This window comes from Hordeum vulgare, chromosome 2H (assembly GCF_904849725.1).
Source record: "Hordeum vulgare subsp. vulgare chromosome 2H, MorexV3_pseudomolecules_assembly, whole genome shotgun sequence".
In the NCBI taxonomy this organism is placed as follows: domain Eukaryota; kingdom Viridiplantae; phylum Streptophyta; class Magnoliopsida; order Poales; family Poaceae; genus Hordeum; species Hordeum vulgare.
The window spans coordinates 327,500,115-327,572,203 of NC_058519.1; the positions used below are offsets into that span (position 1 = coordinate 327,500,115).

The window sequence follows — 72,089 nt, forward strand, 5'->3', positions numbered from 1 at the left end:
AACAAAATTTGAGCAACTCTACATTGCCAAGTTTTCGTAATTGATCCCACACTTTGTGGGCATGATATAATCACCCAATAATGCCATCACACCAAGTGGTGAATTAGGGGGTGTAGTTTTCCGTGACTAGATCTGCAAAAACCCAATTTTGCCCATTTCTAGGGTTTACAAAGTTTAGATTGGAAGTTTCCTTCAAATTAGCCAAAAATAAGGATGAACTTGTTGATGATCTGTTTGAAAGTTTTGGTGATTCTGATGACCTTGGTGAATTTTGATCCTTCTTTTTTGCATCATGCCTAGGTCAAAGGCATAAAAGAAAGCGCTTGTTGGGAGGCAACCAAATTTGTTTTTACTTTCAGTTTTAGTGGTCTTGATGCTTGTTACTACTGTAGCAACATCATTGTATCTCTACTTTCAAGCTTTGTGCCAAGTTTTAGCCTCCGATTGCAAGAAAGTTCAAAAGTGGTGACATGTTGTCCAGAAACAGATTATGTCTCCTTGGCAGAAAAATTCGCCAAACATCACCAGATCATCTTTTTGATCTGAATAGTTTTGACAGAATGATCTATATAATTACATTTCTGGCGTCTGTTCTGAGTTTTTTGATTTGAGTTGCATAAGTGCCACGAAAAAAATATTTACTACCTGTTGTTCTGTTTTTCACAAATTCTGCCACGTTTTGCGTTTTCACCATTTTCCAAATCTTAAGCTAGCTTCTCCTTTGCAAAAACCTTTTAGCAATCTTGAGAAACCGTAGCTCTTCATGAAAATATTTATTTCCAGTAGAGAATAATTATTTTATCATGGGCACTAACCACTCTAATCAGCTTATGATGAGCTTAGTACGAAGGGAGTTTGCAAGTATGCGATGGAAGATGGTGAAAGAAGATTCAGGAGTGTCAAGTGCTCAAGCCTGGGGATGAACCCATGCACCCCCAATAAATATTCAAGGAGACTCAAGCGTCTAAGCTTGGGGATGCCCCCGTGCATCCCCTTCTCCATCAACAATCATCAGTTCGTCCATCTCCATGCTATATTTTTATCACTTCATATGTTATGTGCTATGCTTCGTGCGTCCCGCTCTTTACTTTTTAGTTTGTTTTAGTTTTGCTTGCTGTTCATAATAAGTTGGAACCTAGCCTTATTTGTTTGGGAGAGAAACACGCTCCACTCCATAGGTTTTCATGCTTATCTTTTTTGTGTGTTCTTTATCTTGTCATAGTCGTTGTCATGCTTAGCTCTTAGTTTTCATTCTTTATCTTTTTAGGAGCTTTTATTTAGGTTGATTTTGGAACTCTCTTGAGTTATCATGCTTATCTTGTTTAGAGAGTTTTCTTGTTGCACTAAGTTGTGTGTCTTGCATGAGTAGGTAATTGAGGTTGCTATTTAAGTATAGTAGTAACTTGCAATTGTTTTGAGGTATTGATTTGAGTAATGTTGGGACTATTGGTACCGAGAGCTTGAGACTATTAGTGATAGGTGTCATATTTTGGGAAATCCGAGTGTTTTTCAAAAACTAAAAATTAGTTGAGAACTCTAGCTACTAGATAGATCGCTAACCTCTGGAGGGGTTGGAATATATAGAGTACCCTCACATTATCATGGGTCCAGGATGTGCAAGGATAACCAAACCCCCAAACACTCCACCTCGGGGTACTTGTCTATTTGTGAATCTCCTGACTAGATAGAGATTTACCGACAATAAGTGAATGAGTTCTTCGGACTAATGTGAGTATTCGATTGTTGGCACTTCCACCATCCATATTTTGCTAGCCTATTCGGTACCGTGCATTGCCCTTTCTCATCTTGAGAGTTGGTGCAAACTTTGCTGGTGCATCCAAACCCTTGGCATGATACGCTCTGTCATTATAAGCCTGGTTATATCCTTCCTCAAAACAACCACCATACCTACCTATTAAAGCATTTACATAGCCTTCCCGAGATACATTGCCATGCTACATCCACCATCTCATGACTTGATCTTCATGTCATACATGCTTTTGCTTGATCGAGGAGCCGCATGCTAGTTGAGCCTTGCCCTTATTATTGCTACATGACGCGCTAGTTTCATTGCATATCCTGCTACACTGGCAGAGGCATACATTTGCATACATCATAATAGTTTTAATTTGTCTTTATGGTTGAGTACTTCTTATAAAGTGTGAAGATCTTATTTTTATTCTTGTAAAACATAGAGTGTTGCCCTTAAGTGAGGGAAAGATCCCAAAGAGGACAAATTAAAAGATCCCAAAAGAGGAAAAATTAAAATATCCAAAGAGGACAAATGAGAGATAAATAGAAAGAGCCAAAGAGGACACAAAAAATAAAAATAAAAGAGAGAAAAAATAAATAAAAAGAGAGAAGGGGGCAACACTATTATTCCTTTTGAAAGATCCACACTCGTACTCCATTGTTATATTTGTACTCCATAGAGATTATCATTCATGCATAACTAAGTGGGGACTCTTACACTATAGAACTTGGCTTGTATATTCCAATGATGAGCCTCCTCAAATGAGCTCTAGGTCTTCAGGAGCAAGCAACTTGGATGCACCCCCACTAGTTCCATTGGAGAGCTTGCCTTAGCTCATAGGTGCATTCGTTGCATGGCAATCCCTACTCCTCACATCATATCTATCATCTGGCTTTCTCTCGCCTATGGTTGTCCTCATTGATGTGAGCCTTTCACACCTTTTTGTCTTCCTTACCCATCATTATTCTCTTTGCCATCCTAAGTGCCAACATATCTTGCTTGCGCTCATCCATTGCATGAGTGCTCAAAGTCGAAAGGGAGAGGATCATTTTGACTTCTTCCTGACTAGTGGTCTGGGGATGAGTCAAAATAAGATTCCGAAGGAGACCAAGTGTGAAGTTTTAGTAGATTGAGTTCTCAATTAAAAAAATATTTTTATGCTCTAAACCCATCTCCCATTTCTTGCATGCAAACACCATTTGGAGACATGCGAGTCACGGACAGCGAGAGCTCTTGCACCTTTATGTTCTTACTTTCCTATTTTCAATACTAAATATAGACAGTTGCTTGTTATTGTCTTGACTTGAATTGCATATCTTACTTGCTTTAGTTTGAAGTTCTTATATGGGTGTTAGCATGTAACCATAGAAATTATCTGTGTTATCAATTACCTATTCGAGGACGAACAGGAATTAAGCTTGGGGATGTTGATACGTCCCAAACATATCTACAATTTCTACTTGTTCCACGATCTTTTGGGTGGCGTTGTTATATGTTTTGCTACATTTTCATACCTTTTTGCACATATTTGGACTATCCTCCTAACTCAGTGCACACAGTGCCAGTTTCTGTCTGTTGATGTCTTTTGTGCAGGGACTTTTAGCCCAATTTACAAAGTCCCAAAAATCCCGAGAAAAATATATAAAAATCAGCATGATGGAAGCTTCCGTAGGACCAAAGGTGGGCCAGAGGGGAGCCAGGGCCTGCCCAGGAGGCCTACCCCCTGGTCGCGCCCACAGGTCGCCTGGGTGGGGCCCACCTCCTCTGACGCCCTTCTTTGGCCTATATTTACCCCTCCGATTGGAAACCCTTCCATCATATCCAGAATCATGAATTTCTCCATTGTTCCGCCGCCGCGGCGCTTCCGAGATCGGGAGCATCAAAAGACCTCTTCCCGACACCGTGCCGGAGGGAGGATTGACCTCCGGGAGCTTCTCCATCGCCATGGACGCTTCCCGAACGTGTCGTGAGTAGTCCTCCTTGGATCATGAGTCCATGACCAGTATCTATGTGATGTCTTCTCTCCAATCTTGTGCTCCAATGATTAGCCCTTGTGAGCTGCCCTACATGATCAAGGCCTCTATGTAATTTTCCCGCTATTCCTATGCTCGGTTTGTGGGGATCCGATGGATTATGAGATCATGTTCAGATTGTGATGAGTCATATATTTGATTATCCTTTTAAATTATGTTCTTAGGTAATTCATGCATGTTCTCCTATGCTCTTTATTGCTTTGGCCAAGTGGTAGATTGTAACTCCAAGAGGGAGCGTTATGCACGATTGTGCGTTCATGTCCCCTCATGTCTAGCTTGAGTGACAGAAACATGAGACTAGGGGATGCGATGTTGCCACAGGGAGAAAACAACGATTCTTGTGACCACGGTTGCAACTATTGTTTACCTTACGCAAAGTTTGTTAATGCAGTTGTCCGTTGCTTTGAGTTTACACTTTGGGTGGGGCTCGCAACTTAGTACCAGCGAGATGTTGTGATTAGATATCTCAAGGTGTATGATTAGTAAGTAGATGAGGATGAATAAACGGTCTACTTGTCTTGGCGTACTGCCCATTACTTTTGAGCCTCTAACTTTCTAGTAGCATGATTAGCATTGTAGTGCGTATATAATTATGTCAATTGCCCAGCTGTAATTTGTTTACCCATGCATAGTTGTTTATCGTCTTTTGGGAGAGATACATCGCTAGTGAACATCATGTGACTCCGGTCCATATTACCACCATTGCTTACACCTCCATCATTTACTTCTTTATTTACTTTTCCGTTGCAAGCACTATCACAATTCTCGCTTGTGTTTTGATCCTTTGCAAAATACAAGGCCGGAGAGATTGACAACCGCTCTGTACTCGTGGGGAGAAAAGTTATTTGTTGTGTTTGCAGGTCCATATCTTCTGCTAGCTCCAGAGCAGCGGACACCTACTTGTTGATCCTCCGAGTCCTCCTGGTTTGATAAACCTTACAGTCCTCATGTAAGGGAAATTTGCTGCTGACTACCTCTCCACCTTCCACTTGGGGTAACTAACGAGGGGCGAAAGTATATCCATCAACTCGTCTTCAGTTGCTTCTCCGTGGACCCTTCGTGGGTTTTGCCCTCTGTGGATTCTCGCAGCCGTTATCCTCTGTGATTTGAAGTCTCCATCAACGTGGATATACGATAGCACCACCTATTGGAACCACACCAAAGTCGCAGTGTCAATCTTTGCGTTTGATCTTCATATCCTTACCCTCTATTTACATGTGCTTGACTTTACTTTGTGATGCTATACTCTTATACTTGCATGTATAGGGTGTGCTTGACTTACAACAATTGCTAAACCTTGCCCACAACTAAAATTGGGAAAAGGCTAAATTTTTATTTGGTCAATTAGTCTAATCACCCCGTCTAGACATACTTCGGATCCTACAAGTGGTATTGGAGCTTTGGTCTCAATTGCACTGGTTTCACAATCTAGGAGAGTATGGTGTCTAGTGAGGGAAATTACCACCGTAGAGGTCCATACTTTGATGGGACAAACTTTGCTAGTTGGAAGCATAAGGTGAAAATGCGTATTCTTGGTCACAACCCCACCATTTGGGCTATTGCTTGTGTTGGTGTGCAAGGTGAATTCTTTGGTGATGGAAGGGAACCATATCATGAAGCGACTACAGAAGAATTGAAGATGTTGAAATACAATGCTCAAGCCTGCGACAGTCTTTTTAACTGCCTATGCCCCGAAAAGTTGAACAAGTTTAGTCGTCTTGAGAATGCCAATGAAATTTGGGACACTTTTGTTGATATGCACGAAGGTACCGAATCCGTCAGGGAGTCTAAGTTGGATGTGATGCAAAGTCAGCTTGACAAGTCCAAGATGAAGGATGGTGAAGGAGTTGCTAAGATGTACTCTAGGCTTGCTCTCATTACAAATAAGATAGCCGGCTTAGGAAGCGAAGATATGACAGGCAAATTCATCACCAAGAAGATACTTAGAGCCTTGGATAGAAAGTACGACGCTGTTGGGACCCCGATCCTAAGCCATAGGAATCCATCCTGTAACACATCGCATCCCTTTGTGGTCTCACGCATGGTTAACTCCACGGCTGCAGCCTTACCTTAGCCGGGACCGTTTGCGTCTTTTGACTCACGTATGCGATAGTGTCGCTAGCAATCCAATGTCAAAGAACCCGGATCGACATGTCTAGTCATAAACCAAAGTGGCAGTACCGCACAAGGACAGGCATACATGACCCAACAAAGCAGGTGTCGGTCATCAGTGAAGGTAGACGAGTCGTAGCAAGCTACAAGGACTCCATTACATCGCATGACATTTCCCCAAAGGGGACAGACACAGCAGCTAAGAAGGACACATGCCGGTCAACCAATGTGTCCGGAGCAGTAGCGAACTACCAAGGCTCGTTGGATCACAAAGGGGCATTTCCTTGTAAGGAGTGCTACTAAAGTTCACGACTAGGTAATCGAACCCCATACATATCAAGTACGACACACGTACGCATGGCATACCGATATGTATAGATACATCGATGGCATCACAACATAACCATAAACATACAAGCTTTATTTAAGAGGCTCGGAAGAGCCACACACATAATATTACACATTAAGGGTCTCACGAGCCATAATAGCAGTCATTCAGTTACAAGCCAGCGGAAGAGTTTAAACTGTCTGAGTACAGACAGGGCAACTAGAAGGCACATGGCCTGACTATACTACAGACCCAACGTAGGGCCAGATCGTAGCTGGGACACCAGCTACTCGTCGTCGTCGATGTCTACGAAGAACCCTCCATTAGGGTAATTAGCAACCTCTGCAACATTTATTAAGCAAACATGAGTACGAAGGTACTCAGCAAGACTTTAGGATAACTAACTACTCATGCAAGGTATCAAAAGGTATTGTGGGGTTTCATGCGAAAAGCCAGCATTTGACTCGTGGCTAGACAACTTGCATTTTTAAATAATTTTGACAACTTGATTTCTCGCACACGAGTCCACTAACACCACAACAATACACTATCGTGGAATCATTCCGTCTTCGTACGAAAATGCCGTCCACGACACTCACGCTTATCTTGGCAATTTTATGAGTAGCCATTGAAGTTATCTATGAACAACATATGTCTCCAAGTAGTCCATATCCACGGACGCGGCTATTCGAATAGATCATAACCCTGCAGGGGTGTACTTCGTCACACACGCTCTCGCCACTTATCGCCATGTGCACGTCATGCACCTCAGCAACCTTCAAGCGGAGGCCCAGCAAGGGAGTCGGCCACGACCGTTAACCACACTAGTACCTAGTCCAGGTTTATCGCCTATCTGAGAGTAACCCGTACGGAAGTCCGGCCGAGGTTTCCGCCACGGCCTCAAACGATGTGCGCAGGGTTCCCAAGCCCACCATCCGGGTGCCACTTGGTACACCGTGCCACTGCCTACCGCATCACGGCCCACCTCTCAGGTCAGCACCATGCACGGCCTCCAGCATTACTATAAACACCAGAAACTACTTGCAACTCCTGGACCGAGTACTAAGCGATTAATAGGCCGAGCGGGGTCATATTTCAGGGCCCAGCATGTGGTAGTATCTAGTCTTGGATTACATACATAGAACTCAGTTCCTATGGACGGTTCCAATGAAACAACCCGCCATGTACTCCTACACAGCCTTTCACCGGTACCTTTACCAAATCAGGTTCAACACACAACCTTTGCTTACCGAACACGTTCTCTCAATTCTGTTCATCTCCCAGATGACAGACCATACACAACTCTAAGCATAGCATGCATAGCAGGATAAGGCACATCAAGGCTCAAGCAACTACCAGGTATGCTAGGTTGCAAGGTTCGGCTATTTACTGTGACAAGGTTAGGTCATGCAAAGGAAGTGGGTTCAACTAATCGTGGCAAAAGAGGTTGAAGCATTTGATCCTAGTGCAATAAATAAGTGCAGGAGCAAGAACATGGGAATTATCGGGATGATCAAAAGGGTTGCTTGCCTTGTTGCTCAGAGGAGGGACAATATCCGTCAGACGGATATTCGGTGGAATCCGAGGGTGCGGAGCCTACCGAAATGAATGGCAACAATCAATAACAATCATATGCAAACAAGATGATGCATGAGCATGGCATGAGAATGCAAGGTGATATTATTATAATCAACATGTGTTAGGTTTGAAGTTGATTTGAATCACATTCAAAATCAATTCAAACGAGGTACTCTCGAATACCGATTTAATTGATTCGACCTGATGCTCAGATCAACTTGATGTTAACATGCATGAGATGTCATGTTAGGGTACTGATTTGTAATTAGGACAGTGTGTGATCATGTCAAACAAGGAGAAATTTAATTACTTTTCATATTCCATTTATAAAGTAATTATAGGAATTGACTTATTCCTTAATCTACTTGTTTGGGTTCTGTAACTTTTTCAAACATGAATGAAAATAGCATATTCAGATTCCTTGAATTTTTCTGATACTTTTTCATATATAAATTATTTTCATTGGAGTTAAAGATTAATTTCTATGAATTTTTGAAGTTTTAATCATTTCTGGAATTATTTTTATACTGGAAAATACTTTTATTGCATCAGCATGAGATCAGCAGGTCCATCTGGCCGTTGAAAGTCAAACCTGACCAGTGGGACCCACTGGTCAGTCTCTCTGGTCAATTTTAGATTAAGTTTAAACTTAATTAACTGATTAACCTTACTGGACCCACATGTCAGTGACTGATTAACTTATTTGATTTATTTTTATTAACTTTAAACTTGCCAGAGGCTGGCCCCACCAGTCAGTGGCTCAGGCCAGCCGAGATCCACCGGCGGCGAGGTCGTCCTCGCCGGCGGGGAGCCTCCGGCGAGCACTAGAACCTCGGGGCGGGGGCTCGGAAATGGCCTACGGAGGGCCAAACGCACGGCTGAGACCATGGAAGGAACGGCCACTCGATGGCGCGCACGATGGGACAAGCCCCAGGGGCTGGGGTGGCCGGAATCAACGCCGGCGACGAGCTTGGCGGCGACGAAGTTCGGTCATCGTCGAGGCCATCGGATACGGGGTCAAAACGCTCGGGGTTGGGCACCTATCGCATCTACACAACGCCGTGAAGCTGTTGGTAGCCTCAGACGGACCAACACTTCACCGGAGGGTTACCGGCGACGAGCTGCAGCGGCGGTCCTCGTCGGGCTCCGGTGAAACTAGGGCTAGAGGAGAGGATCGACGGGGAAAACTTAGGGGAAAAGACCGCATGCTCACGGGGAGTGCAGAGGAGGGCTTAGACGGCTCGGGGAAGGCCTGGGGGCGACGAATCGAGCAGAGCTCGCCGGCGGCCGAAGGTTGAAGACGACGGTGCCGTGGGCGTTGTAGGGCTCGGGGTGCCTTCGGCTTCTGCAGGGAGGACCAGACCAACGAGGCAGAGCTAACGGCATGCTCTGAGAGGGGATCCTATGGTTAGGGGCACGGGCAGCTCGAGCTTTGCTCGGCTCCAATGGCGGCAGAAGGGGGAGGAGAGATCCGAGAGGAGGGGGAAGAACTGACGCTGGGAATGGATAGGGGTGTCCTCGGGGAGCTTATCCCCGGCCTTGCCAGCGCGAGGCGGCAGCCAGGCAGGCGCACAGGTGCGTGGCCGCGCCGGAGAAGGCGGCGGCCACCTCCTGCTCCTACTCAGGGAGATGGGCCGGGCCAGGCTAGGCGACAGGTAAGAGCTTCCCATTTTTTTCTGTTTTTGTTTCTGTTTTAGCTACTTCAATATTTTGCTCTTTATTTCAGCTCCAAAACAAATTGTAAAAACTATGTTAAGCACCCTAGAATATTTGTTGGAATATTTCCAACCATTCCTAAAGTTTTCAACATTTTTGAAAGTTTAAAGTTTCTGATTTCAAATTTAAAATTTGAAACCAGTGGCTTTTTGCATTAATTTAAAATGCTTAAAGTGTCAAGAAAATAGTTTTCTCCAATGCTCATTTACTTTCATGATTTATCAGAAAGTTTGAACATTTCTTGAGGCCATTTTGGGTTCATTGATTTTAACTAGTTTGAGATTTCCTTTATTTAAAGTAGTGGCTAGGGTTTTGAGTTTTTCCTTTGCCACTTTCTTGTTCTTGTTGAAAATTCTTAGATGCAAATGCAAAGAAGACATGAGCTCGAGACTAACTTGCTTAAGGTGTCAGGGATGTGACAGACGCCGTGTGCACATTGATCTAAATGATGCCAAACTATAAAGATCTCAAGCCAATGGTAGTCATTGGAAAGATTGTTGCTCACGAAATGTCACTCAAGGACAAAGAAGAGCTTCATAACAAGTAAAGCGTTGCTTACAAAGCTTCAAGTGATAATCCCATTACTTGAAATAACAACCTTGTCGAAAATCAAGAGATAAGCCTCATGGTCAAGAAATTCAACAAGTTCTATAATAGTAGAAACAAAGAGAGAAGCTCCAATTCAAGATATTAAGAGAAGCATCCATCTAGTCATGACCGAAACTGCCACAATTGTGGAAGGCCCAGACACTACTCTAATAAGTGCTCGCCCCCCTACAAAAGAAGAGAAGAGTCACCTAGAAGACGAAGCTCAAGAGATGCGTCACCTCGAAGAGAGAGTAGGAGTAGAGAAGATTGATACGTCCATTTTGCATCATGTTTTTATGTTGTTATTTATCGCTTCTTGGGCTATTATTTCACTTCACGGTACAATACTTATGGCTTTTCTCTCTTATTTTGCAAGGTTTACATGAAGAGGGAGAATGCCGACAAGTGGAATTCTGGCCTGAAAGTGGAGCAAAGTTGAGATACCTATTCTGCGCAACTCCAAACGGTGTAAAAATCAACGAGGATTTTTTTCCTGATTTATAAAAAATACTGGGCCGAAGAAGCGCCAGAGGGGCGCCAGCAGGTGGCCACAAGCATGCACGGTGCGGCCACCCCCCCAGGCCGCGCCAAGGGGGCTTGTGCGCAGCCTGCTGGCCCACTGGCCCCCCTCTTGTGCTACATGAAGGGTTTCGTCCAGGAAAAAATCAGGGATGAGCTTTTTCGTGGATTCGTCACCGCCACGAGGCGGAACTTGAGCAGAACCAATCTAGAGCTCCGGCAGGATGATCCTGCCGGGGAAACTTCCCTCCCGGAGGGGGAAATCGTCGCCATCGTCATCACCAACACTCCTATCATCAGAGGGGACTCGTCACCATCAACATCTTCATCAGCACCATCTCATCTCCAAACCCTAGTTCATCACTTGTAACCAATCTCCGTCTCGCGACTCCGATTGGTACTTGTAAGGTTGCTAGTAGTGTTGATTACTCTTTGTAGTTGATGCTAGTTGGATTACTTGGTGGAAGAGTTTATGTTCAGATCCTTGATGCTACTCATTACCTCTCTGGTCATGAATATGATTATGCTTTGTGAGTAGTTACTTTTGTTTCTGAGGACACGAGATAAGTCATGCTAATAGTAGTCATGTGAATTTGGTATTCGTTCGGTAATTTGATATGTTGTATGTTGTTTTTCCTCTAGTGGTGTTATGTGAACATCGACTATATAACACTTCACCATTATTTGGGCCTAGAGGAAGGCATTGGGAAGTAGTAAGTAGATGATGGGTTGCTAGAGTGACAGAAGCTTAAACCCTAGTTTATGCGTTGCTTCGCAAGGGGCTGATTTGGATCCACTAGTTTAATGCTATGGTTAGACTTTGTCTTAATTCTTCTTTCGTAGTTGTGGATGCTTGCGAGAGGGGTTAATCATAAGTGGGATGCTTGTCCAAGTAAGGGCAGTACCCAAGCGCCGGTCCACCCACATATCAAACTATCAAAGTAACAAACGTGAATCACATGAACATGATGAAAACTAGCATGACAGAAATTCCCGTGTGTCCTCGGGAGCGTTTTTCCTCCTATAAGACTTTGTCCAGGTTTGTCCCTTGCTACAAAAGGGATTGGACCACTTTGCTGCAAAGTTGCTACTTTTGTTACTTGTTGCTTGCTACGAATCATCTCAGCACACAATCACTTGTTACCGACAATTTCAGTGTCTGCAGATTTTACCTTGCTGAAAACCACTTGTTAGATCCTTCTGCTCCTTGTTGGGTTCGACACTCTTACTTATCGAAAGGACTATGATTGATCCCCTATGCTTGTGGGTCATAAAATATCGTTATGAAAGAAGACCTTCCCAAAGAACAAAGGAATCAGAGAAGAAGGACAATTACACAAAGAACCACTCAAGAAGAAGACATCAAGCTCATGTTGGTGAATGGGTATCCAGCTCTGTGTCCGACAACAATTCCGAGAGAAGCTACCACTCCAACTCTGACCATAGTCAAGATGAAGGTGTTGACGCTCTTGTACTCATATCCGCCAACTCCTATAACATATTTGATTCACGAAATGAAGGGATTGGAAACTTCTTCATGACTAAAGGCCCCCTTGGTATCACACCATGAGTACTTTGACTTTAATAATGATGAGGATGAATTACTTGGAGATGATGACTTGTTATTTGGTAAAACTAGTGATAGAAATGAAAATGAACTTGATGATAATCATGCTAGTCAATATAAGTTGTGTGATGATGATAAGAAGGATATTGAGTGTCTAACTAAAGAATTAAACACTCTTAAGTTAGCCCATGAATCTACTCTAGAAGATCATAGAGAGCTTGCAAGAACTCATGGGACGCTATGCTTCAAGAAGCTAAATTTAGAGCAAGAGCATGAGTTTCTAAAACCAATCAATGATGATATTCGAAAGAAGGGTTATTTTTATCTAGCCAAACGATTAATCTTGTCTAATTTTGTTCCGCAAGTTAAATCTAAGCAAACTAGTAACAAAGGCAAGAAATTTTATTGATGTAGTAACAAGAACACTAATGTTAAATCTAATGATGTTGTTGGTAGTAGATATCTTGATGCCACTAATGATTCTCTTAGACAAGTTGCACTTGAGCAAGAAAACACTTTACTCGAAGGAATTATAGAGAAGGGTGTCTTCAAGAGTCTTGCCGGAAGTAAGAAATTCGAGGAGATTATACGCAAGCAAGTAGGACATCACAATAAACTAGGCATTGGCTACTTCATTGCCAATGGAGTTGAATGGGAAGAAGGTTAATACCCCAACCCAATGTTTCTTCCCCAAAAGTAGAATTATGATCATACTGTCCCCAAGGTAACAAATTCTCAAGATGACCTTCCAGCACAAGACCACAAGCTCAAGGGGAAGTACAAGCTTCAAGAGGATATTGACTAATTTGAAGAAGAATCCCAAGCAATGGTCAAGTGTATTCCCAAGGCCAGCACTAGATCTACTTCATTAAGTGCTACTACAACTCTAAGGATCACCACCAAGTTGATGTGGGTCCCTAAGAAGATCTAGAGAAGTTCTAGAGGGATGAAATTCACTCTTATTCATTTTGGCAAGAATTATTTGCAATCAGCTCCAACCATATGCATTAGTTCAAGGAGTCACACATTCCCTCAAAGGTAAGCAAGGGACAAGGTAGTTAATGTATCAATGGACATCATCTCATATGTACTTCACTCCATGTCCATAGCTATCAATGTATTTGTTCTTTGTGTGGGACTAACCCATGTAGGTGAGAAGAGTATGAAACAACAAGGATTGCTCGGAACTAAAGATAATTTCATCAACTAGGAGCATCCACCACAACTACCCCTACATGATGTCTTCAACGACAAAACCCAAGGTTAGTTTATCCCTCTCACAATGAATGTCACATCAAGGGGGAGCTTTACTCTAAGACTTTAGTTAAAACATCTCTTAAGGTGTGAACACATTGAAAGCTTTATGCAAAAGTGGCAACCTCATTCGTGCTTAAACGATGAGTATGACATATTATCATGTATTATTGCTTGGCTCCTATGTCAATATACTCATATGGAGATGACTTTGTCATCGCCCAAGTGCTTGGTAGATACTAGAGTGGTTGTGAATGGTTGCCATGTTTCATTTGACATCTTATTGTGTGAGCATGTTGGTATGCAATTTTTTCTCATTCAAGGATATCCAATTGTTATTATTTGGATTTTCATTTTCTTTGGCCAATTGGATATACAAGAATGCCTAAGTACCCCTCTCTAGCTATCTATGCTTTCTTGTATCAAATTCTATTCATTCTTCATCACAAAATTTGAGCAAGCACTTTTCAAACACACCGTGAGAGGAGCACTTGGATATCCATCTTGAGAAAGAGCTGACTTCCAAAACCACCCATGTGCCTCTCGGTGTGACCAACTCCACAAACTTGGTCTCACCAAAGCGCTAGGATTGATATGGTTTTTCATCCTCTGTACAACCGATATTGCAATCTCGGCCTCACCAAATTTGTCTGCCCTAGGCAGTTAGGAAACTCGGTGACACCAAAATTTCTAAATCGGTGTCACCGACAACTACATGGTATTTAAACTGTGTGGACCCAAGATTGAAAATTACTTCAACTCTTCTGTACCCGTGTGATGTCGCAGCTCTCGTCCACGGAACTCCACCTCGTCTCCAGCGCGCCCTCGCGGCCTCATTCCTTCATCATCATTGGCAATCATCTTCGTCGTCATCACTGTAGCGGGATTTCACCAAGATAGGGTAAAGTTTCAGCCCCTTTTGTGCTCATTGATTCTGGTTCTTGTTGATGAATTTTCACTCATAATGTGTCCATGAATTGCAATGTCTCCAACCACATAACAAATCCTGTAGCATAGACAAAAGAAAACTTTTAGGGTTAGGCCTCCTTTTTGTGCATCTTGGAGTCACCGATCGGACTTGGATCGGTGTCACTGATTCCTGAATTAGGGTTTCTGAGAACTGTCTTGGTGGAACCGAGTTTCACTTTTCGGTGGTACCAAAAACTATGGCCAAGTTCGTGCTGATGAGATGGTTAGTCTCAGAGGCTCTGACTTTTTTGTCTCGGTGGAACTAAAACACATATAGAGTATACTTAATACTAAATTTTTTAGTTCAATTTTTTTGAAAATTTCTATGTTTTTTTATGCTCATCCATTCCTACTCTTCTATAACTATTCATAGGGTCTTAGTGTCAGCATATCAGCATGTCACGGTCTAAAGATAGCTGGAATTCTTACACAGAGCAAGGCATGGAAGTGGACTCAGGCATAAGTCCTGAGAAGAGAGATTCTAACCCATTCACTCCCATCTCTCATGATATTCCCAAGGCAGCTCTCAGGACCAGGAAGAGGCTGAACTCAGATGAAGAAGGTGATGATTTCATTCCTGGGGAAAGCACATCTCACAAGCAGAAGCAGAAGGTTACAATCAAGAAAACTATGAGAAAGAAATATGCGAGTTCATAAGTTGTGAGAGCTCAACAGAGTGCCAAGAAAGGGATGAAACTTTCCCTTCACAACACATGCTCCAAGCTCACAAAGAAACGAGGACAGAAGAGAGCCAGGAAGACGACTATGCACGTTGTTGGAAGGCCAACTCCTATGTATGAAGAGCCAGTAGAAGCTATCGAGGAAGAAGAAGTGGTACCTGCTAATGCACATCCTTCCAAGAAGAAGAAGCTCTCGGGAGATGATATGCCTAGAAAGCCTGCAACTAAGGCAAAGATTACTTCTCCCAAGGCTATATAGCTTGTAGCTCCAAAACCCAAGAGGACTATGATACATATCCAACATATCGATAATTTATGAAGTATTCATGCCATGTTTTCCTATGTTAACAATGCTTTTATATGGTTTTGATGCACTTTATATGATTAATTTAGAACTAACCCGGGCTGACGCTGTTATCAGCAGAATTACCCTCGTGTTGTTTTTTGTGCAGAAAATCAAAGTTCTCAGAATCGCCCGAAACTTTTTAATAATTTTCTCACGAGGAAATAAACAATATTAGAGTGAATAACCACCATAAGGGACCACGTGTGATCCACAAGCCAACAGGGCTCCCCCTAGGCCATGCCCTGATGGCTTGTGGGGCCCATGTGGCTCCGTTTGGTGTGATTCCAACGCTGAAAAATCCAATATATACTAGAAACCCTAGAAATAAAGAGAGAACTTCCGCTCCGCTTCCACAACTGTCTGTATCAACAAAAATGCCATCTCGAGCCTTTCTAGTCACCTATCGAAGAGGGGAAATCATCTCCGGTGGCCATCTTCATCATCCCGGTAGAGGCCATGACGAGGAGGGAGTAGTTCACCCTCGGGGCAGAGTGTATGTACCGGTAGTTATATGTTCAATCTCTCTCTCTCTCAAGTTCCTGGGATGGCACGATCTTGATGTATCATGGGCCTTCTTAATCTAGTTGGATCATAGGATGTTATTCCCTTGCTACCTTGTTGTGATGAATTGAATCTTTGCCTTTGAAATCTTGTTATGTTGGATTGAATATTTTTGTTTGAGAACACTTGATGTATGTCTTGCAAGTGGATACCTATAGTGACATTGGGTTATTCAAGTGATTTACTTGATATATGTGATGCCATCAACTTGCGGATTCTGGTGACCTTGGGGATCTATGCATTGGGGTTGATTGCACGTTTTCATACTATGTTCGTCGATAGAAATCTTGGTGTGCTCCTTGAAGTTCTTTGTGTTGGATTGGATATGAAGAAACTGAAATTGTTTGACGGATGTCATATAATTATCCCACGAATACTCTAGGTGACACTGGAGTATCTATGTTACATTAGGGTTGATTGATATGTATCATTGTTGTTATTCTAGTACGAACTCTAGGGCTGTTTGTGAAACTTACAAGAATAGGTCCAAAGATTGATCAGAAAGAATAACTTTGAGGTGATCCTACTACCTAAAGAAATTTCATCTCATTGTTCTCCTCTAGTTGAACTTTGGAGTGATTCTTTGTTGCACGTTGAGGGATGATCACATGATTCTATTATGTTAGCATAGTTGAGAGATAGCACTAGTGAAAGTATGAACCCTAGGCCTTACTGCCAAGCACTCATACAATGTTTTGCTTGTTGTTTTACACTTTCTACCTTATTGTTTTCATATTTTTAGATTACAAAAACCTATATCTACTATACATACTACACTTGTATCTCCATCTTCTAGCCGAACTAGTGCACCTATACAATTTATCATTGTATTGGGTGTGTTGGGGACACAAGAGATTTATGTATTTGCTTGAAGGATTGTTTGAGAGAAACCATCTTCATCGTACACCTCCCAAGGATTGATGAACCTCGGGTCATCCACTTGGGGGAAATTTGTTGTTGTCCTACAAAACTCTGCACTTGGAGGCCCAACAACATCTACAAGAATAAAACTTGCATAGTAGACATCAATCTCTTTTCTGGTGCCGTTACCGGGGAGGTGATTGCTTGAAGGTTTATCTTTAGATCTTGTAGTTAAATCTTTTAGTTTCTTGTTTTTTATTAGTTTGGTTTTGTAAAACAAAACTACTAAATAAATGGACTTTAGGTTGCCTCATTTGCTTTGTCTTTGTAAAGTCTTTCAAGAAAATAATGGTTCGAAAAATTGTGCTCAATTGCAAAGAATTTATGGAAAATACTTAATGTAAAATCATTGAATGATGAGCATGATAGCAATATTGTAGGTATGAATTCTCTGAATATCCATGGTGCTAATAATATGCAAAGCCACAAGCTTGGGGATTCTATGTTCGATGAAGATGTTACTTTTAGTCCCCCAAGTTTTGATGAGCAAATTTATTATGATGAAATCATGTATCCTATCTATGATGTTTATTGTGATGAAATTTACGCTATATGAAGTAAAGCTAACCATGCAATTTGTCATCATGATCTTAATTTTCACATTAATTATATCAATCAACTATCTCATGATAGTTTTTTTTGTTGAGTTTGCTCCCACTACTATGAATGATAAGAATTTTGCTTGTGTGAGTAGTATTAAAAATTATATACTTGTGCATCATCAAAATAATGTTGTATATGATAGTTATATTGTTTAATTCCTTCATGATTCTGCTGAAAATTATTATGAGGGAGGAACATATGCTTGAAGGAATTGCAATGATATCAAGTTTCCTCCCTATGTGTTCAAAGTTTTGAAGTCATGTTTATTTTGCCTTCCTATGCAAGTTGATTATTGATAAAATAAATAGTTTTCTTGAAAAATCCCTATGCATAGGAAGTGGTTTAGACTTAAATTTTCTTGTCATGTGATTCATGATGCTCTCTTGCATGCCAAAATTACTACTTTTTTATACACGCGTGCTACGGCAACAGACAACAGCGTGAGAGATTGGCACGTAGACGGAGGCTGGGCTTGCGTTGGTTTTTCCCTTGAAGAGGAAAGGGTGGTGCAGCATAGGAGCAGCAAGTATTTCCCTCAGTTTGAGAACCAAGGTATCAATCCAGTAGGATAATCTCATCAAGTCCAGAGTACCTGCGCAAACACAAAAGAGATTGCACCCAATGCTATAAAGGGGTTGTCAATCCCTTCAAGATTGATTGCAAATTGAGATCTGAAGGCGGAAAGTGCAACAAAGTAAAAGAGTAAGGCTGAAAATATGGTGTGGAGTAGACCCGGGGGCCATAGTGTTCACTAGAGACTTCTCTCAAAATAGCAAATATTACGGTGGGTGAACAAATTGATGTCGAGCAATTGATAGAACCGCGCAAAGTCATGACGATATCTAAGGCAATGATCATACATATAGGCATCACGTCCGAGACAAGTAGACCGATACTTTCTGCATCTACTACTATTACTCCACACATCGACCGCTATCCAGCAGGCATCTAGTGTATTGAGTTCATGAAGAACAGAGTAACGCCTTAAGCAAGATGACATGATGTAGAGGGATAATATCAAACCAATGATGAAAACCCCATCTTTTTACCCTTGATGGAAACAACACGATGCGTGCCTCGCTACCCCTTCTGTCACTGGGTGAGGTCACCGCACGGTATGAACCCAAAACCAAGCACTTCTCTCATTGCAAGAATCATAGATCAAGATGGCCAAACAAAACCCACAACTCGAAAAGAATTACAAGGATATGAAATCATGCATATAAGAGATTAGAAGAAACTCAAATAAGATTCATAGATAATCTGATCATAAATCCAAAATTCATCGGATCTCGGCAAACACACCGTAAAACAAGATTACATCGGATAGATCTCCATGAATATCATGGAGAACTTTGTATTGAAGGTCCAAGAGAGAGAAGAAGCCATCTAGGTACTAGCTATGGACCCGTAGGTCTATGGTGAACTACTCACGCATCATCGGAGAGGTCACGGTGTGTATGAAGAAGCCCTCTGTATCCAAATCCCCCTCCGGCAGGGCACCAGAACATGCCCCGGATGGGATCTTGCGGAGATAGAAGCTTGCGGCGGCGGAAAAGTACTTCCGATGATCTCTTGATTTTTTCTAGAATTTTTGGGAATATATAGGCGAAAGACCTAGGACAGAGGTGGCCCAGGGAGCCCACAAGCCTGGGTGGTGCGGGCCCCCTGGCCGCGGCTAGGGGTCTTGTGGGGTCCCTGGTGACCCCCTGCCTTGGTTCTCAAGTTTCCCAATCTTCTTATATTTTGGAAAAAATCTTTTTGGAAGTTTCGTTCCGTTTGGACTCCGTTTAAAATCCTCCTCTGAAAAGGGTCAAAATCACGGAAAAAACAGGAACTGGCACTTGGCACTGAGTTAATAAGTTAGTCCCAAAAAAGATATAAAAGGCATACAAAACATCCAAAGTTTGACAAGATAATAGCATGAAACCATCAAAAATTATAGATACGTTGGATGCGTATCAAACATCCCCAAGCTTAACTCCTGCTCGTCCTCGAGTAGGGAAGTGATAAAGACTGAATTTTTGATGTGGAATGCTACCTAGCATAGTTGTCCTTTGTAACTTCTTTCGTGTGACATGAATGTTCATATCCGTAAGATTCAAAATAATAGTTTTCTGTTGACATGAAAACAATAATACTTCAAGCAAACTAGCATGGTAATTATGAACTTTCAAAATAACAAGGCCAAGCAAAGTTATCCCTACAAAATCATATAGTCTTGCTATGCTCCATCATCCTCACACAACTAATTTAAATCATGCACAACCCCGGTATTGGCCAAGTAATTGTTTTCGCACTCTTACTTTCTCAAACTTTTTATAACTATCACGCAGTACATGAGCGTGAGCCATGGATATAGCACTATAGGTGGAATAGAGTGTGGTGGTGGTTGTGAGACAAAAAAGAGGAGATGGTCACATTGACTCGGTGTATCAAAGGGCTATGTAGATGCCCATTAATAGATATCAATGTGAATGAAGAGGGATTGCCATACAAAGGATGCACTAGAGCTATAAGTATGTGAAAGCTAAAAAGGAGAACTAGTGGGTGTGCATCCAACTTGCTTGCTCACGAAGACCTAGGGTAATTTTGAGGAATCCCATCATTGGAAAATACAAGCCAAGTGATATAATAAAGATTCCCGCTAGCATATGGTGGTGACGAAACGAGAGGCTCTCAATCATGAAGAACATGGTGCTATTATGAAGCACAAGTGTGGAAAAAGATAGTAGCATTGTCCCTTCTCTCTTTTTCTCTCTCTTTTTTTATTTGGGCTCTTGGGCCTCTTTTTTCTCTTTTTTTTATTTGGGCTCTTTGGCCTCTCTTTTTTTATTTCCTCACATGGGACAATGCTCTATTAATGATGATCATCACACTTTTATTTACTCACAGCTCAAAGCTTAGAACGATGATGACTCTATAGGAAATGCCTCCGGCAGTGTACCGACATGAGCAAAGATCTAGCTTACGATCATGCAATGGCAATATGAGAGTGACGGCACAAGTCATGAGACGGAACAGTAAGAGTTGGATGGCAATATATCTCGGAATGGCTATGAAAATGCCATAGTAGGTAGGTATGGTGGCTATTTTGAGGAAGGCATATGGTGGGTTTGTGTACCGCCGAAAGTTGCGCGGCACTAGAGAGGCTAGCAATGGTGGAAGGTGAAAGTGCATCTATACCATGGACTCACATTAGTCATGAAGAACTCACATACTTGTTGCGAAAGTTTTTATTAGTAATCGAAACAAAGTGCTAAACTCATACTCCTAGGGGAAGGGTTGGTAGGTGTTAACCATCGCGTGATCCCGACCTCAACACAAAGGATGATAATCAATAGATCAATTATGCTCCGACTTTCTAACATAGCATTTCACCATACGTGCATGCTACGGGAATCACTAACTTCAACACAAGTATTTCTAGATTCACAACACCCTACTAACATAACTCTTAATATTACCAAATCCATGTCTCAAAACTAATTGAGAGGAATCAAGACTTCTCTTTCTACTCAATGCACATGAAGATGGAGGTTTTTGTATCCTCTTTGGGTACTATGACCTTTGAGACTACTTTCATAGCATAATCCAACTACCAAGTCACGCACCGCCGTACTCTAAAAGATCTAAGTGAAGCACATAGAGAAAAATTATCTAGCTCAAAAGATATAAGTGAAGCACGATGAGCATTCTAGCAAAATCACGATGGGTGCATGTCTCTCTCTAAAGGTGTGCAGCAAGGATGACTATGACACAAAAAAAAGAGAAGACTCCTAGGATACAATACGCTCCATGCAAAACACATATCATGTGGTGAATAAAAATATAGCTCCAAGTTATGTTACCGATGGATTAAAGATGAAAGAGGGGATGCCTTCCCGGGGCATCCCCAAGCTTAGGCTTTTTGGTGTCTTTGAATTTGGCTTGGGATGCCTTGGGCATCCCCATGCCTTAGCTCTTTCCACTCCTTATCTCTTTGTCCATGAGAACAGCACCCAAAACTTGAAAACTTCACAACACAAAACTTAAACAGAAACTCGTGATAACATTAGCACAAGAAAACAAACTACCACCTCTTTAGGTACTGTAGCAATCTTGATTTCTATTTATATTGGTGTTACATTACTGTATTCTCACTTTTCCATGCCTAGTACCCCCCGATACTGTCCATAGTTTCATCAAAACAAGCAACCAACTCAACAAAAACAGAATCTGTCAAAAACAGACCATTCTGTAGCAATTTGTATACTTCGCATACTTCTGGTACCTCAAAAATTCTGAAATATTACGACTGCCTGGGAAAAAGGCATATCAACCATCTGCAAAATGAATCAACTCAAAAGCTCTTTCTGAATAAAAATGAAAAATAATCTCGTGAGAAAAAAGTTTCTGTCTTTTTCCAGCAGGATCAAACAACCATCATCAAGGCTAGTCATAAAGGTTTTGCTTGGCTCAAACACAAAAATAAACACAAAATACACAATCATAACAGAATTATGATGGTGTGGATGCAAAAAAACAGAAAGAAAAATATAAATTTATTGGGTTGCCTCCCAACAAGCGCTATTGTTTAACGCCCTTAGCTAGGCATAAAGCGATAGAATCACGTATCGTCGTCTTTGGTGCTCAAACCATAAGTAGCCCTCATCATGGATTCATAAGGCAATCTTATTTTCTTTCTAGGAAAGTGCTCCATGCCCTTCTTTAAAGGAAATTGAAATCTAATATTCCCTTCCTTCATATCGATGATAGCACCGATAGTCTTTAGGAAAGGTCTACCAAGAATGATAGGGCATGTAGGATTGTAATCAATGTGAAGCACAATGAAATCCACGGGTACATAGTTCCTATTTGCAATAATAAGATCATCATTGATCCTTCCCATGGGTTTCTTGACAGTAGAATCCGCAAGATTCAAATTAAGAGAACACTCCTCAATCTCATTAAAACCCAGAACATCACATAAAGACTTTGGAATCGCAGAAACACTAGCACCCAAATCACACAAAGCATTGCATTCATAGTTTTTGATTTTGATTTTGATAGTAGATTCCCACTCATCATGAAGCTTTCTATGTATAGAAACTTTAAATTCAAGTTTCTCTTCAAGAGATTTTATCATAACTTCGACGATATGATCGGTAAAGGCCTTGTTTTGGCTATAAGCGTGTGGAGAGTTTAGCATGGATTGCATCAAGGAAATGCATTCAATAAAGGAGCAACTATAATAATTGAATTCCTTGAAATCCAAAGTAGTAATTTCATTACTACTCAAAGTTTTAATATCTTCTACTCCACTTTCGATGCTTTTAGCATCAAGATAGATGGACTTCGAATCATTGGGGCATTTTTCAACCAAAGTGGATTCATATGCAGCCCCATCATCATTAGGTTTGACACAAGAAAACAAAGAATCAATGGGAGTCACACCAAGCACTTTAAGATCTTCGTGATTCTTATCACGAGAACACGCCTTTTTAAGCCATTCATGTCTAGCATGAATTTGGGCGGTTCTTTCTTTGCTCTCACTCATGGAAACACGCATAGCTTTCAAAGTTTCATCCACATTGATCTTGGGAGGAGCACATCTAACTTTCAAAGCATAAATATCACTAGACATTTCAACGCTCTTAGCCAAATCGTCAATTTTGAGTAGTTTTTCCTCTATGGACGCATTGAAAATCTTTTGCGAGTTGATAAACTCTTTGATATTACTCTCTAGATCAGAGGGTAATCTATTGTAATTTCCATGAGTATTGTTGTAGGAGTTTCCAAAGTTATTAGAGGGGTTACTAGGAAAAGGCCTAGGAACATAGTTTCCTCTAAAAGCATTGTTGTTGCCAAAATTATTCCTACCAACAAAATTAACGTCCAAGCTAGCGTTGCTACTCTCAATCAAGGAAGACAAGGGCATATCATTAGGATCTAAAGGAGCACTTCTACTAGCAACCAAATTCATTAACTCATCCATCTTAGCACTCAACGAGTTAATTTCTTCTATAGCGTGTACCTTTTTACTAGTAGGTGACCTTTCAGTGTGCCACTGAGAGTAGTTCGTCATGATATTGTCTAGCAGTTTTGTGGCTTCTCCTAACGTGATTTCCATGAACATTCCACCTGAGGCGGAGTCCAAGATATTTCTAGAAGCGAAATTCAAGCCAGTGTAGAAGATTTGTATAATCATCCAAAGATTCAAGCCATGAGCGGGACAATTTCTAATCATCAATTTCATTCTCTCCCAAGATTGTGCAACATGTTCATGATCAAGTTGCTTAAAATTCATGATATCATTACAGAGAGAGATAATCTTAGCCGGTGGAAAATACTTGGATATATAAGCATCTTTGCACTTATCCCAAGAATCAATACTATTTTTGGGCAAAGACGAAAACCAAGTTTTTGCTCGATCTCGCAACGAGAAAGGAAAAAAGCTTCAATTTAATCACATCATTATCCACATCTTTCTTCTTTTGCATATCGCAAAGCTCTATGAAGGTATTAAGATGGGATTGGGCATCTTCACTAGGAAGGCCAGAAAATTGCTCTTTCATAACAAGATTCAGCAAAGCGGCATTGATTTCGTATGACTCCGCACTAGTGGCGGGAGCAATCGGAGTACTAATAAAATCATTATTATTAGTATTCGAGAAGTCACAAAGTTTGGTGTTTTCAGTCATGGTGACTTCAGCAAGCGAGCAAGCACACAAGCGAACAAAGAGCAAGCGAGAGAAAAGGGCGAACGAAAAGGCAAATATTTTTTTGTAAATTTTTGTTTGTACAAGTGGGGGAGAGGAAAATGAGAGGCAAAAAAGTAAATGCAAGAGATGAGTTTGCGTCACTTACTTGGATGAGTTCTCGACTTGATCCTCCCCGGCAACGGTGCCAGAAATTCTTCTGCTACGGCAACAAACAACAGCGCCAAAGATTGCACGTTGACGGAGGCTGGGCTTGCGTTGCTTTTCCCTTGAAGAGGAAAGGGTGGTGCAGCACAGGAGCAGTAAGTATTTCCCTCAGTTTGAGAACCAGGTATCAGTCCAGTAGGAGAATCTCGTCAAGTCCAGAGTACCTATGCAAACACAAAAGATCTTGCACCCAACGCTATAAAGGGGTTGTCAATCCCGTCAAGATTGATTGCAAAGTGAGATCTGAAGGCGGAAAGTGCAATGAAGTAAAAGAGTAAGGCTGAAAATATGGTGTGGAGTAGACCCGGGGGCCATAGTGTTCACTAGAGACTTCTCTCAAAATAGCAAATATTACGGTGGGTGAACAAATTGATGTCGAGCAATTGATAGAACCACGCAAAGTCATGACGATATCTAAGGCAATGATCATACATATAGGCATCACGTCCGAGACAAGTAGACCGATACTTTCTGCATCTACTACTATTACTCCACACATCGACCGCTATCTAGCATGCATCTAGTGTATTGAGTTCATGACGAACAGAGTAACGCCTCAAGCAAGATGACATGATTTAGAGGGATAATCTTAAACCAATGATGAAAACCCCATCTTTTTACCCTTGATGGCAACAACATGATGCGTGCCTCGCTACCCCTTCTGTCACTGGGGAGGTCACCGCACGGTATGAACCCAAAACCAAGCACTTCTCCCATTGCAAGAATCATAGATCAAGCTGGCCAAACAAAACCCACAACTCGAAGAGACTTACAAGGATATGAAATCATGCATATAAGAGATCATAAGAAACTCAAATAAGATTCATAGATAATCTGATCATAAATCCACAATTCATCGGATCTCGACAAACACACCGCAAAAGAAGATTACATCGGATAGATCTCCATGAAGATCATGGAGAACTTTGTATTGAAGATCCAAGAGAGAGAAGAAGTCATCTAGCTACTAGCTATGGACCCGTAGGTCTATGGTGAACTACTCACGCATCATCGGAGAGGTCATGGTGTTGATGAACAAGCCCTCCATATCTGAATCCCCCTCCGGCGGGGCACTAGAACGTGCCCAGATGGGATCTTGCGGAGACATAAGCTTGCGGCAACGGAAAAGTACTTTCGATGATCTCTTGATTTTTTCTGGAATTTTTGGGAATATATATGCGAAAGACCTAGGGCAGAGGTGGCCCAGGGAGCCCAAAAGCCTGGGAGGCACGGGCCCCCCTGGCCGCGGCTAGGGGGCTTGTGGGGTCCCGGTGACCCCATGCCTTGGTTCTCAAGTTCCCCGATCTTCTTCTGTTTCGGAAAAAATCTTTTTGGAAGTTTCGTTCCGTTTGGACTCCGTTTAAAATCCTCCTCTGAAAAGGGTCAAAATCACGGAAAAAACAGGAACTGGCACTTGGCACTGAGTTAATAAGTTAGTCCCAAAAAAGATATAAAAGGCATACAAAACATCCAAAGTTTGAGAAGATAATAGCATGAAACCATCAAAAATTATAGATACGTTGGAGATGTATCAACGCATCATTGAAATCATCATGCCTAGCTAAAAGGCATTAAATTAAAGGGCTTGCTGGGAGACAACCCAACATTTAACTTTATTTTTTTGTGTGTTCACTTGATTAAGCTATTGTAGTAATCATGTTTTGTGTCACTTATTTCAATAATGTGCCAAGTCAAGACTTTGGGATAGTATGGGTACTTGCTTGTCTTATTCTGTGCAAAAAAAGAAACTTTTACATCATGTGTAGAATTTCTCTAATTTTACATGAGTATAATTTGTTTTTGAATTTTTACACAGTTTTGGCATGCAAATTCTATTTGTTTCCTAATGTTTCAGAATTTTTAGAGTTAGGGAAGTATGGTGTTCATTCAGATCTTCACACACCGTTCTGTTTTTGACAGATTCCGTTTTGCATGCATCGTTTGCTTGTTTTAGTGTTTCTATAGCTTATGTTCAGTTATATAAACTATGGGAATGATAAAATACAGTAGGTATTATCTGAGAACAATTATTAATCTTGTATTGACAGTACGTAAGTGAATGATCTATCTTTATTACACTAACCCATCTCACGAAGTTCCGTTAAGTTTTGTGTGATTGAAGTTTTCAAGTTTTGGTGATACCGATTTGAGGTGAATAAGGATTATCAAGAACCTAAGCTTGGGGATTACCAAGGCACCCCAATGTAATATCCAAGGAATACTCAAGTGTCCAAGCTTGGGGATGCCCCGAAAGACATCCCCTCTTACGTCTCCAACATTATGGGTATATCTTACTTGGAGCTATATTTTTATTCGTCACATGATATGTGTTCTGCTTGAGCGTCATCTTATTTTAGTGTTCTCTGTTAGATGTTATTTAGAATCATGTTTTTCAATAAAAGTTCCAAGAATTGCCTTTAGAATGCTTAAATTGCATGTGTGATGTGTGTTGTACAAAAACAGAAACTTTTTATGTAGTATTTGAATAATTAGATTTTACTGAACGTGAAAAGTTTCTGAATTTTTTATGCAGCTCTGTCATACAAGTTATTTATGATGTCCTATACTTTCCACATTTTTTGAGTTATAGAAGTACACTTTTCGAATTAATTTCTACAAACTGTTTTGTTTAGACAGATTGTTGTCATAGTTTTGTTATCTACTTATCCTAGAGTTTCCATAACTTATATTGGTAGATATAAGTAAGCAATAGATAATGTTCTAAAATTATCATGCAACTTGTCTTGGCAGTACATGAAGTGTTGACTTTTTCCTATGTGTACTAACCGACGTCACGAGTTCTTTTCAAGTTTTATGTGGATGAAGTTTTGAGACTTAGGTGAGACCTGGATATGAGAGGATTGAAAGAGATATAAAATCTCAAGCTTGGGGATGCCCAAGGCACCCAAAGTAAATATTACAAGAAGTCTCAAGCATCTAAGATTGGGGATGCTATGCATCCCATCTCTCTTCGTCGACAAGTATCGGTTAGCCTATCTTGATCCCAAGTTCTTATTTGTCGACATGATATGTGGTATTCTTGGGATTTAATTTTCTTTTACTTTGATGTTTGAAACAAAATATCAGATCTGAAACTCTTTATTGGGAGAGAGTCGTCACATAGCTACTTGATTGTTTACTTACTCAATGATGTCCACTTATATATTTTGAGAGTAGTTTGATGTGCACTCTTGTGCTTAAGTTGTCAACGAATTGAGTATCGTAAATATGATATTATCCGTGTGCTTTATGCTTAGTAGTAGTTTAACAATTGGTTTAAGAAGTAAAAACTATTGAAGTTTGACAACTACAATATTGGTCAAACAAGCAATTCATGAATGACTAAGTGTAAGAAAGAGAACTTTCACATACAAATATATTATCTTGGACATCTTTTATTATTGTGAGTACTCATTAATTATTTTTAAACTTGATCAAATAGTTGAAGTTGTACAAGGAAGACAATGTAATGGTTATGTTTGGGTATATTTGCATGGAAGTTATATTGTTAGAGATCCTCCAACGTGTGGTGCTTGTTTAGAACCTTCTGCTAGACAAAACTTTGTACTAAGTACACATACTACTTGTTCATCCAAATCCTTGAACGAAGTTTCTTCCATGAGAGTCCACCATACCTACCTATATATGGTATTTCACTACCATTCCAAGTAAATTTGCATATTCCACCTCTAAACATTCAAATAAACATCCGTTTTGTGTGCCCGTATCGCTCATGGAGCAACAAGGCGGTCATTATCTTCCATGCTAAGCGAGTTATTCTCAAGTTGAGTGTTTATTCACTTGTCAGTGCACAAGAGAGGCCGATAAAAAGGATTACTAGTCCTCCATAATACAAAAATAAATAAACAAGAACTCCCCCTATAAAGTTGATTGTTTGGAGGGCACTCAGGGATATGGCTAGCCATGGAATGTGATTGAATGGTGGAGGGGGAGTAAAATTTCAATTCTGTTTGGGAACCGCCAATAATGTCATTAGCATGGGAGATATTGAAAACTCTCTTGTGACATTGACAGGAAAGGCAAACCACCCAAAATTACATATTCATCTCTATTTTCAAACAATGAGCTCTGGCACCTCTGCAAATCCCTACTTCCCACTGCGAAGGGACAATGTTTTTTACTTTCATGTTACTAACTTTTCATGCTGAGTCAACTTCTTATTCCAAGCTTCGTCTACTAGTTGGAAAGAACCATGTGGTGGGGAAAGATCCAAATATATATATATATATATATATATATATATATATATATATATATATATTCACTCAAATATATTTGATCATGATTCATTATTGTTGACAATTATCTTTATGATAAATATGTTGGGAGGCGAAACATTAAGCCCGTATGTTTCTGTGTGTTCGATGGATGTTATTTGTTCCAAAAATTAGCTTTGGCTGTTAGCAATCATAGAAGACTATATGATAATTGAGTATGTGGAGCTCTTACTTAGACTTGATGATGCATTGAAATTGTTTGATGAATAAGAACATATGATGTTGAGTTTCAAGAGAATGCATTGGTTGAACCGTGATGATTTTTATGAAATATTTGCTTGTTATGATGCTAGAAAAAGTGATTGGAATTAACATTAATTAAATTTATATACTATGCTAGCAATCACACTTCATAAATTATTTCTTTTATCATTTACCTACTCAAGGACGAGTAGGAATTAAGCTTGGGGATGCTGATACGTCTCCAAGATACCGGTAATTTATGAAGTATTCATGCCTTGTTTGCCTATGTTTACAATATTTTTATATAGTTTGCATGCACTTTATATGATTGATTTAGAACTAACCGAGACTGACACTCTTTTTATCAGAATTGCCGTGGTATTTTTTGTGTGCATAAAACGAAAGTTATCGGAATAGCCCGTAACCTTTTATATTTTTCTGGAGGAAATAAGCAATATTGGAGCGAAGAACCACCAGAGAGAGCCACCTATGGGCCACAAGCCAATAGGGCGCACCCTAGGTCGCGACCCGATGACTTGTGTGGCCCACGTGGTTCCGTTTGGCGTGATTCCAATGCTTAAAAATCCTATATATAACAGAAATCCCAGAAATAAAGAGAGAACTTCCATTCCACCGCTGCAACTCTCTGCATTGACGAAAACCCATCTAGAGCCTTTGAAGTACCCTTCCGGAGAGGGGAAATCATCTCCGGTGGCCATATTCATCATCCAGGAGGACGCCATGACAAGGAGGGAGTAGTTCACCCTCATGGCTGAGGGTATGTACGAGTAGCTATATGTTCAATCTCTCTCTCTTTCTCTCGTGTTCTTGATATGTCACAATCTTGATGTATGGTGGGCCTTGTTAATCTAGTTGGATCATATGATGTTATTCCCTTGCTACCTTATTGTGATGAATTAAGTCTTTGCCTTTGAGATCTCGTTATGTTGGAATGAAAATTTTGGTTTGAGAACACTTGATGTATGTCTTGCATGCGGATACTGGTAGTGACATTGGGGTATTAAAGTGATTCACTTGATATATGTTATGGCATCAAGTTGCAGATTCCGATGACCTTGGGGATCTATGTATAGGGGTTGATTGCACGTTTTCATACTATGATCTCCGATAAAAATGTTGGGGGTGCTCATATGATTCTTTGTTTTCACCTACACCAATTTCATCTTATTGTTTTCCGCTAGATAGGAACTTTGGAGTGATTCCTTGTTTCATGTTGAGGGATTATCATATGATTCTATTATGTTAGCATTGTTGAGAGATTGCACTAGTGAAAGTATGAACCCCTAGGACTTATCACCAAGTATTTATACAATGTTTTGCTTGCTGTATTACACTTTCTACCTTGCCGTTTTTATACTTTCAGATTACAAAAACCTATATCTATTGTCCATACTACAGTTGTATCACAATCTCTTCGCCGAACTAGTGCACCTATAAAATTTCTCATTGTATTGGGTGTGCTGGGGACAGACGAGATTTCTTGTATTTAATTGCAGGGTTGTTTGAGAGAGACCATCTTCATCCTACACCTACCATGGATTGATAAACCTTAGGTCATCCACTTGAGGGAAATTTGTTGTTGTCCTACAAAACTCTGCACTTAGAGGCACAAAAACGTCTGCAATAATACAAGTTTCATAGTAGACATCAGACTCAAGAGATATTCCTAAATCAGAGAAGAACAAGTTCTCTGCATCCAGAGATGTTGCTGCAGAAGAAGAGGAAGATCATGTTGTTTTGAGGAAGCTGAGACCTTACGTGCCAAAGCACAACAATGAACACCCAGTGACAGAGAATATGAAAGAAAGAAGGGAGTAAGGGCTCAGAAAGTGGAGAGCACCTTATCCTTATGCTGCCAGGAGGAGGACATTTGTTGATGCTCACTTCCACACCAAGGAGCAGCAAGATTTTTACGAGGCTTTGTTATTGGACAAGAGTCCAGCTATGAGCGACATGAGATATGTAGACTGGGCTACATCAAGGAACATGACGACTACATCCCTCATGTGAAAGAAAACTTCCAAGCCATTGACATAGAAGATTTTGTTGGCAAGAAAAATACTGCCTGGAATGACAAGATGATCATGCAATTCTACTCCACAACACATTTTTATCCTGATGGTAGGATTGTATGGATGACAAAAGGCAACAGGTATCAGTTAACAGTGGAGGAGTGGGCAACCATCATAGGTGCCACAAAGCCACTAGAGAGTGACTTGGATGTTCATACTAAGCCAAAAATGAATCATAATTCTATGGCCACCATGTATAACCCTGTGCCCGAGAAGTACCTAAAGACCCACAAGCTTGGATCCGTTTACTTCCTGCAAGCTGGAATACCAACCACCAACACCATAATGAGATGCACCTTGTGTCGGTGCACCGAAGACTAGGGTCTCCTGTGCCCCAGACTTGTGCACGGGTGCCGGCAACCCCTTTGACAACAAGGCACGATGGAGGCTGGCAGGAAGACTAACCTCCAAATTCGCCAAGACCACACCCCTCCAAGGGTGTGAGGAATAAGCCCAAGCTCCAAGGCCCCGGCAAGCCCCTCTTGCCGGGAAGACATCCAAGTCCCGGCAAGCCCTTCTTGCTGGGAAGACGTCCAACGCCCCAGCAAGCCTTCCTTGCTGGGAAAAGCATTCAAGGCCCCGGCAAGTCCTCCTTGTCAGGAAGATAGACAAGGCCCCGGCAAGCTTTCCTTGCCGGGAAGGTAGACTAGGCCACTGGCGAGGGCACCAGCCCGACAATCCCCATTCACCGCCAGGTGTCCCCTCCTGCCACAGTGCCACCGACTACCTATGCGCGAGCACAACACCCAGGTGTCAAAACACTTGGGTACGTGTTGATACCATCCTGATGCAGGTCAGGAGACTGGCGAGGCATTTACTGCCCCTGACACCACGGTAGATAGATAGTGGTGAACCCTGTTCACTGTACAAATCTTGAACCCTCAGTTGAGCACTGTTGGTGACCCCTTTGCCTATAAAAGGAGGCCCAAGGCTTAGTTCTAAGGGGTTAGACACTTTGGGAATTGGCCAACAGGAAATCACTATAGCGAGTAAACCTACAGTAAGCACCTAATACAACAACCAAAGCAGTAGTAGGGTTCTACACACTAAGCGGCCCGACCTGGGTAAAAACGTTCCCGGTGCTGATCGCTAGCTCTGCTCTTGACGCCACCCCTCTCCCCGCCGAACGATCAAGGGATCCTTGGAGGTTCCCATAGGTGTCATTTTTTCAGACACCTTGATGCCTAAGATAGGTGATGACAAGATGATCAGGTGATATTCTATAAAATAATTTGCAATTTTAAACGTCCCCGATAATTAGGTAACTCAGAGAACGGATTTTTTTTGCATAGGCCAAATTTGGAATTGGCCTAAACCTGGCATGGGCGCGGGATATTAAGCAACTCCCCGAGCGGGGCTTAGCGGGAACGATGCTCACCTCAGGCTTGGGCCGGCTAAAGAGGAGGGGCATTCTGGCGCGGATGGGCCGACAGGGTGAGCCCGGCCCACGAGAGCTGGGCCGGGTGTCGCGGGGTGACTTGACCACGGGGACTAGACTAGGCCCATGCGGGCGCTGGGCGGCCAGCCCACGCGAGAGGCTGCGGGCGAGCGGCCGTCATTTCCCTCGTGCCTCTACACGGGCAGAGGACTTGGCAGAGGCGGCTCCAGGGGTCCAGGGGTTGGCGGCCGGCGGACGGCCTCTAGCCGACCGGGAATGGGACGAGCGGCAATGAGGACCGGCGGATCCGGGCGGCGGCGCCCACTCCCGGCGGTGGCGAGCTTCGGTCGGACCTGGCACGCGCTCCTACGGGAGGCTGAGAGGAGGGAGATGAGACCGCGAGGGAGAGAGGAGGAAGAGAATAGGGGCAGCTCGGGCTCACTTGCCAGGCGTCAGTCGTCGGATCTGGGCCGGCGAGGTGGCGGCGCGGGGGTCCGGTGGGCGCAGCTGCGAGGGGTCGGTGGCTGCTGGCGGCTCGGGTTCCAGGCAGCGGCGGTGAAATGGGCTCGCCCTGGTGCGATCTAGGCTTTGCAGGCCCATGCAATGGAGGCGGGTGGAGCTGGTGAATGCTGGGGAGGGTGCTGGTTGCGCGGGTTTCGAGGATGGATTAGGGTTTAGGTCAAATTGGGCAGGTGAAGGTGCTATTATAGCAGTTTTAGCTAAGGTTAGGGGATTTCCTTCATTTTTGGACTGTTGGCTCGCGATCCGACGGCTCCGATCGGAGGGGGCTTGCTAGGTGGGTTAGTGGGCTGAGAAGAGAGGCAACTGGCAGCTCGTGACACGAGTTTTAAAACGCGAAAACGTCCGACGAATAAACTAATGATGGTACTGGTGGAGACGACCGTTCGGGTATCAAACGGACTACGATTGCGATGAAATTTGGCAGGCGGCCTACCTACAATAAAATAAGACCGCATTCCAAATTTCAACCCAATCAGAAAATGTTTTATACACCCACCGCGGGCGCACGCATGTGGTTGGTCTCAAAATGGTCAACGACGAAAACAAAGAGAACTACCAACTACGAACGGATGCATGTTTTAAAAAATGACGGCAATAGAGTGTCGACGCAATGCGGATGATGCGCATGATGCGATGATGAATGCGACAAACAATTAATCAGAGGGTGTCAACGACATAAAAGGGGAATCTTCTAGAGCGTCAGTCTCTGGCTGTTACAACTCTCCTACACTAATAAGAGATCTCGCCCCGAGATCTAAGAATGAAAAGGGGAAGAGAAACACCAAGAACAATAGGTAAAACTTAGTCGCTTATTTGACAAATGAGTGAAACCAATGAAACTTAGAGGTTGCAAAGATATGAAGAATGATATGAGAACAAGCAAGAATTAATCCAAAATTTCGGCAACACTTCGGTAGGAAATTGAGGCAAAATCTGATGAGATGGAAAGATCTTGACAAGATTCACAACAAACCAACTAAATTGATAAGCAAGAAAATAACATGAAAGAAGACACAACACTCCGGTTAAAAGAATAAGAAGGGAAAGAACATGAACTTGACAAAACTAGATAATGGATAAAAGAGGGCAACATCACAACAACTTCGGAACGGGAGAATAGAAACTAGATCATTGGGAAAAAGGAATGAAGAAGAAAATTAAAACTTCTACCACAATTGAATTTGGAAAGCATCCTTGCAAGAATAATTGAACGGAGTTGCTGGAAAACCAACAACAAAAAGAACAAGCTTGTAGTGGACTTATGAAAACCATCCCAAAATAGTGAGGTGCCAACCAACCACTAACAGAAACAAGGATATATTGGGTGCAATAAGATATGCACAACTTATTTCACTAAGAGGATACATTGAGAACTTGGATCAATCACCATAATAGCAACAATCCTTAGGAAAAGCTTTAGGTGAAAACTAAACCAATACAAGCTCAATGAAGGAACCATGGGTTAAAATAACTCATGATCAAGGAATTGGTGGGTTTAATTATCTCAATTTTGAAACAACTTTTCCTCGAGAATCCTCATGAATTAAGAATTATATAACACCACCTCAAAGAATGAAGAGGAAGAATTGCACTTTGAAATGCAAGAGAAGGAACACTGGAGGTTCTCCAACAAGAATCTTGAAGAACACCTTGAGAATGAATTAAATCCTCTACAACCACCATGAAGAACTACTTGAAGAACACCGGAATGAAAGGATGATGAAAATAATGAAGGTTGAAAGAATAAGATTATGACCTTACACAAATTTAGATGAAGCTTCATGAAGAGATGCTTAAGAAAACTTGGAACTCTGGAAAAAGAAGATGAACAACATAGAATAGAAAATTGATATCATGAGCCACTCCGAAAAAAGAATTGAAATCACTTGATGAAATAAGAATAAAAATCATGTTATTCTCATCCTTAATCAAGTTAAATTGATGACAAGCAATGGATTTAGCATACCTTATTCTTATTAAAAAGTCAAAAGAGCGATAGCTAAGGCACACACTTGAAGAATTCCTCAATGAAACACCAGTAAAATTAGGAATGAAAGAGGATAAACAAATACACTGGGCTACCTGAGGAAAAGAGAGCATTATTCTATTAGATAATTCTTTGAACAAGCCACCGGTAAGAATTTCAAACAAATGGAGATACCAAGAATGAATGAAGATACAAGAGAACAAAGAGATCTTGAGCCACCTAACAACAAAAAACTTCAACAAGGCACCAGAAACAATTGAGATACGAACGATGAGACATAATTGAGAAGAATTTGAGAAGGAAAGCTGAAAGCTGAGAATGAAGAAGTCTTCTAAAATGATGGCCTTCGAAGGATCGACAAATGAGAACAACTCTGAAATGCACCGGATAGATATGGAAGGAATTACTCATGATTGAAAACAATTCCAGATGATAGCACGAAGCTGAAACCATGAATCTTCAAGAGAATGGACCGAGATTCAAGAGGAACTCTTTTTTGGTCTTCCAAGCTGAGAATGATGGCAAGAAACACCATAAAGAATTACTGAGACACCCCGGGATGATGAATAAGGAAAACTTGAGCCATCAAACAAAACCAATTTGTATAGATCTTGGAGAAAGAGTATGACCAATGAAAATCATTCTTACGTCATATGTGAAAAGAGCTCGAAATCTTCGGAAAAGATTATTAGAACGAGGTAAGATCCTGGGAAAAGCATGTTGGTTATGGGCCCACTAAAATAAAACACCGTTGAAAATATTACTTAGAAAGAGAGATTGCACCGGTATAACGAAAACTTGATGAGGTGAGAACCTCCACATAATTGAAAGGGTTTGAATGAAAACATGAAACTTCTGAGATTCCTTCCACACTCCGGATAGAATAGAGAGGGATGAATAAACAAGAGAGACTTGAATAAGAATTGGAAAGCATTGAACAATTGAAATGGATTTGATGAACATGGAAAGATTGAATTTAATCCACCGGAGAGATAACAAGAATGAAGAAATATGAACTAGAACCTCCTAAAAATCTTCACAATGAATCACTGAATACAACACAAAAGAGAAGATAGCGGAAGCATAAATGAGAATAAAGGCACTAGGATGAAAATTAAATCACTAAAGAAAAAGGGCGGGAGGGCGGGGAAAACAAAGACAAATTGGGCCATATGAGAGGAACTCCGGAAAGAAATGAGGGATTGATCTTGCAAATATTTGGAAAAGATTGAGTTCAATTGAAGAGAAGCACTCCGGTTGGAAAAGAATTGACATGACAATTCCAATTGAAAAAAAATGACAAGACAATTTGATTGAACAAAAGAATTAATTAGCACTCCCATAGAAATGTAAGAATACCACTTAGAAAAGATACGAAACAACTACTTGACATCGAAACAACTAGAATTACCAAACTACAACAAAACAAAGGATGAAGCTTGAAAAATAAGCCAGAACAAATTCATGACACATGTTTCATCCTATATTTTTGTGGTAAGGTTTGCACGGGCTCGATCATACATTGGATTGTCATACTGAAATGACGCTCGAATATACTCTCTAGGCGTAGCAAACTACAGGGCTTGACGAAGCATATCTTATATACTTAGGCTCTGAGATCATTTATCTTGTGACTTTATCTTTATGCTCACATGTCTATATTTCCATTAATATGTTTTTGTGCAAATCCGGTGTTGTCATCAATCCACCAAAAATGGGGAGATTGTTAGGGCATGTTTTGTTCTAAGTAGTTTTGGTGATTGATGAAAGCACCTCTACGGACTAATCGTGTGCATTGAGCATTTCAGATAATACATCACAGGACACAAGATGATTCGTCGCCCCTCGGTGTTGTTGGAGCACGGTGTTTCCTACGGTTCTCTTTGGTAGTGTTGAGTAGTAGGAAAGTCGTACTATTAAGAGGGGATCCGCGTCGGAAAGGTTTGGATGGAATCAACTCACACACGCGCACATTTTCTTTCCACCACCTTCTCTTTGCGGCAATGGAGCACCCGCTTGGTCTATCCTTGCATTTGCAAAGGGTCCAACGGTAGTACCATTCAAGCAGACAGAATCTGTTTTTGGACAACATGTCACATTTTTTGGCGAATTGTGTCGTCAAGCAGACAGAATCTGTTTCTGGACAACATGTCACAATTTTTGAACTTTCTTGCACTCGGAGGCTATAACTTGGCACAAAGCTTAAAACTAAATATACAATGATGTTGATACAGTAATAACACACATCAAGACCACTAAAACAGAAAGTAAAAACAAATTGGGTTGCCTCCCAACAAGCGCTTTCTTTTATGCCTTTGAGCTAGGCATAATGCAAGAAGATCAAGTGTTATCAACTCCAAAAGAATAACTTGCCCGTGTAACGGACTCATAAGGTAACTTAGTCTTCTTTCTAGGGAAGTGTTCCATTCTCATTCATGTCAACGATAGCACCAATGGTGCGAAGAAAAGGACGTCCCAAATTAATTGGACATGAAGGATCACATTCAATGTCCATAATAAGAAAATCAACGGGCACATGATTATCATTGACAATAATAAGAACATCATCAATTCTCCATAAAGGTTTCTTTATGGAAGAATCAACAAGACGAACACCAAAAAACATGGATCATAAGGTTTCCAATCATGCACATCATACATTCTTTTGCGCATAACGGAAGCACTAGCTCCAGCATCACACAAAGCAAAGCAAGAGATATTATTCAATTTTATTTTGACCATAGGATCCCAACCTTCTTCTAGCTTCCTAGGAATAGAAGTCTCTAGCTTGAGCTTCTCCTCCCTAGCTTTGATGATGAGTTGATGTATATACTTCTTGCCCCTCATTGGTTACCCCAAGTGGAAGGTGGAGATGTGGTCAGCAGCAAATTTCCCTCACGCACAGACTATAAGGTTTAACGAACCAGGAGGACTCCTAGGCTCAACAAGTAGGTGTGTTCCACCCTGGTGCTAGCAGAAGACGTGGACCTGCACACACAACAAATAACTTTGCTCCCAACGAGTACAGAGAGGTTGTCAATCTCTCCGGCCTTGTAGTTTGCAAAGGATCAAAACACAAGCGGGGAGGTAATAGTGATTGCAACGGAAAAGTAAATGAAAGCGGTAAACGATGGAGGTGTAAACTATGATGGTGATATGGACCGGAGTCGTATGATGTTCACTAGTGATGTCTCTCTCCCAAAAGACGATAAACAACTATGCTTGGGTAAACAAATCACAGTTGGGCAATTGACAGAATTATGATCGCACCACAATGCTAATTATGCTCCTTGATAGTTGGAGGTTCAATAGTAATGGGCAGTACGTCAAGACAAGTAGGCCGTTTATTCATCAACATATACTTACTAATCATCCACCTTGAGATATCTATCCAGAACATCTCTCCGGTATTAAGTTGCGAGCCCCACCCAAAGTGTAAACTCAAAGCAACGGACAACTGCATTAACGAACTTTGTGCAAGGTAAACAATCCTTGCAACCGTGGTCACAAGCACCATTGTTTTCTCCCTGGTGGCAACAAGCACATCCCCTAGTCTCATGTTTATATCACTCAAGCTAGACATCGAGGGGCATGAACCCACAATCATGCATAACGCTCCCTCTTGTTACAATCTACTACTTGGCCAAAGCAATAAAAAGCAACGGAGAACATGCATGAATCACTAAGGAACATAATATAAAAGGATAATCAAATATATAACTCATAAAAATCTAAACATAATCTCGTAATCCATCGGATCCCAACAAACAGAGCATAGCAATAGCGAGAGAATTAGATAAATGCCTTGATCATGTAGGGCAGCTCACAAGGACTAACCATTGAAGCACAAGATTGGAGAGAAGACATCACATAGCTACTGGTTATGGACTCATGGTCCAAGGAGGACTACTCACGGCACGTCCGAGAAGTGTCCATGGCAGTGGAGAAGCTCCCGGAGGTCAATCCTCCCTCCAGCAGGGTGCCGGGAAGAGGTCTCATGACGCTCCCAATCTCGGAAGCGTTGCGGTGGCGGAACGATGGAGAAATTCGCGATTCCAGAAAGTCTGCGAGGGTTTCCTCTCGGGACTCTAAATATAGGCCAAAGGATGGCACCGGAGGAGGTGGGACCCACCCAGGCGACCTCCTAGCGCGGCCTAGGGCCTGGCCGCGCCAGCAGGCCGCCTGGGAGGCCCCTGGCACCCCTCTGGCCCTCCTTCAGTGATCCGGAAGCTTCTGTTTCGCTGATTTTTATATAATTTTTCTGAATTTTTTTGGGCTTCGGAAAATTGGGTAAAAGGCCCTGCAAAATAGACATCAGGAGACAGAAACTGGCACTGGGTGCACTGACTTAGTAGGTTAGTCTAAATATGTCTAAAATGATATGAAAGTGTAGAAAAACATATAACATTGTCACCCAAAAGATCATGGAACAAGCGGAAATTATAGATACGTTTGGGATGTATCAATATGGCGTTGGAAAGCTTGAACTAGTGCGAAACTTTCATATGTAGACTCGTTTTTCCAATTCTTCATGATTTTATAAAAACTTTTTTTGGCCGTAATTTTTACAAACTGTATCGGAATTTGGCAAATAATATACCATTGAATAGCTAAGGAAAATGGAAACTTTTTCATGTAGCTAGTTTTCTCTGATTCCTGGCCGTTTTCAAATAATGTTGAAAACAACAATATCCTGCATTCTGCTTTTATCGCGAAACAGGGTCTTCGAAAATGCACCCAGTGAAGAACTTGAACTTCTCGGGTTGTCTACTTGAACTGCACTCTGTTTTTCATGTGTTGTTTTTCGCTCGTAACTCTCCATCCACAAATCGGAATTGAGCAAATGATATACGGATTTAAAGCTGTTTTAAACACTCAATTTTTCCATGTTGATCTTTTTTCATACTCGCAACAGTTTAAAAGATTTTCATCTGACTTTCATTCACTCTAGTAGTTGAACTCCATGTTTTTACGTTGAACTTCTATCACGTACCTTCGTTTGTAATTTCTCACCCATTCGTCGGTGTTACACAAATTATATTCCTTTTGTGCAAACCTCTCTCACAATAATTTTTGTTAACTTTCTCCAACCGAGGACTTGAACTTATAGAAACAAAAAAATTGGACCTTGCCTTTTTATTCATTTTTCTCATATTAAACACACTATGTACTACGTGAACTTTCTCCGTTTTTGTAATTTGAATTTTTGATTTTAATTTTTGAAATTGAATTGGTCCCAAATAATAATTGAAATTATTTGTGGATTAAAATGCAAAAAAAATAAATCTTTTTTGTGTTTTTGAACATGGAAATACAGGGTAAGTCTTTTTTGTGTGTTTTTGAACATGGAAATACAGGGTAAAATCTTTTTTGTGTTTTTGAAAGAACTTCTTGCAATAATCCTTCTAGGATTTCAGTTTTTTATTCTATTATTCTCAACTAAAATGCATTCCGTGTAGTAGTTGAACTGCTTTCCGTTTTCACACTGAACTTCGGTCACGTATTTTTATTCGTAATCCGTTGCTTGTTTCTCGGAGTTGCATAAATGATGTACCATTATAAACACGTTTAAAATATGCAGGTTTTTCTAATATGTTTAAACTTCTATTTTTGAATAACATACACCAATTTGTTTTTACCCTCTATTTTGTGATAGAACATTGAGAGAATTATTTGAAAACATCTTTTTGTGCGTTTTTAAACATGTAGATACATGATGAACCTCTCTCATAACAATTTTTGAACTTACCCGTGCCGAGCACTTGAACTTCTAGCAACCAATATTTTGACTTTGCCTTATTATTTTTTCGGACATAAACACACATCATGCAGTACTTGAACTTCACGCTATTATCACTTTGAACTACTCTCATTTTCTTTACTTACGGATGAAATCTGAGTTTTATAGAAAAGATCAAACCACTATAATATTATAAATTGAAGCTCTCTTTTTATTTTTTTAATAATGAGGAAAATTTGAGTTGTTTTATATGCATTGAACTACTTCGTTATTTTAGTTCGAACATCTTTGTTTTATTCTTTTAATAAGGAGGAAAATGTGAGTTTTAATATACATTGAACTATTCTATTATTTAAAATTGAACTTCTTACTTTTTATTTTTGCTAAGAGTGGTTTAACAAAGATCCAACTGCTCTTCTTTAAATTGTCAATTTTTTATTTCATTTTTTTGAAATGTAGAAAAATTGTTTTTCTTTCTTTAATAAACTTAGAACTTCTCTATTTTAAAAATGTGAACTTCATAGTTTTTTGAAGTTCTATTTTTTCTATGTATGAACTTCTGATTTATTCAAGAAATAAAGGAATAACATACCCATAGCACGAGCACACCTAACGCACGCACACATGACCATCACACGCATGCACACATGACCATCTTATAAAAGAAATGGGTGGCGACACACTATGGGCTACCGAGTTTACTAATTGGTTTCATTTATCTCACAATGAACTTGAGTAGCGATTTTTCTTCTCTATTAGTAGTCGCAGGACGTCACAGATTCACCAAACATGCTAGTTACTAGAGAGAGAGAGAAAAAATCACACGTGTGCATGGCGAGTGTGTATAGTATATTTGTGCACGCGACTTTATAGATGAACTTCATATTGAATTTACATTTTATACATGAACTTCTTGTGAATTTACATTTTATTTCTCCATGTAAATTTCGTACACGAACTTTTTATCGTGTTACATACTTTGAAGCTTTTCGATTCTTATATTTGAACTTCTTTCTCTTTCTCTAATATACAAAAAAAGTAAGAAGAAAAACAACCCGTTTTTGCACGCACACACAGGGAGAGGAATGTTGGTGGTTGTCTAGGCTAAACTTCACTATATAGATAAACACCATCACTTGGTGTATTGCATCACCGCTTTAATTTGAGCCACGGATCCTACTCTGGAAACAGAAATACCCATATTCCGTTCTTTTAAGATAAAAGAGCATAAGCCTTTTTCTTTTTATTACTATTTCCTCCGCTTAATGGATAACCATTTGCTACCAATGGGAGAATTGCTTCTTATTTCCAAATTTAGATAATTGGATTTGCACCAAAGGCAAGAAAAGGGCGTGGAAACAGATAGAAATTGTTGAATGGAAATTGAAAAGAAATGTAGCCCAAGTTCCTTCGGAAATAGTAAGATCTTTGGCCCAAGAATAAGGGGCGTATAATTTATAGACTTTCCCATAAGGATTGAAGCTCTTGCCTAAGTCACATACTTCTATTCACGTCTACATGTTCCTCCTTATCCATTCAATGTTGGTTGCCCATTTTTCTAAGTTTTCTTTCTTCTCTTGCTTCTTCCTTTATGTGCATCATGATTGGATTTTTTCTGCTTCAAACGAGTGAGTGGAGGAGGATAAAAATATCCTATGATCATAATAGTTGAACGCTAGTAGAGATAACTTGCAAAATTCAAAATGGAACCATAATAATAATTTTCATAACTGTATTCCTTTGCATCTATTTTTTTCTAAATAGAGGATGTTTCCTTATATCACAAAATTGAATCATTGCATTAACTCATATCAAACTGAATCGTCATCGTAACCCGGCTGTAGGTCGAGATGTGCTCTTGCTGTAGATTGAGCTCTGTTCTAGCTGCACGACGAAACATCCTCTAACTGTAAGTAGATCGCCCAATAGGCACGATGGACTTGTCGACGGGGTGCGTCAGTGGGGAACTATATGGGTGTTGGATTCGTTAAAATCACATGGTGATGTGAACTAGATTATTAACTCTAGTGCAAGTGGGAGACTGTTGGAAATATGCCCTAGAGGCAATGATAAATTAGTTGTTATTATATTTCTTTGTTCATGATAATCGTTTATTATCCATGCTATAATTGTATTGATTGGAAACACAAATACATGTGTGGATACATAGACAAAACACTGTCCCTAGTAAGCCTCTAGTTGACTACCTCGTTGATCAAAGATGGTCAAGGTTTCCTGACCATAGTCAAGTGTTGTCACTTGATAACGGGATCACATCATTAGGAGAATCATGTGATGGACAAGACACAAACTATGAACGTAGCATGTGATTGTGTCATTTTATTGCTATTGTTTTCTGCGTGTCAAGTATTCATTCCTATGACCATGAGATCATGTAACTCACTGACACCGGAGGAATACCTTGTGTGTATCAAACGTCGCAACGTAACTGGGTGACTATAAAGGTGCTCTACAGGTATCTCTGAAGGCATCCCTTGAGTTAGCATGGATCAAGACTGGAATTTGTCACTCCGTGTGACGGAGAGGTATCTCGGGGCCCACTCGGTAATACAAAATCACACACAAGCCTTGCAAGCAATGTGACTCAAGTATGAGTCACGGGATCTTGTATTACAAAACGAGTAAAAAGACTTGCCGATAACGAGATTGAAATAGGTATAGGGATACCAACGATCAAATCTCGGGCAAGTAACATACCGAAGGACAAAGAGAATGTCATACGGGATTATATGAATCCTTGGCACAGAGGTTCAAACAATAAGATCTTCGTAAAATATGTAGGATCCAATATGGGCATCCAGGTTCCGCTATTGGATATTGACCGAGCAATGTCTCGGGTCATGTCTGCATAGTTCTCGAACCCGCAGGGTCTGCACACTTAAGGTTCGATGATGTTTTAGTATAGTTGAGTTACATGTGTTGGTGACCGAAGGTTGTTCGGAGTCCCGGATGAGATCAAGGACGTCACGAGGGTTTCCGGAATAGTCTGGAAACGAATATTGATATATAGGAAGTTGGTGTTTGGATTCCGGAAAGTTTTCGGGCATTACCGGGAGTGTACCGGGAGTGACGAATGGGTTCCGGGGGGCCCACTGGGTGGGCCCACCATGCCCCAAGGGGTCCAGATGGGTTTATTGGATGTACAATAAGGTATAATGGGCCGACAAAGTCATCCAAGGAAATCCCATGAGGAAAAAGTGGAAAACCGAAAAGAGGTGGGAAAATAAGGAACGAGTCCTAATCCAAGTGGGATTGGAGGAGGACTCCTCCCTCCCACTTCAACCGACCCAAGGAGGGCCTCCTTTGGCCGGCTCCCTAGGGCTTTGCCCCACACCTTGGCTCCTCCTATATATACTAGAGGTTTAGGGATGTTTGAGACACAACTTTGCCACGTGCAACTCAAACTTACACCTCATACTTCTTCCTCTAGATTAGATTTCTGCGGAGCTCGGGCAGAGCCCTGCAGGAATAGATCATCACCTCATAGTTCTTCCTCTAGATTAGATCATCATCGAGTTGTACGTGTGCAGGACGCGAAGGTGTTGTCCGTTCGGCACTTGATCAGAACGGATCGCGAGACGGTTCGTGGAACGGATCGTGGGACGGTTCGGGGGACGGATCGTGAAGACGTACCACTACATCAACCGCGTTTATTAACGCTTCCGCTTAGCGATCTACAAGGGTACGTGGATCGATCTCCCTCTCGTACATGAACATCAACATGATAGGTCTTCGTGTGCGTAGGAAATTTTTTGTTTCCCATGCAACGTTCCCCGACGGGTTTAAGAGCATTCTTTGAACACGGTAATACTTGTTATGAATGACATACACAAAACATTCAAATTATATTATGGAAATATCATGTATTTTTATACTGAGACCCCCCTCCCCTACCTCGGCAAGACATAATATGTGTTCACATGGCATAAGTTTATTTGATTATTCCATGACATAAGCCTAATGTACATGATGATTGTTTCGACGTTGTCTAATTGTTCATGAGCCTTGCGCTCCTCCTAGGCTTTTCTCCTTGCGGTGTTTGTTTTTCAACCACCTCTTCTTCTTCTTCTTCTTCTTCGATGATGATGATGATGATGATGATGTCTTCTTTTTCTTCTTCTTCTTCTTCATAGTCTGAACTTCCCAGCATAGTATATATCTAACAGAAAAAAATTGAGATCTCGTACCTATACATCTTTTTTGTAGCCGCACTACGCATTCTTCTTATTATAAACTAACCAGCATAGTATATATCTAATAGAAAAACTCGAGAATTGAATTAAATTAAATACATTTCTTTGAATTGAATTAAACACTTTTTTCTAAAAACAAGAAGAATATAATTTTTTGTATAGATCAAGCTGATCCGCTATTTTTAATTTGCCTTTCTTTGTTTCATTTTTAGTGAAATGGAAAATATATGTCTTTTGAACTTCTTGTTCTAAAATATAAACTTCTTGGTTTTAATCTTTTAATAACACGAAAAATTGTGATTTTTTGTAGACATTGAACTTCAGCATTTTTAAAATTTGAACTTCTTAGTTTTATTTGTTAGTAACATGGAAAATTTGAACTTCAACATGTAAATATCGAACTTCTCTAATTCTATAATTTGGACTTCTTGTTTTATTTCTTTTATTAATGGGATAATCCTAGTTTTGTAATAAATATTGAACTGGTCTGTTATTTAATTTCAATTTCTCTGTTTTCTATAAATGGGGATATCCGGTTTTTATAAAGATTTTTGAAGTACTTTTTATATGAACTTGTTGGGCATTTTTTTGTGTGTTAAATTTGAATTTCGAGAGTTAACATTATTTTTAGGTGACGCTTCTTTTCCTTCATACTATATACGCATCACATTACTCCAATATTTTTAATTTGAACTTCTTGGTTTATTCTCTATTAACGGGGAATTTTGAGTTTCACAATCAACACTGACCCGCTCCTTTTTTTAACTTTGAACTTCTAATTTTTTAGAAACGCCAAAATTTTAATGTTTATAAATAATTAAGTTTTATGTCTCGCCACATGTTTTGTATTTTTAAATGTGTGAACTTCTGGTGTTCGCCATGAAATTCCAAGGGATCGTTTCATTCTAATTCTTTTGTTCCCCGTGTATAAGTTTCACTCAATTTTTTTTCTTATAAGAACTCAGTTTTGCTTATTGCATTTTTGAACTTTCCTGTGTCTTTGTTTCACTTAACAGTTTTTTATTTTTCTTAATAATCATACATCATAGAGCATAATTTTTAAGGGGCATTTAGCAAACAAATTGCATTAGTTATGAAACATGCAACTGATTTTTTTTCCGATAATAGTTAAATGTGAACTATTCGTTTAGTTGAATTCGAACTTCTCAGATTCTTTTTGTTATGAATGGGGACAACAAAAACTGAACAACTTCTGCAAAGACGTTTAACAGTTTTTTCATGCGTGATGGAGAACCGAATACTCAAGCACGTGGCTTCGTGAGGGTTCCGGCGGAGCTGTGTTGGTTGTTGTATTATATCCATGTGAGTGTTGTGGGGAGCTACTACGTACAACTATAGTACTCTGGCTATTTCACACAGACGGTGTTATCTTATATATTCATGATCTATTTCTGCATATGCCACAAACATTGTGCTTCAACTACTATTTTGTTATAGAGTGCTCCTATTATTTTTATCCCCGTGTGCTATTATTTTGAACTTCGGTTGTTTTTGTAACTAACGTACCGAACATTCTTTTTTTGTGGGAACTCATCCAAATACAGTTTTAAGATCAAACTCTGCTCCACTTTCAGATGTTTTTTTGTTTGACACATCCAAGTAATTTTTTAATAAAAGGCATCTCGCCCTGCTCCATTTTTAGTGAAAATGAAACCATGATTTGACATAAGCATCCATTACAACCCTAGAGAGAGAATGATGCATCCAAAGTAAAGTAACTAAAAGTCAAAAAGTGGAGCTATAAAGAAATCGCTAGACTAAGGGCATGTACATTAGTATAGACACCTACTATCTATAACAACGCTTCATGTCAGCTCTAGATAGTATTGAAAATACCCTTTACAATGGACCAACTCTTTTGGAGTCTGTTACAAGGAAAATATCGATCATATTTGGACTTGTGGAGCACGAGATTCGGCGGTTCGGCTGTGTCGTTGGGGCAAACTACCGATGATGCGAATGTACAACCGCAAGCAGCTGTCGATAAGGAGCGATATTTTTCGGCTGTGTCGTTGGGGCAAACTACCGATGATGCGAATGTACAACCGCAAGCAGCTGTCGATAAGGAGCGATATTTTTGGGATATCGACCGTCTGCAAAACTACAGACACCCTCATTCTCTTTCCACGTTCTCTCTCCGCCACCTAGATAAATTTCAGACGTGGTAGTTGTTATAGACAGCTGAGTAGATATCATTGTACATGCCCTAATACTTCACAAAGAATAGAGGCATAACCGTCAAGCAGCATTTTCTTCGGCGGCACGCAGAAGGACACGATGCGTCAGCGCGAGTTTCACGTACTTGGACCTAACAGGTGGATGGATATCTTTCTCTTCTTCTTCCCTAGTTTAGCCTAGCCGCAATCGCAACCACATCACCTGCATTTCAAACCACATCAACCCACCAAAGTATATAATGTTTCGTGTCTTCCACGAGTTCTACATAATAGCGTAAGTGAGAATATTAATCACAACATTCTTCTTATCACAAACTGACATTTTCGCTGCATCTTCATAATCCAGACCAAGTTCTCCACAATATAACTGAAGCATAGGTGAGCAACAGTTTTCAACATCAGAGCGGAAAATGCATGATGGATCAGTAAGTTTCTGCGATTTAACTAAATGCATGATGAATAAAACTAAAGGAGTGCTACAGTTTTTTTTTTGTTTAACTGCTATTGAAGAACTATTGTAGATGTTTGTTGGCTTATACTCCCTCCGTTCCTAAATATAAGACCTTTTAGAAATTCCACTATAAACTACATACGGATGTATGTAGTCATATTGTAGGATGTAGATTCACTCATTTTGTTCCGTATCTAGTCCATAGTGTAATCTCTAAAAGGTCTTATATTTAGGAACGGAGGGAGTATATAAGAAGAACTGAATAGGCATTATCTAGACTACCAAAATATCATAACAGATGCCATACATGGGAGTTAGTTGTAGGCATTTGAAATTTTCTTCAAACCATAATATTTTCTAGATTTCCCCAAGATTTCGACAATTGAGCGGAGACATTTTGATGATATGAAACATATTATTGCATTTTGACATCCCTCGATCAGTAAGTAGACGAACTTAAAAGCGCACCAAAGGTGAAGTGCAAAAAAGCTCTTGAATTTCTAACATTTTTCAGAACGTGTGTGTTGATTGATGTCTTCTCTTCCTCCGGCCTCTGCACACAAAAAATCCACGGCGGTTCATAGAGGGTTCCGGATCCCTAAAGTTTGAGTATGCTAGTACATGCATTTTGTCTGAAACATAACTATTTTACTTCAATTGAATCATAGAAAGAGAAACATTGTGCAAAGTGTGGAGACACAAAATCAAGGCAAAATGAAGAAAGGTGCTATCGCTGCAGCATCGTCATTAGTTCTCAAACAACAACAACAAAAAGTTCAACGCCCGATGGCTATGTACTCCATGCCGGCGAGCTCCAACGGTCGTTAGAACTTGAAGGTGGCAAGGATTGAGGGCAGAGGCGGCAGCAAGGATACAAGGAGTAGGAAACACGGGTCCATCAGAGGTGCGCGCGGATGCATGCCGACGCCGTGGAGGCAGGGTTCTGGGCAGGGATGTGTGGATGCGCGGCGGATGAGGCAGGATTTGCAGTAGTGTTGTGTGGCCATGCGGTGAAGGAGGTGGGTTCGGTGGGAGGGAGGAGCGGCGCATCGCTGGAGGAGGCGGGGTTCGTGCGGCACATCGCCGAAGGATGCAAGGAGGTAGTGCAGTTAGGCGGTGGTCCATTGGGAGGGGAAGGAGGTGCGAGCCGACGGCTGTCCACTCAGAGGGGAAGGAGGTGCAGGCAGGCGGCGATGCACTGGTAAGGGGGGTGGTGGTCCGGGCCGGAGGCGACGCACTTGGGGAGGAGAAGTGGATGCCGGCCGGCCGGCGGCGCGAGATGGTCGGGGTGGATTGGGGAAGAATGGGTAGGGGATGGGGCTGGGTTGCTTTTTTATTTTCTTTTTATCGCCACTTTACCACTTCGGGAACATCCTCGCACGCCCTATACAGGGCTGATTGTTTTCATGGGAGCTAGGAGTATTATGTTTCGTGTAACAGAATATTAATATTACTAGCAAAATTGTCCGTGCGCGTTGTAATGGAAAAAAACATAATCTTTAATGATGAAGGTCATATTATGTTCACACATCATCGCTCGATTTTGAAATTTTATGCACAAATGCAAGAAATTGTTTCTTTTCTTTTAAATTTATTCACAAGTTGGAACCATCTTTACATTTTCAGAAAAAAATATCTTGGTTGTCAAAAATCTTGATAACTCAAAGAATTATTCTTAATTTCAAGAATTATTGTTAGAAAACATACAATAATAATCTGATCCATCCAACAGTTAATTCTTCAAAAATCACACGGGTATATTTTCACAAAGACTTAGAAGCATTAATGTTTAACTACATAAATTAGATCTTTCATAAACAATTTTATAAATATGAGAACAATTTTCAAATCGAGAACATTTTTTACAATTTACAAACATTTACTAAAAATCGTGAATATTTTTATATTTCAAACGGTTTTAAATATTTTCTTTTGAATTGGCGACCAATTCTAGAAAAGACGAACATAATTTTTTATGTTGAAGGATTTTAGTTTAAATTCACAAACATTTTTGAAACGCATGAAGTTTTTCTGAATAAACAAACATTTTTATAAGTCAGTAATATATTTATTAAATTCACGGACATTGTTCTGGAATTTGCAAAAAAAATATAAAAATCCGGCGCCTTTTTTGAATCCACAAACATTTTATGTTTTCGTCAACATTTTAATTCAAAATTCCAATTTTTTAATATGCAAATGCTTTTTTATTCTAAATTATTTAATTATAAATAAACAAAAAATGGAACGGAAAAATTTAAATAAAAAAAGAAACTATCAAAACAGGCATTAGCTATTTTTAAAATTTTAGGACATTTTATAAATGCATTAACATATTTTGAATTAGAAAGCATTTTGTTAAATGCTTTTAATAATTTTTAATACATGGAGTTTGATTTGAAATCATGGACTTTTCTTATTTTACAAACATTTTATTGTATATGCGAGCATTTTTTACAAAAACTCCGAGCAGTTTTTGAAGTCACAAACATTTTATTTTTTAAAATATTTTGATTTAAAATTTTAAGTTTACTAAAAGTCTAAAGGTTATTTGAAGTTCTAAATTATTTAAAATAGAAAAATAAAATGGAACTGAAGATAAATAAATAAAAGGAATTAAAAAAACTGGCGCCTCTGCATGGGTCGGCCCATACGGTGTGCTGGATATTCTTCCAGGATGCAGAGCGTAATATATGAGGTTTTTACATGGGCCGGCCCAGTCTGAGATTTTTCGCTTTGAGAAACGTTTTCTATTACTTACCGGTGACATGGTGGGTAATTTATGCAAACTTCAGGAGCAATTTCCATAATGTACCATAGAAGCAATAGGTGCTTTATTAATACGTAAAGATGTTACTATTGTTGAACCGACGAATTTGAATGGTTGGACTAATGCTTTCATTACGTCAAAGTGATCATCCTGTCTAATTCAAAACGGAAATAACAAACATTGCAAGAAAAGATCATCGGAATAGCGCGTGTAATATATAGTTGAAAAGCTCTTAACATCTAGATAACAGTCAAATAGAACATTTTTAGCAAAATCATCATGGTTTAAGAGCGATTTTCTTCAAAACCGAAAACTCAAATCGTATTTTGGAGTTAATTTCAAACACTTTACCAGAATTGAGCAAATGAGATAGTGTTGGAAAGCTAGTGAAAATCCGCATCTTCTATATGTAAAATGTTTTTCAAATTCTGTATAATTTAAAAGTAATTGAAAAAATGGTGAAATTCTAGGCGAAACGTATTTTCGCGATTTTTTGCAAGCGGTTTGTCGGATTGACGCAAATGATATGGGATTGGAAAGCTATGAAAAATGTGCAACTTTTGCATAATAAAAGTTTTTTCTAATTCTTTACGGTTTAAATTTGAATTCGAATTCGATTAAATTTTGTTTCAAACATGATTTTTTTTTAAAGTTTGTCGCCATGAGGAAAGCTAACTTAGTCATGTTGAACGTTTTCTCAAATTCACAATGTTTAAGAGTAGTTTTGAATATGGTAAGACCCCTCGTGCTCTTTTCCCGTCCGAAAAATAGAGTACTCGTACTAATCTTTGTGTGTGTTTGTAGTTAGGTATTTTTGGTATAGTAATTTCGAATGGTTTTGAAAAGAAAGTACTTGAGCTGATGTCCTTGTGGGTTTGTACTCGGTGTATTTTCATGAACTAGACTTTTCTTTGTTTGTTCGGTATGGTATTCCTCGTAACTTTTCAATGGTTTACGGTATGATAGCCCTCATACTTGCATGGTTTATATCATTGAACTGAATGATATTTTTTAAAACAAAATGTAGTATTTTTTTGAACTCTAACATTTTTTTCGATGATGTTATGGACTTCTCTCATTTTACGTCTTGGACTTTTACCATTTGAATTTCGCTGTCTTGAACTTTTACCATTTGAATTTCACTGGGGTATTTCTCAACATTATTCCAAACTTATCTGAGACGTCTTGTTGAACTTACAACTTTATCCAAAAAAAACAATATATTTTTTGTTTTTCGAAATCCCAAATCAATATTGGACTGATTTGACTGAACATTTTACTGATCCAGGATAAACTCGTAGAGTTTTGTGAATAAAGGAATGAACACGTAAACTTACATTAGTGATTTTTTAACATTTTTCCTACACCCAAACTTACAATGTCATCATGTCCAAAAATAGAAGTACATAATGACAAAACAGAGACGTTCAACATGTACAATATACAAATTTCACAATTGTCAGTGCACTAAACCCTAAAAAATTGACTTGAATAAAATAAAAGAGCCAATTTCAAATGTTATTTTACACCACAATTTTTTATCCTCTCAGAACCGCATATGTTTCTCTCACTCTAATTGCTTTTTGATTGCTTTGCTTTCTGTCATAGAATGGCGAAATGCAGCATACCGGTATTAGCTAGGAACTAATACAATGAAAGAAAGAAACCCACTGACTGGGGCGGCTTGCTCATTGTGGTGCTATTTTACCCGAAGCAAAAGCAGAAAGGAAGTTCCAGAGAAAAAAGGTTCAAAAAGAGACCTAATAGCTTCCGTGACCTCAATACCTGCAAGAAAGAGGTAGATGTTGAGAGGCATAACAACAAGTTCCACTTCATTCAACACGAAACAAATCCTTCTATACTCCTGTATACACCCAACAAGTATCAAATTCCATACACCTGAACTTCCATTTATTGATATACTTGAACTTATTTGCTCTTAATGTACATGGGCTACATAATTAAACATAGAAACCGAGAGAGATGGCGGTTTTTGAACTAAAAGAATGTAATGCCCAAAATGCGGTTCAATCTTTATTTTAGCGCGAGGGCCTCGACAGGGATAGAAACGCATCTCGTCATTTTGCAAGAATGGATATCGTTACAAGTACATGTACTAAAAAGATGAGTATATGGAATTGGCTTACACTCGCCACAAGCTACATCAGAGTCACGTCAGTACAATTCATACAATCATCATGAAGAAGAGCAGGGTCCGTCTACGGACGAAAACAAACGATAAAAGAACGACGTCCATCCTTGCTATCCCAGGCTGTTGGCCTCGAACCCATCCTAGATCGACGAAGAAGAAGAAAAAACTTTAAATGAACAGTCATCACGCTCACGTCTTAATCACTTTACGTGTACTTACAACTGGTGTTGTAGTAATCTGTGAGCCACAGGGGACTCAGCAATCTCATTTCCAAAGGTATCGAGACTAGCATAGCTTAATGGGTGAGGTGTCGTTAAGTGGTGAGGCTGCGGCAAGCGACTAAGCATTATTTGAGGTGGCTAACTTACGAGTACAAGAATAAGAGGGGGATGATCTACACATACGGACGTGAACTACTGATGATCAAATGAATGATCCTAAACACCTACTTACGTCAGACATAACCCCACCGTGTCCTCGGTCGGAGAAGGAGCTCACGAAAGAGACAGTCACGGTTACGCACTCAGTTGGCAAGTTATTAATTAGGTTAACTTCAAGTTATCTAGAATCGGATGTTAAACAAAGTTTCAACATTGCCACATAACCGCGTGCACGGCTTTCCGAAAGATTTAACCATGCAGGGGTGCTCCAACTAGTCCATCACAAACTACCACACGCTGCGGTGGAATGACCTCGATCAGGGAAACCCGTGATCTCCTCGGGTTCCTACTGGAAAACCTCAGCCTCGAGATAACCCAAAGCATCCCCGGAATCCCTCGCACGAGCCGCTCGAGAAAGGTAAAACAAGTCCAGCAAGGCCGCCCGACGTGTCGACGAACCCGTTAGGAGCCGCGGATCTCATTCTCAGGACACGGCCGGATGGAACTAGCTACGAGAACCAAACCTCGAGTTTCCTCGCGGTGGCCCCGCACGCAGAACATTTGGGACCAACACCATCACCACTGCCCCCCTGTATTATGTTGAATTAATCCTCGGGTAGCGCTAACTCCCTATGTTTTTTAGTATTAACAAAATTACTATGTCGGGCAAAAATATTACCAATGTTGGGCCTTGCCAGACGAGTTTTATCCTAAAACGAGAATCTAAGGGGTGCCCATAACAACCCCAAGCATGTTAGGAGCGCTCATTCATGGAACATGACACCGGTAGCCGAAACTAAGGCGGCAAAGGTGGAACAAAACACCAGGCTAGAAAGGCCAAGCCTTCCACCTTTTACCAAGTATATAGGTGCAATAAATTATATAGCAATTAATAGGGTGATTTAACAAGGAACCCATGTTAACACATGGAGACAACTGCACCTGCAACTAGCAACGCTAACACATGGCTAAGCAAGTGGTAACATAGCCAATCAGTGGTTTGCTAGGTTGTGATTAGGTTGAAGGTTTTCATGGCAATGTTGAGAGGCTGATATTTATCAGGTGGTAGGCAGCGAGACATAACGATAGAAACAAAAAAAACTAGCATGGCAATGATAGTAATGGGAAATGATCATCTTGCCTGAGATCCCGCTAAGAAGAAGAACGACTCCGTGAAGCAGACGAACCGATGTAGTCGAACGGTGTGACATCCTCGACTTTTGCTACAGTGATGATTGTAATTAAGCGACAGTGATCCCGCGCTAATGATGCCACTTCACTGTGGATTATATCAATTATCTCGTGTTGGTTGAAACCAAATCAAAATTCGAAGCTTTGAGATTAAGTCAAACGTGAAAAGATTCGGTTGTTGAAATGATAATGTGAGGGGAGTTATAAAGATTACCTAGCGAAGTATAAAAATGAATGAGGCACTTTTGGAATTATTGGTAATCCCAATATATTTTAAAGTGAAGCTTTAAATAAAATAGAGAAAAGAAATATAGTAACTGGAAAGAATTCAATAAAAATAAAATATTAAAAGCATGTATAATAAATTATAAAAGAAAGTAAATAAAATTAGAATAACAACAAAATTAGAATTAATAATAGAAAAGAAAGTATTTTAAAAAAAGAAAAGGAAAAGACCCCCCCCCCCTTGGCCCAACTCGGCCTAGAGGCCCAGCCGGCCAGGCCACCCATCAGCCCCCCTAGCTCCCCAACTCCCCATGCCTCCACCAAAGAGGATCCCACTCCCCTCGATCCCTCCTGCCCCCTCCCCCCACCGACACCCAGCCGCCCCCACGTTCCCCTGCTCGCTCGCTCTTCCCCCCTGAGAGCACGAGCCTGAGCCCCCACCAACCACTCCCACCCCCTCGATCCCCACCTACCGCGCAGCCCCTCCCCACGAACTCCACTGCCTCTCGGCTCCCTTCCCAACTGAGAGTCCCAGGCCTCCCGATCCCGCGAGCACTCCCTTCCCGTGGAGACCGCCCCCCGGATCTCCCTTCTCATCCCGCCGGCGACCCCCCCTCCGGATCCGGCGGCCGAGGCCTCCCCCACCCCGTCGGCCTCCCCCCTCACGCCCGATCCCTCCTGCCCAACCAGGGACCGAGCCCCTTCCCCATCGACACCAACCCCCCACGCCCCCCGCGCCGGCCGAGCCACTCCGGCGGCGCCATCCCCGCGGGGGCCTCCTCACCGGGGCCCCTCTCGGCGGCTCTCCTCGCCGGCAACGACCTCTCCGGCACCACCACCGTCGTCACCACCGTCACCGCTTCATCCTCGCCGTCACCTCCGCCTCACGAGAACTCCGGCTTCACCGGGCCCTCTCGTCAACGTCGGTGAGCCCCTCCTCGGGCTCCTCCCACCATCTTCTTCCTCGCGCCATCCCGGTTCCGTTCCAGCAGACGGCACTCCGATCCGGCGCCGTTAGGTTCGCGTAGGTGTTGATGGAGATGCTTCCTTTCTCTGTTGCAAGACAGTCTGTGTTGTTAGTTGTTAGTTGTTAGCAAAGAGAGTTGGGAGATGAGTTGAGAAAAAGAAATAAAAATAATTAATGTATTGCGTATGTATTTTGTATGTATGAGATGCACATATGTATGTATGTATGTATGTATATATTTCGGTATATGGCGGTATACGTTAATTGTATGGATATGTATCTGTGGGTAAATATGTGTATTTAGCCTAAGCCAACGCACCCCACTATCTATGACAGGGAGGCCCCACACCCCTTTTAAAGAAAAGTTAAAATTAAAATATAAAAATAAAAATAATGTTTTTATTAAATAAATAAATAGATATATTATTTAATTAATTAATTGGATAATTAGAAGAAATAGAGTATGACACGTGGGTCCCCCATTAAATTAACCTGGTTAATTACTATTTAATATTAATTAAAAACTTGTGCCTATGACGTTCGGGACCCACTCATCAGTTGACCAGTCAACTGTTGATGTCTGCATGACATCATGCTGATGTCATAGTAGCATTTTATTTAATTTATTCAAATCTGTTTTTAATTCCTAATTATTGATAAAACTTTCAAAATTAATATAAAATAATCCGTAAGTCACATTAAAATATTTTCAACATGAAAGTTGATTAGCACAACGAGACGAACCCGGATACACGGTCCATTCGTGTGTCACGCGTCCCTAGCATAGCAAACATGGAACATTTCCATCGTTTCCAGTCTGACCGGTAGTAGCCCGAGACCCGGGAAATATCATGAGATATTCTTCCGACCCGTCTATGACGGATGTTGCTGCGTTAGATCATCTATAGCCTGCATCTTGCCATGGCATGCATCGTGTCGCATCTGTTGCTATTATTTACTGTTTCTTCCCCCTCTTCTTACCAGTAGACCCCGAGACTGACGCTGCTGTCGGGTGCATCTACGACCCTGCCGACCAGTCCTTTGCCGCAGAGCAGCAAGGCAAGCAAAGCCCCCTTGATCATTCCTATATCGTCTATGTCTTTCTTCCTGCTGCTTGCATTAGTATTTTGCTACTGTTGTAGTTAGCTCCTATATCTGATGCATAGCCTATTTTTGATGAACTGCTACTTTCAGTCATGTACCTTTAATTTGCTTAGTATAGGTGGAGCACTCATCCCCTCTTGACCCCGTAGTCCTTCCCCCGCTTGTTTTCAAATCTCGATCCCCGATCGACGAGCCAGACCCGACACATCACATACACCCCCCTTAGTTGTACGACGCTACAGAGATACTATCTGGTACCGAGGGTGACACCTCGCTAAGTACTCCTGATGATATCTCTGTAGTATAGCTAGTCGGTCGTGGTTATCGAGGGTGATTCCTCTTTCACCATTCCCGATGACGCCTCTGTCGTGCCACCCCTCAAGTGTGGGACCAACGAGGGTGATTCCTCTAAGCCCACCTTGACGGATACATCGTTCGGAATCCAACGAGGGTGATACCTCGGATTCCCCCTGATGTTACAACCACACAGTTACTCGACCATGTTACTGGGATCATTGGTGATTAGTTGTAAGACGGGTGGATTCCCGCGAGACTGTGTTGATGACCTAATTAAAATGTTAATGGATTTGGGTATTTGATCTGGGTTGGTCAGAGACCTTTTCGCACTAACCGGCTACGCGGGAAGAATTATGGGTACTTGGCGTCGCGGTATCAGCCGAAGGTTTTCAGATGTTAGCAATGTAGCGGCGCGCGCCCGAGTGGTCCCGGGATGCATCGCGCTTGTGATTAAGGGATGCTAGGACTGACGTCGGCCTCCCACGCCACGTGCAAGAGCGCGAAGTGGAACTGGGCCCACGAACCCTTTGTGCTTAGGAGTTAGACCGGGGGCTGGCCTCTCTGATTAGTCTTAGGTGGGGCTGCGACGTGTTGATATTCCGAGGCCGGGCAGGACCCAGAAAAGTGTGTCCAGCGAGAGTGTTATCGAGCGTGACGAGACATGTGGTGCACCCGTGTAGGGATGAAAATTAACTATTCGAATAGCCGTGTCCACGGTTACAGGATGACTTGGTGTTGTGCCGTGATCTTATACAACTACAATTGTTACTTAACTGAAATTAGTTTGCCTCGGGATTGCTTCCTCGCACAGAGTCGAGGGAGGATCTCTAGGCGTGACCTCACTTTAATATTGCTGCAACAATATGACTATTAATGTTTTACCCCTGTTCTACTCTCGTCTTTTGCTGCAAGACCCTGAAGATGCTAGTCTTCGATAGGACTAGGCCTTCTCTCTATTCTTGCATTGCTGCAGTCGGTCCACATATAAAACCCCTTCTTTGATATTGGTGCATATTTAGCATAGTTCTGATGTAAGTCTTGCGAGTACTTTGGATGAGTAGTCACCGCTGCTTTGCTCCCCCTTTGTCCCCTTGATCCGTTGTTGCGACCAGATGATGGAACCGAGGAGTGGAGTTGCATGTATGATTAGCGTACGATTAAACTGAGGGCTTCACAAGTTGGTATCAGAGCCGACTGCCTGTAGGTAGCCCCCTTTCCAACTCCTTGGCCGAAGTTGAGTCTAGTGTTTGAAAAACTTTACTAACACTCATGTTGTGGCTTACGGGCCACATCTCAATTGGGTGGTATTAGCATCTTTTACTCCTTTCCTATACTCTGGGTTCTACTCTCTCTTCTCTTTCGGGTTAAAGATTTTACTAACTCTAACATTAGGTTCGCGTAAGTATTTCCTCCCGGGGAGCCTCATATTTCAGACGATGGCTTGACCCATTAGAAGACTCCGAGGATACTCTTTGATGCTCTCTCGAGAACTTGTGCTCATCGCTTCTACGATTTCCCTTCCTTCGCCAACCACTATGGATGACTACATACAAATGTCGTTCATACCTTGTTTTCCAATTGCTCTTGTTTTACGAGATGGAATCGAATTATCTTATCGGGGATTCGTCCATCATCAGTTGTCATGGGTTTCAAAAGTTCTTCGACTTACTATTCGTTCTTCCAAAATCCTCCGTAGCCTAATGTTCATGACCTTTCTCACCTGCTTACATTATGGTTAAATCCATATGACTAGCCGCATTCATTAAAATTCCTTGGTGAATCTTCCTGTGATCTTATTGATTCTACCTTTGGGTGAATGCACACAATCATCTGATGATACTCATGAATTATCTTCCGGCTCAGACGTCCTTTCAGACGGAGCGGGTTCTCGACAAATCAACTTTGGTAGGCTGTCCATCTAAGTCCATTCAACCTACTCGTATTTGACCAGAGCATTTGTTTATGATACACCAACCTGGTAATCTTACTTCCTTTGGTAGTTAAGTATCAATAATTTTCAGATGTTCTATAATCCGATGCCTTGTATTTTACCCCCTTTGATTGAGTACCGATACTCACATCAGATCATTTGTGGATTGCGACACTCATTTGAGTTATTATCCAACGACATCCTTTGCTTTAGAAAATTCTTGTGATTTCTTCCCCTCACACATGATGCCTTTGTTAAATTGTGTCTTCTCCCTTTGATAAGTTGTACCATACGATTTGTCAGCCATGCCCTTCAAGCATGTGTTAATTACCCTTGAAGTTTGTGGTATATGTTCCCAAGATGGCCTGATGGGTTGAACCTATGACTTCCTAAATCAATATGACCCGAAGAGTTTTCACGAGTCTTACTCTTCTGGCGTTATGCCGGATATTCTTTCAAAGCAACAACCTGATCAAAGGCGAGGAATAAATGGTAGGTGATGCATTGATGAAGTGGGAGTCGACCTTGAACTTTGTGTTCATGCCCATGGAAACGACGTTGATCCTATCATAGAAACTTCTCGTATCAATAATCATTCATTCTGTGGTTTGATCTCGTATCGGTGATCTTCTCCCTTGCAATCATGGTTCCGACCACGTTGTCCTACCTTGATTTCATTCTCAGACGAGTTAAAGTACTTGTCTTCTTCAGACCAACACACCGGTCCAAACCTTAAAGTTGATCTACATCCTAGTATTATTACTTGTAGCTCGAGGATATCGCGGAGCTATGAAAACTTCTTGTGAGCTCCTCATCAACTATGATATTTCCCTTAATTCCAGTTGCCTCGTGTTTAACTTGTTGGGCACGCGAGTACATCGATAACTGAATCGAGTACACATTGCGATTCAACAATTTTTAGTGATCTTCCTTGTTTACGAGTTTGTACTCGATCATATCATTGCAAGTTGTTAAGCTACATCATCTCCGTCATGTTGGAGCTCGACCATCCTATCTATACCCTTCATCCCTGGAACACAATTCCAACTATGCATTAAGATTGCATCGAGCTTTCCACATCATGTTGGTTATCCTGAAAGGCAATCTCAAATCTAAGCTAGCAGTCTTAATTGTGTTTCCGGCAACCTGTAGCTTCACCATTCCCTTTCTTAATGTCGTCGCTGATTGATTACATCTTCGTGAAGTTCTCGACAATTGTGTCGTGATCATCATCAGCATTCTGAGCTCTTGCAGGGTATCAATCGAATGCATGATGAGAAATACCATCCCTTCCCCTCGATGAATTGTATTATCATCGACAACCTTATTGCCTTCCCTCCAACACAAACTTGTTCATGTTTTCGTTGTCCCTTGGGTTCCTTGCTATCCAGCTTATGTTATCTTCTACCCTGGAGTATTACCATCTTTTGTGTCAAGAATGTTGTGAGAATTGTTGCACCTCTTAAAGAATTCTTGACATAGCAATACTTCTCGCCATCACCAGCCATTTCTTGGTTCCGTGTTGTTTCTAACTCGTGTACCGACAAGTGAACTCTGATGTGTGATTCCAATACTTCTGGCAACCCTATTGCCTTGAGGTTAACAACTGATTGTTTCATTCCTAGTGTGTTGGGTGTTGACTCATCATTTTTGATATTGGTTGTGCTACTCCATCCGTATTTCCGAGCACACCATTCAACAAGTGTCTAATTGTTGTTGTTCCCTCGAGCTTACGACATTTTACCATTTGACTTGACAAATGCTATCTCCTTGATATTATAAATTTTGGAAATCCAACCCTGTCAAAATCTTGAGGGATTGTTGTTGAGTCCATCGACCACACCCTCAACTTATTGATGGTTCGGCGATGAAGCTCTTGAAAGCATTATCCTTGTGCCTAGCTCATGAAGAATGTGTTGGATAGAAGAAGTGTTTTCCCAAGGTTCACGTGCATTCTTGCCGCCGCGAATATGTGAAAGTTTTGTTTCGCTTCCTCTCGGGAAATACCAATTCATTCACGCATCTGTGAAGTGTTATATGTTTTGGAGATTTGTTATCTTCACTCCATATAACTTCTCTTAGCACCCCACGGCAGTGACTGATTTGATAAAGGAAAAGAAGTTCCTTCATAAGAGCTAATCGAGGCTTACTCAAGGAACTCGATATCCTCGATGAGGGTTCCCAAATCAGAACTCGGTTGCATTGTGTTGTAAGAATTCCACGTGGGCACGAATGTCATGACATTGTGTTCATGTGTGTTACAATCCAACTCATGATCCAATACTTGCTTCCGTAGCTCATATAATGAGAATCTTGCATCTTCATTTTTTCTTCTCAGGCATCTTGAGACTGAGGTGTCCCGGCACCAATCAGATTTGAATCTCGAGCACATATCCCAATAATTATAACTTTGGTCTTTAGGAAAACCGGTACGGTGATGTCTTGTCTGGCACACTGGGCCGAAGAACCTATCGTTATAAATTCTTCCATATGAAAGATTCGCCATCCTTTCATTCAGAAACTATATGACTTATTTCATAAGTTGTTCCTCATGGATCCTCTTTGTGTGCCTATTGGTCCGGCCCTTACCTGATGGCCATGTTGAGACTAACCCAAAGCACGGATGTGGTACTTTAAATTTCAACAGGAACATTGGAAGCGCGATGCTAAATTGTTCCTGATCAATTAGCCAAACCGCATCGTATGGATAAACATGATGATTCTTCTTGCCTCTTTATCTAATGGTTAAGTACTTGATGACATATCATGTATACCATACTCTATGTTCTCCTCAGGAATGGTATATTTTAAATTCTTGTGTGTGTGCACACATTCTCATTCTCGTTGGTCTGTTTGACCTTTCTTGTGGCATAACTTATCTAAGCAGTGTTAATTCCCTGCTTAGGTAAAAATCTCGGTATAAAACTCTGTCTGTAAGATCATGTTACTATTGTGGATATCATTCCGGTAGCCGCTGGTGGACGAGAACTTTGCCTATTGGTCCGCCTCGTTTCAACGAGCAGGAAAATGGTTCTAGTCGTCCCCCGCCGTTGGTACAGACGTGGTTGCCAACATAACTGACAGGTTAACCCCTAACATGTCTTGCTACCAAGACCGTATAATTTGTCACCCCTCTACCTATTCATGGCCCACATGGTGGACCCATAACCCAAAGTTGCACGGGATTAAAACCTGACTCGCTTGTACATTTTTGACTCCAACGTATCCCTTACACTTGGCTTCGTATGAAAATTCTCGAGCCACCGTTCAATGGACCAATCACTCTTCGGTCCGGATTTTATCCAACATATTGAAGATCTAGTCCACATTATTCATGGAAATCTGAAGACTGCTCGGTCTCGTCGGAAGAGTCAGTATGACCGTCATCATCAAGATATGGTCTATCAACCTGGCGAAAAGGCTTATCTTCGTGTCACACCAATGAGAGGCGCACACCGTTTTGTAATCAAGGGCAAGTTAGCTCCTCGCTATATTGGTCCTTTCACTGTTCCTGAAAGGCGTGGAAGAGTGGCTTATCAATTGTAACCGCCGGCGAGCCTTTCTTAGGTTCACAATGTCTTCCATGTTTCTCAGCTCCGTCGCTGCTTCAAGGATCCTATTCGAGCAGTGGATCATGGTATGCTTTAGCTGCAACAAGACCTCTCTTATAAAGAGCATCCGGTCCGCATTCTCGACCAAGCTGAAGTAAGACTCGTCGTAAAGTCACCAAGTTCCTTAAGGTGCAGTGGTCAAATCATCCTGAAGATGAAACCACTTGGGAACGCGAGGGTCATCTTCGTGATGAATACCCCGAACTCTTTCCTTCTACCTCTTAATTCTCGGGACGAGAGTTCTTGTTAGTAGGGGAGAATTGTGACATCGTCGACTTTTGCTACAGTGATGATTGTAATTAAGCGACAGTGATCCCGCGCTAATGATGCCACGTCACCGTGGATTATATCAATGATCTCGTGTTGGTTGAAACTGAATCAAAATTCGAAGCTTCGAGATTAAGTCAAACGTGAAAAGATTCGGTTGTTGAAATGATAATGTCAGGGGAGTTATAAATATTACCTAGCGAACTACAAAATGAATGAGGCACTTTTGGAATTATTGGTAATCCCAATATATTTAAAAGTGAAGCTTTAAATAAAATAGAGAAAAGAAATATAGTAACTGAAAAGAATTAAATAAAAATAAAGAATTAAAAGTATATATAATAAATTATAAAAGAAAGTAAAAAAAATTAGAATAACAAAAAAAATAGAATTAATAATAAAAAAGAAAGTATTTAAAAAAAGGAAAACACCCCCCTGGCCCAACTAGGCCTAGAGGCCCAGCCGGCCAGGCCACCCATCAGTCCCGCCTGGGAACCCAAGGGGCCGCCCGTGACTCCCCAAGTCCCCCTACCGCCGCCACAAAGGATCCCACCCCCCTCGATCCCTCCTGCCCCCCCCCACCAACACCCAGCCGCCCCCAATTTCCCCTGCTCGCTCGCTCTTCCCCCCCTGAGCGCACGAGCCCAAGCCCCCACCAACCATCCCACCCCCTCGATCCCCACCTACCGTGCAGCCCCTCCCCACGAACTCCACTGCCTCTCGGCTCCCTTCCCAACCGAGAGTCCCATGCCTCCCGATCCTGCGAGCCCTCCCTTACCCTAGAGACCGCCCCCGGATCTCCCTTCTCATCCCGCCGGTGACCCCCCCCTCCGGATCCGGCGGCCGAGGCCTCCCCCACCCCGTCGGCCTCCCCCCTCACGCCCGATCCCTCCTGCCCAACCAGGGACCGAGCCCCTTCCCCATCGGCCCCAACCCCCACGCCCCCCCGCGTCGGCCGAGCCACTCAGGCGGCTCCATCCCCGGGACCCCTCCTCACCGGGCCCCCTATCGGTGGCTCTCCTCGTCGGCAACCACCTCTCCGGCACCACCACTGCCGTCACCATCGTCACCGCTTCATCCTCGCCATCACCTCCGTCTCCTGAGAACTCCGGCTTCACCGGGCCCTCTCATCAACGTCGGTGAGCCCCTCCTCGGGCTCCTCCCACCATCTTCTTCCTCGCGCCATCCCGGTTCCGTTCCGGCAGACGGCACTCTGATCCGGCGCCGTTAGGTTTGCGTAGGTGTTGATGGTGATGCTTCCTTTCTCTGTTGCAAGAGAGAGTGTGTTGATAGTTGTTAGTTGTTAGCAAAGAGAGTTGGGAGATGAGTTGAGAAAAAGAAATAAAAATAATTAATGTATTGCGTATGTATTTTGTATGTATGAGATGCACATATGTATGTACGTATGTATGTATTTCGGTATATGGCGGTATACGTTAATTGTATGAATATGTATCTGTGGGTAAATATGTGTATTTGGCCTAAGCCACTTACTGGTGGGGCCAACGCACCCCGCTGTCTATGACAGGGAGGCCCCACACCCCTTTTAAAGAAAAGTGAAAATTAAAATATAAAAATAAAAATAATGTTTTTATTAAATAAATAAATAGATATATTATTTATTTAATTAATTGCATAATTAGAATAAATAGAGTATGACACTTGGGTCCCCCATTAAATTAACCTGATTAATTCCTATTTAATATTAATTAAAAACTTATGCCTATGACGTTCGGGACCCACTCGTGAGTTGACCAGTCAACTGTTGATGTCAGTATGACATCATGCTGATGTCATAATAGCATTTTATTGAATTTATTTAAATGTTTTTTAAATTCCTAGTTATTGAATAAAACTTCAAAAATTAATATAAAATAATCCGTAAGTCAGATCAAAATATTTTCAACATGAAAGTTGATCAGCACAACGAGACAAACCCGGATACACGGTCCATTCGTTTGTCACGTGTCCCTGGCATAGGAAACATGGAACATTTCCATCTTTTCCAGTCTGACCGGTAGTAGCCCGAGACCCGGGAAATATCATCAGATATTCTTCCGACCCGTCTATGACGGATGTTGCTGCGTTAGATCATGTCTAGCGTGCATCTTGCCATGTCATGCATCGTGTCGCATGCGTTTCTATTATTTATTGTTTCTTCCCCCTCTTCTTACCGGTAGACCCGAGACTGACGCTGCTGCCGGGTGCATCTACGACCCTGCCGATCAGTCCTTTGCCGCAGAGCAGCAAGGCAAGCAAACCCCCTTGATCATTCCTATATCGTCTATGTCTTTCTTCCTACTGCTTGCATTAGTATTTTGCTACTGTTGTAGTTAGCTCCTATATCTGATGCATAGCCTATTTTTGATGAACTCCTACTTTCAGTCATGTACCTTTAATTTGCTTAGTATAGGTGGAGCAGTCATCCCCTCTGACCCCGTAGTCCAGTTGCCCCGCTTGTTTTCAAATCTCGATCCCTGATCGACGAGCCAGACCCGGCACATCACATACACCCCCCTTAGGTTTACGACGCTACAGAGATACTATCTGGTACCGAGGGTGACACCTCGCTAAGTACTCCTGATGATATCTCTATAGTATAGCTAGTCGGTCGTGGTTATTGAGGATGATTCCTCTTTCACCATTCCCGATGACGCCTCTGTCGTGCGACCCCTCAAGTGTGGACCAACGAGGGTGATTCCTCTAAGCCCACCTTGACGGATACATCGTCTGGAATCCAACGAGGATGATACCTCGGATTCCCCCCGATGTTACAACCACATAGTTACTCGACCATGTTACTGGGATCATTGGTGATTAGTTGTAAGACGGGTGGATTCCCGCGACACTATGTTGATGGCCTAATTAAAATGTTAATGGCTTAGGGTATTTGATTTGGGTTGGTCGGAGACCTTCTCGCACTAACCGGCTACGTGGGAAGAATTATGGGTACTCGGCGTCGCGGTATCAGCCGAAGGTTTTCAGATGTCAGCAATGTAGCAGCGCGCGCCCGAGTGGTACCGAGATGCATCGCTCTTGTGATTAAGGGATGCTAGGACTATCGTCGGTCGCCCACGCCACGTGCAGGAGCGCGAAGGGGAACTGGGCCCATGAACCCTTTGTGCTTAGGAGTTAGACCGGCGGGCTGGCCTCTCTGATTAGTCTTAGGTGGGGCTCCGACGTGTCGATATTCCGAGGCCGGGCAGGACCCAGAAAAGTGTGTCCGGCGAGAGTGTTATCGAGCGTGACGAGACATGTGGTGCACCCCTGTAGGGATGAAAATTAGCTATTCGAATAGTCGTGTCCACGGTTACAGGATGACTTGGAGTTGTGCCGTGATCTTATACAACTACAATTGTTACTTATCTGGAATTAGTTTGCCTCGGGATTGCTTCCTCGCAGGGAGTCGAGGGAGGATCTCTAGGCGTGACCTCACTTTAATATTGCTGCAACAATATGACTATTAATGTTTTACCCCTGTTCTACTCTCGTCTTTTGCTGCAAGACCCTGAAGATGCTAGTCTTCGATAGGACTAGGCCTTCTCTCTATTCTTGCATTGCTGTAGTCAGTCCACATATAAAACCCCTTCTTTGATATTGGTGCATATTTAGCATAGTTCTGATGTAAGTCTTGCGAGTACTTTGGATGAGTACTCAGCGCTGCTTTGCTCCCCCCTTTGTCCCCTTGATCCGTTGCTGCGACCAGATGATGGAGCCCAGGTGGAGTTTCCTGCCGATGCCTGTCGCCCCGATGGTGTCATCTCCGTGGAGGCCGCTGAAGCCCAGGAGTAGTTAGGAGGTTCCCAGGCAGGAGGCCTCGCCTCGTTCGATCGTGTTCCTTTTGTGCTAGCCTTCTCTATGTCACCCCATGTTTTATGTCTGTACTCAGATATTGTTGCTTCCGCTGACTCGTGTGTTTATCGAGCTTCTGTATTCTAGCCCTCGAGGCCCCTGGCTTGTAATATGAAGCTGATGATATTTTATTTGTGTCTAGAGTTGTGTTGTGATATCTTCCCGTGAGTCCTTGGGTTTGATCGTACGCATTTGCGTGTATGATTAGCATACGATTAAACTGAGGGCTTCACAAGTTGGTATCAGAGCCGACTGCCTGTAGGTAGCCCCCTTTCCAACTCCTTGGCCGAAGTTGAGTCTAGTGTTTGAAAAACTTTACTAACACTCATGTTGTGGCTTACGGGCCACATCTCAATTGGGTGGTATTAGCATCTTTTACTCCTTTCCTATACTCTGGGTTCTACTCTCTCTTCTCTTTCGGGTTAAAGATTTTACTAACTCTAACATTAGGTTCGCGTAAGTATTTCCTCCCGGGGAGCCTCATATTTCAGACGATGGCTTGACCCATTAGAAGACTCCGAGGATACTCTTTGATGCTCTCTCGAGAACTTGTGCTCATCACTTCTACGATTTCCCTTCCTTCGCCAACCACTATGGATGACTACATACAAACGTCGTTCATACCTTCTTTTCCAATTGCTCTTGTTTTACGAGATGCAATCGAATTATCTTTTCGGGGATTCGTCCATCATCAGTTGTCATGGGTTTCAAAAGTTCTTCGACTTAATATTCCTTCTTCCGAAATCCTCCGTAGCCTAATGTTCATGACCTTTCTCACCCTCTTACATTATGGTTAAATCCATATGACTAGCCGCATTCATTAAAATTCCTTGGTGAATCTTCCTGTGATCTTATTGATTCTACCTTTGGGTGAATGCACACAATCATGTGATGATACTCATGAATTATCTTCCGGCTCAGACGTCCTTTCAGACGGAGCGGGTTCTCGGCAAATCAACTTTGGTAGGCTGTCCATCTAAGTCCATTCAACCTACTCGTATTTGACCAGAGCATTTGTTTATGATACACCAACCTGGTAACCTTACTTCCTTTGGTAGTTAAGTATCGATATTTTTCAGATGTTCTATAATCCGATGCCTTGTATTTTACCCCCTTTGATTGAGTACCGATACTCACATCAGATCATTTGTGGATTGCGACACTCATTTGAGTTATTATCCAACGACATCCTTTGCTTTAGAAAATTCTTGTGATTGCTTCCCCTCACACATGATGCCTTTGGTAAATTGTGTCTTCTCCCTTTGATAAGTTGTACCATACGATTTGTCAGCCATGCCCTTCAAGCATGTGTTAATTACCCTTGAAGTTTGTGGTATATATTCCTAAGTTGGCCCGATGGGTTGAACCTATGACTTCCTAAATCAATATGACCCGAAGAGTTTTCACGAGTCTTACTCTTCTGGTGTTATGCCGGATATTCTTTCAAAGCAACAACCTGATCAAAGGCGAGGAATAAATGGTAGGTGATGCATTGATGAAGTGGGAGTCGACCTTGAACTTTGTGTTCATGCCCATGGAAACGACGTTGATCCTATTATAGAAACTTCTCGTATCAATAATCATTCATTCTGTGGTTTGATCTGGTATCGGTGATCTTCTCCCTTGCAATCATGGTTCCGACCATGTTGTCCTACCTTGATTTCATTCTCAGACGAGTTAAAGTACTTGTCTTCTTCAGACCAACACACCGGTCCAAACCTTAAAGTTGATCTACATCCTAGTATTATTACTTGTAGCTCGAGGATATCGCGGAGCTATGAAAACTTCTTGTGAGCTCCTCATCAACTATGATATTTCCCTTAATTCCAGTTGCCTCGTGTTTAACTTGTTGGGCACGCGAGTACATCGATAACTGAATCGAGTGCACATTGCGGTTCAACAATTTTTAGTAATCTTCCTTGTTTACGAGTTTGTACCCGATCATATCATTGCAAGCTGTTAAGCTACATCATCTCCGTCATGTTGGAGCTCGACCATCCTATCTATACCCTTCATCCCTGGAACACAATTCCAACTATGCATTAAGATTGCATCGAGCTTGCCACATCATGTTGGTTGTCCTGAAAGGCAATCTCAATTCTAAGCTAGCAGTCTTAATTGTGTTTCCGGCAACCTGTAGCTTCACCATTCCCTTGCTTGATGTCGTCGCTGATCGATTACATCTTCGTGAAGTTCTCGACAATTGTGTCGTGATCATCATCAGCATTCTGAGCTCTTGCAGGGTATCAATCGAATGCATTATGAGAAATACCATCCCTTCCCCTCGATGAATTGTATTATCATCGACAACCTTATTGCCTTCCCTCCAACACAAACTTGTTCATGTTTTCGTTGTCCCTTGGGTTCCTTGCTATCCAGCTTATGTTATCTTCTACCCTGGAGTATTACCATCTTTTGTGTCAAGAATGTTGTGAGAATTGTTGCACCTATTAAAGAATTCTTGACATAGAAATACTTCTCGCCATCACCAGCCATTTCTTGGTTCTGTGTTGTTTCTAACTAGTGTACCGACAAGTGAACTCTGATGTGTGATTCCAATACTTCTGGCAACCCTATTGCCTTGAGGTTAACAACTGATTGTTTCATTCCTAGTGTGTTGGGTGTTGACTCATCATTTTTGACATTGGTTGTGCTACTCCGTCCGTATTTCTGAGCGCACCATTCAATAGTGTCTAATTGTTGTTGTTCCCTCGAACTTACGACATTTTACCATTTGACTTGACAAATGCTATCTCCTTGATATTATAAATTTTGGAAATCCAACCCTGTCAAAATCTCGAGGGATTGTTGCTGAGTCCATCGACCACACCCTCAACTTATTGATGGTTCGGGGATGAAGCTCTTGAAAGCATTATCCTTGTGCCTAGCTCATGAAGAATGTGTTGGATAGAAGAAGTGTTTTCCCAAGGTTCATGTGCATTCTTGCCGTCGCGAATATGTGAAAGTTTTGTTTCGCTTCCTCTCGGGAAATACCAATTCATTCACGCATGTATGAAGTGTTATATGTTTTGGAGATTTGTTATCTTCACTCCATATAACTTCTCTTAGCACCCCAGGCCAGTGACTGATTTGATCAAAGGAAAAGAAGTTCCTTCATAAGAGCTAATCGAGGCTTACTCAAGGAACTCGATATCCTCGATGAGGGTTCCCAAATCAGAACTCGATTGCATTGTGTTGTAAGAACTCCACGTGGGCACGAATGTCTTGACATTGTGTTCACGTGTGTTACAATCCAACTCATGATCCAATACTTGATTCTGTAGCTCATATAATAAGAATCTTGCATCTTCATTTTTTCTTCTCAGGCATCTTGAGACTGAGGTGTCCTGGCACCAATCAGATTTGAATCTCGGGCACGTATCCCAATAATTATAACTTTGGTCTTTAGGAAAACCGGTACGGTGATGTCTTGTTTGGCACACTGGGCCAAAGAACTATTGGAATTATGCCCTAGAGGCAATAATAAATATAGTTATTATTATAATTCCTGTATCAAGATAATCGTTTATTATCCATGCTATAATTGTATTGAATGAAGACTCATTTACATGTGTGGATACATAGACAAAACACCGTCCCTAGCAAGCCTCTAGTTGGCTAGCCAGTTGATCAAAGATAGTCAGTGTCTTCTGATTATGAACAAGGTGTTGTTGCTTGATAACTGGATCACGTCATTAGGAGAATCACGTGATGGACTAGACCCAAACTAATAGACGTAGCATGTTGATCGTGTCATTTTGTTGCTACTGTTTTCTGCATGTCAAGTATTTATTCCTATGACCATGAGATCATATAACTCACTGACACCGGAGGAATGCTTTGTGTGTATCAAACGTCGCAACGTAACTGGGTGACTATAAAGATGCTCTATAGGTATCTCCGAAGGTGTTAGTTGAGTTAGTATGGATCAAGACTGGGATTTGTCACTCCGTGTGAACGGAGAGGTATCTCGGGGCCCACTCATTAATACAACATCACACACAAGCCTTGCAAGCAATGTGACTTAGTGTAAGTTGCGGGATCTTGTATTAAGGAACGAGTAAAGAGACTTGCCGGTAAACGAGATTGAAATAGGTATACGGATACTGACGATCGAATCTCGGGCAAGTAACATACCGAAGGACAAAGGGAATGACATACGGGATTATATGAATCCTTGGCACTGAGGTTCAAATGATAAGATCTTCATAGAATATGTAGGATCCAATATGGGCATCCAGGTCCCGCTATTGGATATTGACCGAGGAGTCTCTCGGGTCATGTCTAAATAGTTCTCGAACCCGCAGGGTCTGCACACTTAAGGTTCGACGTTGTTTTATGCGTATTTGAGTTATATGGTTGGTTACCGAATGTTGTTCGGAGTCCCGGATGAGATCACGGACATCACGAGGGTTTCCGGAATAGTCCGGAAACGAAGATTGATATATAGGATGACCTCATTTGATTACCGGAAGGTTTTCGGAGTTACCGGGAATGTACCGGGAATGACGAATGGGTTCCGGGAGTTCACCGGGGGGGGGGGGGGGGCAACCCACCCCGGGGAAGCCCATAGGCCATAAGGGTGGCGCACCAGCCCTTAGTGGGCTGGTGGGACAGCCCAAAAGGGCCCTATGCGCCATACAAAGAAAAATCAAAGAGAAAGAAAAAAAAGGGAGGTGGGAAGGAAGGGAAGGACTCCCACCCACCAAACCAAGTCCAACTCGGTTTGGGGGGGGGGAGCCTTCCCCCCTTGGACTCGGCCGACCCCCTTGGGGATCCTTGAGCCCCAAGGCAAGGTCCCCTCCCTTCCACCTATATATACGGAGGTATTGGGGCTGATTTGAGACGACTTTTCCACGGCAGCCCGACCACATACCTCCACGGTTTTTCCTCTAGATCGCGTTTCTGCGGAGCTCGAGCGGAGCCCTGCTGAGACAAGGTCATCACCAACCTCCGGAGCGCCGTCACGCTGCCGGAGAACTCTTCTACCTCTCCGTCTCTCTTGCTGGATGAAGAAGGCCGAGATCATCGTCGAGCTGTACGTGTGCTGAACGCGGAGGTGCCGTCCGTTCGGTACTAGATCGTGGGACTGATCGCGGGATTGTTCGCGGGGCGGATCGAGGGACGTGAGGACGTTCCACTACATCAACCGCGTTCACTAACGCTTCTGCTGTACGATCTACAAGGGTACGTAGATCACTCATCCCCTCTCGTAGATGGACATCACCATGATAGGTCTTCGTGCGCGTAGGAAATTTTTTATTTCCCATGCGACGTTCCCAACAAGAACCTATCATTATAAATTCTTCCATATGAAAGATTCGCCATCCTTTCATTCAGAAACTATATGACTTATTTCATAAGTTGTTCCTCATGGATCCTCTTTGTGTGCCTACTGGTCCGGCCCTTACCTGATGGCCATGTTGAGACTAACCCAAATCATGGATGTGGTACTTTAAATTTCAACAGGAACATTGGAAGCGCGATGCTAAATTGTTCCTGATCAATTATCCAAACCGCATCGTATGGATAAACATGATGATTCTTCTTGCCTCTTTATCTAATGGTTAAGTACTTGATGACATATCATGTATACCATACTCTATGTTCTCCTCAGGAATGGTATATTTTAAATTCTTGTGTGTGTGCACACATTCTCATTCTCGTTGGTCTGTTTGACCTTTCTTGTGGCATAACTTATCTAAGCAGTGTTAATTCCCTGCCTAGGTAAAAATCTCAATATACCACTCTGTCAGTAAGATCATGTTACTATTGTGGATAACATTCCGGTAGCCGCCGATGGACGAGAACTTTGCCTACTGGTCCGCCTAGTTTCAACGAGC

At 41.6% G+C, this 72,089-nt stretch overlaps 1 long non-coding RNA gene across 2 annotated transcripts; it reads right to left on the reverse strand.

Annotated features, from left to right (window-relative positions):
• Positions 1-46,591: 46,591 nt before the first annotated feature.
• LOC123430048 lies at positions 46,592-48,849 on the reverse strand. Of its 2 annotated transcripts, XR_006622837.1 has the most exons (3): positions 47,969-48,849; positions 47,109-47,416; positions 46,592-47,016 (listed from the first exon to the last, which is right to left on the reverse strand). It is a non-coding gene; the product is annotated as an uncharacterized LOC123430048 (long non-coding RNA). The 2 variants fall into 2 exon arrangements; XR_006622836.1 differs by lacking the exon at positions 47,969-48,849 and having other exon boundaries at positions 47,109-47,642.
• Between the last annotated feature and the right edge of the window lie 23,240 nt (positions 48,850-72,089).